The sequence below is a fragment of the Hemibagrus wyckioides genome, linkage group LG03 (genome assembly GCF_019097595.1).
Source record: "Hemibagrus wyckioides isolate EC202008001 linkage group LG03, SWU_Hwy_1.0, whole genome shotgun sequence".
Classification (NCBI taxonomy): domain Eukaryota; kingdom Metazoa; phylum Chordata; class Actinopteri; order Siluriformes; family Bagridae; genus Hemibagrus; species Hemibagrus wyckioides.
Window position 1 is genome coordinate 23,484,921 of NC_080712.1, and position 72,089 is coordinate 23,557,009.

Here is a 72,089-nt window from a genome sequence, read left to right on the forward strand (position 1 = left end):
ACTGATGGCTTTGCACACACAGCAGAGATTTATGAAAAGTGGAGCACTATTGAAAGCCACCTGTTTTCCTCATCTTGCTCCATTCCCTCCTTTACACCCCCCCAATCTCTCTCTCTCTCTCTGTCTGTCTCTCTTGCTCTCTCTTTCTCTTCCTTTAACACTTTCCCGCTCTTTCTTTTTGTCCACAGAAACTGACTGCTCGGAAAGCACAGACCTTGGTTGCACAATGTTTTTCAAGGGTACATTGGGCCCCTGCCACACACACACACACGCACACATTTACACGTACACTTACACACACCCACACTCTGCTCCCCCCTCCTCCTCCAGACCCAAGGGATCGCTCATGCAAGGCCAGGGAGCTCTGCTGTGCACATCTGCTCTGCTGGGCAACAGTGAGAGGCCGAACAGAGAGAACGAGGGCCAAGTGGGGGCATTTACAGGGGGCGCTTGGCTTTGGGAGGTCGGGCAGATGCCTGGTAATACTGCACCGGCTGCCATGGTGATAGCCTTACAGTGTTTACAGCCCCCGTACCGTACTGGGACACCTCACATCCCTCACGTCTGCCTCTTTCAGTCTGTCCCTCTCCTTCTAATGGAAATCACTGGTCCTGCTGAGAGAGGAGGCAAGCATTATTGTTTTTCCCTTTTTCACCCCTGTCAGTATGTGAGTGACAGAGAGCTGCAGGGAGTCAAGTTTATGGTGATGGTCTCATGGAGAGGTTTCAGTTTAAAAGGCTAGGGCTGTGACATTGAGAAGATAAAAAGGAGTGGATGATAAGTTGATAAAAAGGGGTGAACTGTGAAGATGTATATATGTATGTTATGAATATTAGAGATATGAACATCAGGCATGATGGTGACAGGCTTTACTAGGGTTTTGATAGCTTGGTGGAGACCAAATATGTCCCCACAAGGATAGGAATGACTGATAGTTGGAGCCTAAAGGTTTCTTTTGGGTACACTTATTAAAGTATAGATTTATGAATATTAATTAACTGCATTGATTACTGTGTCACTGGAAGGATACTGTGTGTGTTTGTGTGTGTGTTTGTGTGTGTGTTTTCTCTGTCCTGTACCTACACTAACAATCCATAGCTAACTTCTCAACCAAGACTAACCCAAACCTCAGCCATCCCATTCCACCCAAACATAAACACCAGCAAAATTAACCATACTCTTCTTCTAGCAGATGAATCAATTTCTGCTAAGTTCTTGCTAAGTAAGGTGGGTTGTGAGACCTCAAAGGAGGTGAATATTATTTGATTAAAACAATGGGCTTTCCACTGCAATTTGCACAAAATGAATCAGACTTTATCAGTGCTAAATCTGCTATAACACCTAATTTACATACTAGTTCTATGAAAGGAAACAGATGCATGCTACATGTCCAGGAACTGCAAGATAAGTTGTTCATCAGTTCAAATAAAAGTACAGATCAGTTATTTCCAAGGGCACTTTTTATGTCTGTCTGCACTCCTACACTGAAACCACTTTATAGCATTGAGTAGGAGATGCTGAACTTGAACATCAGCAAATGGATGTTTGTGTGATGAAGACTTTTCTCATAGTGTGTGTAGTATATCATTTGAATCTGTGTGTGTCACCTATGTAAAAGGGGAAGATACATTTGCCTGGATGTGATTTCCTTTCTCTCCACTTCCGGAGCCCTTTAGGTCACTTATCCATGGCCTTCACACTTCGTCCATCCACCCTTCCACCCTCCCCTGGCTACTACTACATCAAAGCTTGCTTCAGCCCAGCTACCACAGATACAAGAGGAAGCTTACTGCACAGCCCTTTTGTCATGTCACTTTCCCCTTCTCTTTTCCTTAGGGCCCTGTTTTCAAGCGCACCTACCTATCCCATTCATTTAGCACTTGTAAAGCGAGTTTATAATGGACTTGAGTGGCTTGGGTGCATTGTTATGCCTGGGCTGTAAAAAATCGATATTCTTGTGGTTGGAACAATAGGGGCCTCTCTGGGTATGAAATGGCAGGGAAGGTGTGTGTGGGTATGTGTGTGTGTGTGTGTGTTGGTGTACATGAACATGTGGCAGTACTGGATTCGATGTAACTGAAACTTAAAAATTAAATTTGGGGGAAATTTAGGGGGAAGACACATTTTTTATGTCTGTCATAACACATTGTCTTCCTTTCGGTGGAGTACACAACTGACAAAAATACACCAAGCACAATTGGCAGCAATGAAATACCAATATATAACACTTTGCTTATTGTCAGTGTTAATAAGACTACATGACACCAACATAAGATCTTTATGACAACTGACTTTAACCTACATAAACATTTATTAAGGGACTTTTAATGACAAGTTGACATAACACCCAAGTTTTTGTTGGACATAAGCCAATTTTCTGGGCTGACTAACAGGCTTAACAGGCTCTGGCTTTGTAGATATGCACTTCTGGCTATATTATTAAAATTCGAGATGCCTTAAATTGTCTTAGCTTAGGGATGCATGATTTAAAGTCAGAGAATATAAACTGGAACATTTTTCATGCATGACCTATTGTGCATTTGTATTTAAATGGACAAATCCCCAGAGTGGCAATCCAAATTCTAGTGAAAATCCTTTTTAGATGTGTGGAGGTTGTAGCATATGTCTAAGCAGGTACACAGTATTTTAGTCCCCACTTTGCTGTTATAATAGCTTCCAATCTTCTCAAAAGGCTTTCCACTTGTGTTTAGAAGATTTTTGTGTGCTCATTCAGCCACAAGAGTCAGGCACTGATGTCAGGTGAGAAGGCCTGGGGTGAGGTTCCAGTTCATCCCAAAAACGTTAAATGGGTTTGAGGTCAGAGCTCTTTTGAGTTCTTCCACATCAACCGGGGCATGTTCATGACCATGTTCATGACCTCACTTTGTGCACTATTTAATATTGGAAATATGAATATGTCATAATAATAATGATGAAGGACAAGTTGCTGTCTAATATTACGCCCAGGTCTTTCACTGTTGAGCTAGTAGTAATAGTACATCCTTCTAAATGCAAGCTGAAATTTGAGAGCTTTTGTGTACTGGTTTTTGGACCAATAAGTAATATCTCTTTTTTTTTGTAATATCTCTGAATTTAGTAATAGAAAATTAAAGGTCATCCAATCTTTTATATCTTTGACACACTCAGTTAATCTAGACAATTTAGATATTTCATCTGGTTCTGATGAGATATATAGCTGGGTATTGGCACACTGGCATAACAATGGAAACTAATCCCATGTCTTCTAATGATGTTACCTAAGGGAAGCATGTATATTGAGAACAGCAGAGGTCCTAAAACAGACCCTTGTGGGACCCCGAATTTCACTGGCATTACACTGGACAGTTCTCCATTTAAATCTACAAAATGGTATCAATCAGACAGGTAGGATCTAAACCATATTAATGCCTGTCCCTGTATACCTGTGTGATTTTGTAAGCGATCTCCAAGCATATTATGATCTATAGTGTGGAATGCAGCACTAAGATCAAGTAAGACTAAAATTGAGATGCATCCTTGGTCCGAAGCTAAAAATAGGTCATTTGTGATTGTGATATGATGGGGCCTGAAACCTGACTGAAGATATTGTTTTCCTTTAAGAAGAAGCATACTTGTGCTGACACCACCTTTTCTAATATTTTAGATATAAAGATAGGTTTGAAATTGGTCTGTAATTTGTTATTTCATTAGGGTCTAAGTTAGGTTTGGGCCTTTTAGTTTCAGTAAAGGGAGATTTTATTGATGCAGTATACAATTCCGGATACAATGTAAAGAAACACATATAGGTGTGAAGGTCAGGTGTTCACCTTCTCACATTCTTTAGTCCATATCGCTTCTAAGGTGTTTCATATATGAACTCAGTCAAATGGAAAGTGTCATAACACAGACTCATGTGCTCATGTTATGCCATGTCTGATGTTATGCAACCTTGATACATAGTCTGACATTTCTAGTCTTGAAGCCTGTTAGACTTGTAAGGAAATGATTATGTCATGATATACACTATATTGCCAAAAGTATTCGCTCACCCATCCACATAATCAGAATCAGGTGTTCCAATCACTTCCATGGCCACAGGTGTATAAAATCAAGCACCTAGGCATGCAGACTGTTTTTACAAACATTTGTGAAAGAATGGGTCGCTCTCAGGAGCTCAGTGAATTCCAGCGTGGAACTGTGATAGGATGCCACCTGTGCAACAAATCCAGTCGTGAAATTTCCTCGCTCCTAAATATTCCACAGTCAACTGTCAGTTGTATTATAAGAACGTGGAAGTGTTTGGGAACGACAGCAACTCAGCCACGAAGTGGTAGGCCACGTAAACTGACGGAGCAGGGTCAGCGGATGCTGAGGCGCATAGTGCGAAGAGGTCGCCAACTTTCTGCAGAGTCAATCGCTACAGACCTCCAAACTTCATGTGGCCTTCAGATTAGCTCAAGAACAGTGCGCAGAGAGCTTCATGGAATGGGTTTCCATGGCCGAGCAGCTGCATCCAAGCCATACATCACCAAGTGCAATGCAAAGCATCGGATGCAGTGGTGTAAAGCACGCCGCCACTGGACTCTAGAGCAGTGGAGACACGTTCTCTGGAGTGACCAATCGCGCTTCTCCATCTGGCAATCTGATGGACGAGTCTGGGTTTGGCGGTTGCCAGGAGAACGGTACTTATCTGACTGCATTGTGCCAAATGTAAAGTTTGGTGGAGGGGGGATTATGGTGTGGGTTTGTTTTTCAGGAGCTGGGCTTGGCCCCTTAGTTCCAGTGAAAGGAACTCTGAATGCTTCAGCATACCAAGACATTTTGGACAATTCCATGCTCCCAACTTTGTGGGAACAGTTTGGAGCTGGCCCCTTCCTCTTCCAACATGACTGTGCACCAGTGCACAAAGCAAGGTCCATAAAGACATGGATGACAGAGTCTGGTGTGGATGAACTTGACTGGCCTGCACAGAGTCCTGACCTCAACCCGATAGAACACCTTTGGGATGAATTAGAGCGGAGACTGAGAGCCAGGCCTTCTCGTCCAACATCAGTGTGTGACCTCACAAATGCGCTTCTGGAAGAATGGTCAAAAATTCCCATAAACACACTCCTAAACCTTGTGGACAGCCTTCCCAGAAGAGTTGAAGCTGTTATAGCTGCAAAGGGTGGACCAACGTCATATTGAACCCTATGGATTAGGAATGGGATGTCACTTAAGTTCATATGCGAGTCAAGGCAGGTGAGCGAATACTTTTGGCAATATAGTGTATGTACATCATTTGTTATGAAGGATGTATTTAGGTAACATGTAGACATATGAACTCTTATGCAAAATGTTAATATATAAGTATATATAAGGTTATAGGTATATAAGGGACATAAGATTATTCACAGAAAAACAACTGACCACATTTACAGGACCAAACACAGGAACAAATGATCTAATAGAATGTAGAACCATGTAGAAGCCTCCTCTATCAAACAGCTGGTGGCTCTACTTTCAGAAGTACACACTGTATGTGCTTTATGCTGTTGAAGCACTAAGAACACAATGTTCTCAATGAAATGTAAACCCAAACATCCGTCTGAACCGGTTGAACATTATCAGCTAGTCTGAGCTATATAGGAGCATAGCTCCTCAGGGTGTGGTGACAGGAAAATATGAAGACCCCAAGATGGTACTGGTGTCTGATGTGAAACATACCTTTTCTGACTTAACATTTCTGACATGGTGATGACAAATTCTGATGATTAAAAAAAGGCTAGATTAGGGAAAGAACCTGAAGAATATGAAACATCAGGGTGGAACAGTCTGCTGTTTTAATTTCAGTTTTCGTGCTGGAAGTCGACACGGACGTGTTACGAGAAAATGTGTTTTGGAGCAATCCTGAAAGGGCCAAAACTGTAGGATGCTCTGTTTTGCAAGATGTTATGTGTGATCCATGTTTTAACAGTAAAACCATGAATTAGGAAACTGTCACAATCGCATATGGTGAAGCACCAAAACCTCTTCAAAGCATGATTCTGAGTAGTATGTGTTGTCAACCACAAGTTGCAGATAACCACAGAGCCGATCTGAGAAACAGCAAAGGGTGATACTGTGATAACATCAGTGAGTACACCTTGCTCCGAAGTTTCCTTTTTGTAAAGGCGGCTCACTGGTTACGGGAAACATTCTGGCATAGCTTACTGAATCTTTATTTTCAGCTTCTTTCCATGTTTGTGCATGTTGTGTTTGTGGATGTGAAAGTTTCAGAGCAGTTTGCGAGTGCTGCATGGAAATCTGCATTGTGTCAGACATATGGTACTTTTTTTTTTTTTGGAGATTTTCCAAACTGAAACTAGAAAATAGCAAATTGCAGAGTGCAAAATTAATGCAAGTCGTGTGCAGAGAAATAACAAGTTGGAGATTAACCACTAACTCTGAAGGGTTGAGAGCAGGAAAGCGAATAGCGTACTTATCTATAAATCTGCATACAAACAGACAGCTAGACAGAGATAAACAAGATACACAAGATGAAAAACATAAAGTTTGTGTATGTAATGTAATGTAACCCATATACAAGTATACAGAAAGATGAAGAAAGACATCATAACATCCAAGACCATGGAGTGAAATACAAGCCAGTACATAGATGAATGTATTTAACGTCACAGAAAGCAAAGAAGAAAAACTACACTTTCACATTGACACATAAACAATAAGATAAACACAACCTGAAAGGGCTGATGTTGCAAACTGTATACGCTTGTGAACCATCACACTGTACATCCTGGATAATGTATTTTTTTGAGCGTAGGATATGGATGTATTGTGTGTACTGTGTGTGTATGTGTAACGGGAGGAAGTCGGTGGGGTGAGATAAAACCTTGTGCTGTCACGCCACTGTGTGTATTGTTGAGCTGAGAAACCTCAAAGTGCGTAAATCAGATGCAGAGCACACATAGTCGGCTGACGTGAAAGATGCAAAAGCAGATTCCTCTGCCAGCTGCATACACACACACACACATACAGAACTGATCAGATCAAACCTGTATATGTATGTGTGGTGTGTGTTTGTGTGTGTCAACGTAGGTGTTTATGTTGATACCGCCCGCTCAGGTTGCCACAGATTTCCGGTAGAATAACAGCTCCTAGTAATCACCTGTGTGTGTGTGTGTGTGTAGTACGTGCATCTTGCTATGCAACTTTGTGCAGATGAGCCTGTGTGCACTTACATAACACACTTACTACGGCTTGGTCTAGGTCGCACTTATCTATTTATGTTATCATGTACTTTTATACATATACTGTTATGCATGTTTTTAAAGCATATTGTGAATTATATACACAGTATATATATACATAGTATACGTATTGCATATCTTGCCATTACAAACAGACTCAATTTCATTGTAACTTTCATGCTGCTCTTTGTACAATTACCTAGGTATTTGAACAATTAATACTATCTGCACTGTCACTTTGTTACATATAAAATTGCACATCAAGGGCTGCACTGCAATTAACCTCATTTCTCCTATTACTCTTATTTTATTTATATGCTTCTTATATATCTTGTAGGTTTTTTCAGTTTTCACATTACCCTGTGTATACTGACTATATGTAACATACAGTGTGCAATCTACAACCTGTTTTTGTGTTACTCTCTCTGTTGCTGCTGGATATCTGGAATTTCCTTCAGGATCAATAAAGTATCTATCTATCTATCTATCTATCTATCTATCTATCTATCTATCTATCTATCTATCTATCTATCTATCTATCTATCTATCTATCTATCTATCTATCTATCTAAACTAAACTAAACTAAAGTGAGACAAAAGATATACATTTAATTTAGCTTTACATTTGACCTATTTTGAGTTTGCTATGAAGATTATATTGAAATTACTTTAAGGACAAGCCATGCATACTTTATAGTCAAACGTATGATGGATACCTCACTATCACACCAATAATAAATGTAGTTCTTCCTTAAAACATTACCACAAAGCTGAAAGGAATTAATTACATAGGATGCCACAGTCCCAACCTGTTCCAGCATGACAATGCCCCTGTGCACAAAGTTCCATAAAGCCCTTGTTTGTCAAGATTGGAGTGGAAGAACTCGAATGGCCTGCACATGTAACACCCTCCCAGGTCCGACATGCACCCACTCCAAGCAGGTCTCCAACCCTGGTCTCCGGCATGGAAGCGGGCACAGTAACAAGGAGGCTAAAGACTGCAGCCACTAGCATCAGTTGCTAGTGCGCCTCTTGAGATCAGGGGAGTAAGGTTTACCTGCACAGCACCTACCACTGGCCTCCGTTACACACAGTTCCCTGCCATGATTATTTGGAATACTGGCAGTGCACCAGGCACCATACACTAGTGCCCAACTTCATTACTGTACTTTTGGCTAAATGAACAAACCCCCACTTGAAAATCTAGTGGAAAACCTTCCCAGAAGAGTGGAAGTTATTATAATAACAAAGAGAGAACTTAAAGTGATATGGGATTTTTAAAAGCACATTTGAGTGTCATGATCTGATGTCCACAAACATATACTGTAGTATGCATATAATTACTGGCCATTAATTGTTAGGGATCAGTGTAATTACTGAATTTCTATACTGTTTCTATAGTGTTTAGCTTCATGACACCAAGTAGGTGACTTCAGTGACTTTTATATAAGAAATGTTTTGGAACAGAACGGTGTGGTTCTTCTCACCTCAGAGGTGAAACTCTAGTGCTTAGGCACTGTTACAAAGAGAACAGAACAGAATAATGTGGTATACCACTCTCCAAACAATCAGAGCAGAAAGGTTTCTCTTTCAAACATGTTGTCTGTTAATTCAGAAAGCTTCCATTTTACACCAGTAGCTTAATCAAAATTAAGGCATGTATTATAAAATGGCCTTATAAATCTTTTGGCTGGAGTCTCATCACTTAGAGGTTGTGTGCTGTTGCTGAAGATGGCTCCACATGGACAGTCTGGAAATACATATGATTGCTGTGGATTGTACCATTTAGAAATCATGAATATGGCTTTGGACCTCAACTGATACACACAGATTTACACTTAAATCTCCATCATTGAACAGCTGATTGAGCTATAGAAGGGAAAAACATGTATAATAGCACTGGTTGCCCTGGGGTTCCCTTTCGAGTCTGGTTCCTTTCGAGGTTTCTTCCTAGTATCTTGCTTGCTCATTAAGTATACATTTAAAATGTACAATTTATCATTATCCATCATGAGCCAGGACAGATGATGTCAGCAGAACCAACTCCAGCTCCAGCTTTTTGGAAGGGGCGTCTTATATTGTCTTAGGCTTATCATTAATTATTGCTATTGTTGTGTAAATGTACATTGAATTTGGTAAATTTTAATACTCATATTGTCCGTATGCACTTATATTGTGATTTTCCAGAGATGCGTTCTGCCTAAATGAATGAACAGGGAAAAAAAAAGAAGGGGGTGAGGAGGTTCATGGAGCGACAATGCACCTGTCCCATGGATGTTGTTGCATTTAACCAAAGTTGGCAGCACTTCTGCTCGACTTCGTCTGCATTAGTGATGGTGGCCCTCTGATCCCATTACCAACTGCACCATGCTGGACAAAGAGGAGGAAGGGGACCAGAAAAAATAACTCTTCATGCATGCATGGTCAAACCTCACAGAAGTCTGAGACAACTGGTTTGACGTGTGGCCTGAAACACACACACACGCACGCACACACACACACACACACATTGTGCAAGCCTGCCTATTAAAGCCTGAAACCTGACTTCCTCGTTCCAGTCTGTGCAAAACTCTTGACACAAAGGCCTTGTCGAGGCAAAAACATATTCTAGGGTCTTTTCTGATACCCATGAAACTCCCGCCCTCCCTTGCACACCCATCCACATGCACACACACACACACACACACACACACACATACACACGGATTAAATGCTCAATGAGTCTGTTATTCACAGAGACCTGAAGCATACAAAAGACAGGACAGTAATGTCTAGTGACAGGATGATAGCACACACACACACACACACACAAATGACCAACGTTTCAAGACACACTGGCAAAGTTACCTGCTCCTAATGACATATGCGGTTTCCCACAAGAACGCCATAATATTGTCGGAGAAACAACTCTGGAAGATGATAATATGCAATTTCATTCAAGTTATATGATTATATTCAAATTTACATCCCCATATATGATACCATACCTTCTCTTCCTTAAATACATCTCATCACTGTTTCGCTTGCCTCCAGGACCCAATAGTGGACGACGTGGTTGTGTACATGGGCAGGCGTACACTGGACAAAGCTAATCTTAGCATGTGTGTGTGACTGTTTGGCAAGATGTGCTTCCTGAAATCGTATACTAGGGGAAAGGGCAATACTTGAAGATTTAAATAGGGATGTGAGGATTTTATGCTCACACTCGAATGCGTGGTTCCTTATAAACACATACATGCTATTAAAATATGAGGGGCACAAGCAGGCAAGTAAAAAAATGTAAACATACTAACATTAGAACAATTACAGATGACATAAATACACACATACACACACTACAGGAGTCAGATGAGATGTAATGTCAGTCCCTTGGAAGTGAGTGTGTGTATGAGTGAGAAACATTTTGGTCAGCTTCGAGGTTAAGATTCACAGGTGCAGACACAGTAACTCAAACCCAGTGCCAAAACTTCAGTCATATAATCTCTCTGTATCTCTTACATTTTCTCTGACCTGCTACTATCCTCGTCTAAGCCCAGGTCACCATGCTTTCTGCTTCACCGTACAGGCCACTTGTTTATTTTAACCTTATGTCAACTAAACATGCTAGTAACCTGTGATTACTCTGCCATTCTGACATCAACCAGGTGCGAACTATTCAGGAAGATACAGAGCGCTGTATGCGCTGATGTTATCGATGAAATTCTGCTTCTCTCTCTCGCCCTCTCCTGTACAATGGAATCTGATGACATAACTGTAAATTTCAGTCAGGTTTGTTTATACACTACTCATATGACATTGGCACAGACAGCAAGTGACAAGCAGCGGTATTAAATTTTAGATAACATAAAAAATAAAAATAAAAAATACAATAAATAACCCCAAATGCCCCAACCTCAATCCACAAGGCCCCAAAGACCAAGGTGAAGACTATGAGAGTAGAACAATTCCACTTAATGCCGATTTCCAGAAGCCCTAAATATGTGGACTTTCTAGCACACCCTGAAAATCCAAGTTCTATAAGTACATGCTCTATGTTTCAGTTTATAGGTTTACACATTATCACTATACGGGCATAGTTTTATCACCACCACTCGTAAAATGTTGTCTGAGCCCTGAATCATTTCCTGAAAGCCATCTGTTCGGTCCTGCCCTCCAAAACACTACAATAGTAAGATTTGAAAACATGGAGTAATAAAAGTGTGCTTTGGAAGTCTAACAAAGTTATTTGCTCTAAGTAGGTAAAGCACAACATGAACGCTGTAAAGATGTAATCTAGGATTTGTAATATGAGATATGAGATACTCACACAACTTAGGTTACAGTCAAAGTGGTTCATTACAAGAATATTTCATCATGGCAAGTACTGTATGTGTTATTGCTTCAGACAGGACACCTTCTTACTCAAGCAATAGAAAAGAGAGCTTAATGAACATATGTGTAAGAAAATTTCATGGGGAAAAGACATGGAACAGGCATGAAAATAATGCAAAGGAGAACATGCAAAAGCAATGCAAACCCGGACAGGTATGTATGTATGTACTGTTTCTGTTAGTGGAGGAAGTGGTTACAGGTTATCAGAATTCAATGAAGGCACAATACTGTTCTTCTGCATGTGTGTGTGTGTGCACGTGTGTATATGTATATGAGACACTTCTGGGCTGTCTGTCAGACTGACTGGCAGTGTATCTGTGCTATCTGCTATTTCAGCACCTGTCCATCTGCCTTCATGGCTAAAAATAGGTTGTGGAAGGTGTGTGTGTGTTGGGCACGTATTTGTGTGTGCCTCAATCTAATGCCCACATGTAATGCCAGGGACCAAGGTCAAGGACACACACACACACACACACCTAACAGTACTTTTTCTACAGGCTCACTGTAATCTGTGACTGTGCGATGTCTCAAGCATTAAGTGGCAGACTATATGGAAAGCAGATGTATCAGACACACAGACAAACTGGCTGAATTTAAAAAATACAAATGCCTCAAACAATATGTCAGTGTGAGTCTGAAAGTGAGCTTAGGCCACATTCACATTCACACAGACTACCACAGTGTCACCTAGTGGACAAGAGAGAATTAGCAAAAAATAAATAAAAATAAATAAAGTAAGCCGGTTGGGGAAAATCTGCCTAATTTTTGTTCTTCTTTCTTTTTCTAGTCATTTTTTCTCTCATATGAGTGGATTTATATTTAGTCATTTTCATTATACATAGTATATCTCACAATCTTTAGGTTTGTTAGCACTACAGTAGTGCCACACATTAAAGTGACACAGAAAAGAAACATTTTCAATCATCCACAGTTTACTGAGAATAAGCTGGAGTTGTGTTCAGCTGTTTTATCATACCAAAACTAGAGGAGAAAAAATATTACATTATTGCATTATTAATCTGCAAAAATTCTTTTAAAATTTATCTTTACGGATCCTTTTGGAAAACCAGATTGTACCGATCTCCCCTCTATAACTGACCTCAGGCATAAGATAAGACAAATAAAAGACATTTAATATAAGAATTGCAGCTTTCTGTCATTATAAGTGCATATTTCAGCAGAGCTCTCTACCATCATCTCTGCTCCTTACCTATAGGAAAGGTTAAAGACACTGTCAGGTCTGTGTTCAAAATAACAATCCTGATGAATTTTGTTCTGCCATGCTCTCTTCTCCTTCTCTCGACTCCATCCTATTCTTTCCTTTTCCCTGCCGTTCATTTTTATATCCTCTAATCCAGTTTACAGACAGTCAGCCATGGCTTGATTCCTCCCCGTTGTTTTTTGGGCCATAGTGTCTCTTGCCTCGGCAGGGCCCGGGTTTCCCCCTCTGTCCCAAATGGCAGAAGTTACGACGGGGGCTCATTGTTGCACCCGTAGGAGCTGGGCCCCACTCCACTAAAAAGGCCTTATTGTCCAGAGCCTCCATCAGAGTCCATTAATTATGGGCTACAGAGCACAACTCAGAACTTTCCCCCATTCTCTCCTATACATATAACCAGAGAACAGCATTTTCTCACCTTGCTGGTGCTCCATAACATAAACAAGTTGGAATAGAAATGAGTGACCCATAATTAAAGAATTTTCCACTTCTGTAGACGTGGCCTATTCTCACTCTTCAGATTAGAAATGAGAGAATATAATAGGGGAATTTAAGGAGGGAGTTCCCAGATGCTGTGATAAGTTAAGAACAGAAAAGCAGAGATGTGGAAGTAATGTAATAGAAGAATGTGACCTCCCAAGGCCTGCTAGGCTCCAGACATGCACTGCTGATTTCAAAGGAGGCAAGTAAATACCTGGTTTATTGAGCTTATTAAACACTGCAGGAATGTAGAGACGTGCTCTCTACTAATACAAACTACAAATCCAATGCTCTGGTGAGATCCAGCCTGTTAACATTTTATAACTATAGCACTTAGGTTTCATTTTGACTTTAGGGGACATACACTGCTAACGAAACCCAACCAATTTGATGCTTCAAGTTCTCAATGGTCATGCAATATGCAAAATATGCTGCTTTTCTCCAAACACATTCATTTACTGCAAATATATTAGAAAGAACATGGTGTCTGTTTTGCATGCTCTTCCATATGACATAAACATTTCAATTCCATTTGCTTTAGGAAACTGCTCATATCTGAAAGTTGCTGTTCAGAAAATAACGGCACTACTGCCAATTCCACTCCTTTCTGTTAGCTTTAATATAGTCATTGAGCAAAACATGTGCTTCTGTTTTGTCAGTCCCAAACACATAGTTTGTGTTTGTGTCGAAAAAACTTACTAAGCAAATATCTATATAAATAAATAGCTAGTTGTTACTAGCAAACTACCATAAGCTACTTCAGCATTTTTAATTCAGGCTGCGACTTGCAGTACTTACCTGACTGACAGTATTGTACATCTTCACAGACTTTCCATTTACAGCCTTCTGCTGTATGTGGCTACTGCAGGAAGAGGTCACTGACCGTAGTCTAGTTCCCATTTTTCTTCCATGTACAAGGTTGCAATAACACAAAGGGCACTAAACTTACATGTGAATTTAAACTGTAGTGGTTATGAAAATTATGATTCTTTAACTTGCATATTTTCGGTTAAATGAGTTGAGCAGACGTATCTTTATCTCTGAATGAGGTTCCAGTGACTATAATACAGGAAAAGTTTGGAATCAAATACCTTTTCAAAATGGTTTTATTAAATAAGAATAGAAATATTAATCTACTGCATATATTTTGAAAAACAAAACAAAACATACATTTAAATATGTTACTCGTGAGTTTAAGTAAAACTGATTCAGTTTCTCTTAAGAAAAAAAGAAAAATATATGGGTTACACACACTTTGTTCATAAGAACAGTCAGTTTTTCCAGATGTTCCTCAGAGATGCTCTGCCATGCTTCGTCCAGGACTTGCCAGAGGTTTGTGGAATCACTAGATTCCTCTTTCACTCCTTGTGATCCAAGACATCCGAGGTCAGGTAACTGGACAGGCCATTATACAGTACTAATGACAGAACTATCTTCTTTATGTCCAACTACTTTGTCTTTATCCAGCCTGGAGTTGCTTTTAAAGTTGTTGAAAGGTTAAAAAAGGTTAGGGTGATTAGAAATCAATGATATCATTCATATATACAGTAATGCAGCATACCGTAATAATGAAAACAGAGAACTTATTGATTTTTAAGTTAGATTATGTGTATCCTCAAACAGTGCTTGATGTAAGGTCATACAGTAGTGTAAAAAGTGTAACAGAGTGTAGTGTTGATAGAAATTTAGATTAGAAATATCATATTGCTGTCTGTTTATCTTTGATCACTGAGGCACAAATGATCTTGTACTGAATGCGTTGCTGTGAGATGTATAGATTATAAATGTGTGGGTTTACTGTGGTCTGAGTCTGGCCGACAGATGGTTAGAGAAAGACAGGCGGGAGCAGGACAGATGAGGAAGAATCTGTTATACTTTACAGGAAACTTTCTTTCCCTCTTTTTTTCTTCTGGTGCTGGCCTTTCTTTCCCCTGAGTGTTCATTACATAACATATTTCCAGCTCCATTCCCCTCCCTCTTCTCTCTCTGGCAGGCTCGTCTACCCCTCACCCCAACACACTCACACACACACACACACACATACACACTTCAGCACACACCCTTGAAGCCTCTCTACAGTGCATAAGCTGTGAAATATTTTCAGGCCCTCGATCTGAGCTGCAGATAGACTGACTCAAAACTTTTCCTGGCCAGGTTTCTTTCTGTCAGTCTCTCAATCTTTCTCTCTTTTTTGCACCCTTTGTCTCTGCTTTCATCTCTCCACACCCAGGCTGATGCATTAATCAGGTCACTTTGTCACCCTGTCAGTGCTCTGGTTTATATCACTGATGGTGATATGCTCACGCCTCCATTCCCATAATGCACTGCAGAAATGGTGTTGATTATGGATGGGGCCTCATTCTCTCTCTCTCTCTCTCTCTCTCTCTCTCTCTCTCTGTGTTTCTGTCTCTCTATCACGGAACTGTCCAGGGCAGCATTTGGGGCAGTTATGTCAGCCTGTTTCACTTTAGAACACAGAAAAAAAGCAGTAACCAATTTGTAATGAATGCATTATTCATGTTATGTAACCTGGTTGCCATGATTTACACACACACACACATTACCGTTTTAACAGTAAATACAAACTAAAAAAATAAATACAACTAACTAAATTCCCTATGTATGTTATATAAATTAAAGATCCATTATTAAAACATACTCAAATGAGTGTGCTTATGGTTAAATTATGTGCATGCTGATTATGTGGAGTACGTACCGGCGCTTATATGGTGTGTGTGTTACAGACTGAGTCAATATGGAAAGTGTGAAATATTCAACATTGGCTCTGAATTCACACACAGTTCATTTATTAATAGGGAAGGGATTTATGATCTTTTGGCAGGTTATGAATTTTAATTACAGAAATCATGTTTATTACTGTAGTGTGGACTTCTGGCATTCAAGGACTGGGGCGGACATTAGCTGTCCTCACACATTGGCTGCTTAGGATTGGATGTGCCATGCAAATTGTACATTTTAACAGCCAGAAAGACAGAGAGACTGTAGGATATAAAGAATATTACAAATGATAGTTATAATAATAATAATAATAATAATAATGATAATAATAATAATAATAATAATAATAATAATAATAATAATAATAATAATAATAGGCAAGAAATAACAAGGTACCTGAATAAAATTTGACACATTACAAATGAAGAAAATGTACATTTATGGCATGCACAGTTTGGCTCTTCAGGAAATAATACCATGAGGTAGTTATTAGTAACTGTAATTAGTAATAGCATAAGGCAGGGATTAGTAACTGTAATTAGTAAAAGCATGATGTATGTATTAATAAGTGTCACCATCTTGAAACAGCAGTGAGGTGTTTCTGTTGTACAATCATAGCAGCATGAAAAACACATCATGAAGCCGTTGATGTGTCATGACAGTTAAGTAGCATCTTGAATCAGTCTGATCTTAAATGAGAGGAGGATGAAAACTGTATCATTCATATCATAATGAACTTCAGTTTCGAATTTAACTTTAAAGTTAAGTTTAGAGAGATCAAAAACGAAACACACAACATGGAGCAGATAGAGATTTGTATTAGCCTCGTGACTTGGTCCATATTTGAGTGATAAGCCATGTGACTTGAGCTATCTCAAAGAGAGGTCAGACTGACAGTGTCGGGGGGGTGGGGGGGTGGGGGGGATAAGTTTTCCTGCACTGTCCACTCGGCAGATCTGGGGTGGAATGCTAGGTCTGTGGGGGACCTTGTCATCACACTTTGCATTTCTAAGAAAGCTGCACAAAGCGAGGCGTCCTCTCCCCTGCCTGACCCAATAATGCTCAGCAAGACCCGGCTCAGGGCCCCGATGCAAATGAGAGCATTTAGGTTGTGTGAGCTCGAGCAAACAGAGGCAGACACTAGGAAGACTGATAATGAGGGGGCTGATGGGAGCCGTTCCCACTGCTGGCAGGCCGCAGGAGCTCTGTTTGGGCAAAGCTGCAGAATTAATGACCACCGCATTCCAGCAGGCACACAGGGTGCAGCTAAGGAAAAGACAAAAGTGAGCCCTGCAAAAATGCTAATTTGCCCCTGGGTGGAGGGTTACAAGTCTTTCAATAGCATGTGAGAAATATTTCAGTAGATGTGAGAAATGGGTGTAGGGGAATATATACTGTATGTGGCTTGATCTTATCAGCATTTTATGGTTATGTTCAACCAAAACTGAATGATGAAGTAGAGAAAGTGTCAAGTTCAACGTTGATGTGAGAAACAAATCTTCCCCTGAAGGCCTGGGATTGCTTCCAGACCAACATGTTCAGGTGTTTCCATGTGGTTTACAGTCACCCATTTTCCACTGCCTTCATGTTGAGTAATGCTGTGGTTTGTGGGAGTGAGAATTCACACCCTGTTCCTTGCATGGAAGAGCAAGAGAGTGTTTATTGGGTATGTGTGTATATATATGTATGTATATATATATGTGTATATATATATATATATATATATATATATATATATATATATATGTGTGTGTGTGTGTTATCGCTGTGCTGAAAAAAACAGGCCTTGATCCACTGCATGTCGGGTGAAGGACTAGTCTCTTAAAAGAGATGTGGTAGTAAACCAGAAGTGTGTACAGAATGAGAAGATTCACAGAAGGTGACACTTCAGTAAATAAACGACATTATCTGCCATTATTTCCATTGACATAATGATGTTGCTACAGACCTGTGGTAAATTTGATTACTTTTCCCGGCAGGAGACTACCAAAACATAGATGTATAAATTAAATTGGAAACAGCAAATCACAATAGAATCGCTCTTCTCTTTTATGGCAGCAGTGTAGTGATTGTTCAGTTTCTTTCTCTTTTCAAATGTCCTTTAGAGGAACAGTAATGCTTAATGGTAACATTTACCCTAATAATGTTTTCATGTTCAATGTTTATAAAATATTTAGCTCCATTTTATGTTTCTTATGCTACTCATGATCCTGTGTGAGGCTACTTGTCATCTTCAGTGGTCTACTTAACATAACAAGCTCAACAGCAGTGAGTGGTGGTATATGGTATGTTGGGAGACTGCTCATCCCGACTCCAGCTCCTGTCTGTCTGTGTTTGTGTGTGTGTGTGTGTATGTGTGTGTGTGTGTTAGTAGAGTCCAGTTAACTAGACTACTCTAGCGAAGGAGAAGCACTCAGCCGTGATACCTGCAATAGTCAATTACAGTATAATATAATATAAAATGCATTTAACAAATGAAAAAGATTGATAAAATAAAATATGAATAGGAAAAGGTTCCAAATAAACATCTAATATGAGTCTAGTATATTGTCATTATAATGCTGCATGAAACCTGTAATGTAGTTACTAGGAAAAACACTGCAAACTTGTCTTAATGTTACAATATGGCTTCCATTCTTATGATTCAACAGTTTAATAAACAGCACTTGATGTGAGGGATATAAAATACTACAAGGCTATAGCATTAGAAAAAATACAATATTATCAGTAAATACTTTAGAGATACCCTATCTAGATGATTGCAAGACATTCACATAACACCACCTAGAGTCCGTAGTTCGGACTATGGCTGTGCCATTAAAAGTTAATCAAAGTTCAAATCTTTGTTGTGAAGAGAGAATTTGTGAACCGAGTGTACAGTATGACCAATACTGCCAGCATGGTGGCCTAGTGGTTAGCACATTAGCCACACACCTCTGGGGTTGGGGGTTTGATTTCTGCCTTCTGCTCTTCTCCCTATGCTTTGGGGGTTTCCTCCAAATATTATGGTTTTCTCCCCCAGTTCAAAGATAAACTGAGGTAAACTGATAAAAGATAAACTGATTGCCATATCTAAATTCTCAGTTGTGTGTGAATGGGTGTGTGATGGCAGCCTACAATGGATTGGTACTCTATCCATGGTGCCCCCTGCCTTGTACTCTGAGTCTCCTGGGAAAGGATCCAGGCTCCCTGTGACCTTGTGTAAGATATGTGAGTCAGAAAATGGATGGATGGGATACTGGTTTAATTTTAGCTCTTACACACCCTGCTGTATTGATTTCTCAAGATTCAGGGATGAAAGGAGAAGGTATAGGTAAAAGATGGTTGGATGTTAAAGCTTAAGATGAGATGGAACGGTAGGTATAAACCCAAGTAAATTTGGGGGATAGGTCGTATTTATTCAGAGAAAAGTTGAGCTGTAAAGTCTTTAATAATACTTTTAATCAGTTTAATGCTGTTAAATTTAGGATGTATTTAATAATGGCCTCAAATGGCATGCCATAGGTTTTGGAGCTTATGTACAGCCGAAAACATGCATTTTACCATGGCTGGTTGTGTTACATCAGTGGTGCTTGCCTTAATATTGATCGTTGTTTAAGAGAATATCAATACCAAAGAAATGTCAGATTAAGTCTATTGTCAAACTCACATGTAATTGAGACACGCCTCTTTTTTAGTGTGTGTACATCCCTCTCAACTGTTTGTCATCAGTCTGTAGATATATCTAAGGTCTGTTTAATTTTGGTATTAATTCCTCATCAAGCACTCAAATCTGAATATGGCCCCTAATGCATAAATGTGGATTCTCCTAATTTGGTCCTGGTTTGTCAACATTCAGCTTCACCTACTGTCATATCCCATGTTTGTAGATCTAGCAGGTCCTGCTGAGTTGACTCATTGTTGCTGCAGACAGCAGAAAGTAATGTTACCCAGATGGCCTGGCAGGCTATGAAAGGGTGGCTGAGTCCGGTGTTCTGGGGTCTGCTGCCAGTCTTCTCCACAGGTCTCTGTATCTTTGTGAGCCTTAATGAGGCCCAACCTGCTTAAAATCATCTGCTCTGATGTGGCTAACCAAAAACCAGTGGATTCCCAAGCCTAAGCCTCCTGACTGTGGCTGGGCCTGTGTGTTAGTGAAAGCTGGCAGCCTCACCTCCCATAGGCATGGAATGCATAAGGACAAGCAATTATCCTGTTTCCTCAGGAGAGTAATGGCTTACACCTCACACATACTGTATCCACTGCACTGTAACAGCTCTGTACAAAATGTCTGTGTGAAACATATGGTTGCTGTTGGAAAATAAAGGATAACATGCTATTACATGATTACATGTTATGTGATATTAGATTTTACTGTGGATTGTGTAAATATGCAATAGTTCATCACAGAACACAACTTTCCTGAATAATGAATGCACAGTAAGTCTTACATTATGTGAAAAGTAGCTCAGTGTGAGCATATAGAACTAAACAATAAACATTTAACAGTATTCAATAGCTAAAGGCACCCTTTAGCTTCACTTTTGGTGCTGTACCTCTTTCCTATAAGAAAGCCATAATCTTATGTGAAGGCACAAGTACCTCAGGGAAAAAAAAAAACATTTCTGCTGTTTCTTAAACATTTCTTAAACTCACAGCCCTGTCTCCTTTTTTCCGTGGTCACAACTCTCATGCAATGTAATCATCAAAACATGGGTGAAATATGACTTTGGACTGGGGTTATTAAAACTGTTATTATCATGGGTGATTGGGGTTTAACAGGACCTGACTGTCACTGTAATAACAGGGTGGTTCAGTTATAGGGTCATTGGCCTGTTAGACTGACCATAAAATGTCATGAAACTTCTCTGGGTCATATTTATGCCACTATTTATGCCCCTACCCTTCTACACTCATATAAACACTCACCAGGGCCAACAGGCATAGACACTAAGTATGGACTCTCGATCAAAACTCCGTGACTTTCCATTGACAAAACATTTTGTTCATGCTTACCGGATGTGTGGCTTGGTCTGCATCTTTCTCCAAAACACTGCTCCGCTACCCTGTCAAATAGGATTTAAAAAAAGAGATTTTCCACAGAAAACCCCTGCTGCAGATCAACACCATCACAGCAGTCTGAACCAACAAACAAGCAGTCTGACCCATGAAATACGAGTGCAGAAACAAAGATCTCCCTTCACCAGTAGAACCTTACCCCTGATCCCTTCCACTGGTCCCTGCCCCCCGGCCCTGTCACCCAGTCCAACATTAATTACCCCCGTTCACTAGGTAAAGTGAATTGTGGCTCCAAAGGGGTTGTGTATGTCTCCTGAGCTACCCACAAACCTTCGCTGTTGGCCTGTTTATTTGGCTGTAGTAATGGTCTCTGTCACGGACGATTGGCAAAAGGAGACCCTGATTTAAACCAGGTGGCTTCTGGCTCATTGTCCAGTCTTTGGTGCTGCCCTGAACTCTAACCCCTGACCCTCATGCTGACCTGTGGCTTAATGAGTGAGAGGGTCAGTATTTGTGCTACAAGAGTGGGGTGACATGGAAAATTAGTGGGGACTCTATGTGAGAGTGTGTGTGTTTGTGAGTGTGTGTGTACACAGATCTCTTCCTCTTCCAAGTCCTCTGAAACCTACATGCCTCAAAATTTGGTCAGTTCTTTGATATTAACAATACATTGTTCATTATAAGTGCTTACGAAAACGATAGCAGCCAGAATTGCCTCAGTTTAAGTTTGCCATGGACTATTTTTGATGGCTAGCATGCCTGCTATGTCTAAAGTGATTTATTTATAAACTGCTATCACACTTACAGTATACAGTCCATGACTGTAAGGCTATAACAAGGTTACAGGTAGCTTTAAAGTAATATAGCATCAATAATCAATATTCTTTAAGTCTATTTTAGCATTAAATTATCTTATCGTTACTTACTCAAGACAGTATAGGACTTTCTGAGAACGATCAAAAAACAAAACTTTAAATAAATTGTTACTTTTCAAAGATTTTCCGTAAACTGTACAACATGCTAGGCTTTGGTAAATCATTGGTATAGCCAGTTCTGTTGGCAGCAGTTGCTGCTGTCTAGACATGCACAACATGATACTCCTTCTCAAATCCTGTCCTCCCCATGACTCTGGAAATACACATACAGGGGTGTAGGGGTAAATAATAGCTTGTGATTCGCTTCCCAAAATACTCAAGTATGTCTAAATATAGTGGAATTTGCTGCTCATTGGTGAAGTGATTAGACTTATATTAATACCCTGCTTATGCTAGCTGTGCCCCGTCCCCATTCCTTAGTGTGCCCTCCCATGCCTTAACATGCACTCTGAAATGCAATGATCCACTGAAAGAATGCAGAAAGCAGCTGCTTGCTAGGCCTTCGGTCAGCTTAATGGTACTGCTTTAGGCCTTACTAACCCTTATATCATTACCAAACTAAAAACATATAAGCTAACCGTTAAATGAAACCTATGTATGTGTAATCCAAATCTCAGTCCTGGTCAGAGATTAAGTTATTATTGTTATTGTTATAGTTTGTATATGGTACAGTCTGCACTGTGGTACAGATGCGTAATAAATCCTAAAAAGCCATGTTTCAGTCTGTTGATAGTCTGGGAAGGCACCAGTGCTGGTCATCAAACAGATATTCATGCAATCCTCAATACACAAAAGACTAGCGGATAATAGCAGCATTTGACCACCAAAGAGTACATAGAATATAAAGAGTCTTTAATTTGTCAAGTTTAAATTGGGTTTAACATGAACATGATGTAAGAGTATATTCGTTTTTGGAATCTTAAGTATTCACTGCAAACAATATGCCTTTCTTTGCATGTGGATGCAGATCCCAGCCCTGATGTTAGTGTGGACTGCTGCTTGCCATTTAGACTGAACAGAGCAGCCAGTTTATCTTCTAGCAATGAATGAGCGTGGAGAAAGCGAGTGAGAGAACAATGTGACCGCACTGGTTGACATGTCAGGGTCAAAAGGAAAGATAGGCTCAAGGTTAGAGGTTAGAGGTCAGAAGCAACAAGAGTGAGAGAAGATTTCTGGTCAGTGGAAAAAGAGCCAATTCCTAAAGGGTGTAGCTGATCCCTCTGCTCTGTAGCCCATAGATTTCTCAGAGCTCTTTCATTGCCTGCCTATGGCCATTGTGAAGAATGAAGAACTGTGGAACTGGACCAAACTTTTATGTGGTCAGCTCTCACACAACAATGCCAAGATTTGTTTAGTTAAAAATCTAACCTAAAATGGGCATTAGAATAAGATGGAAAGGTTACTTCAAATACAACCTTGGAAAAAGACAAATGAGACCCTTGTCTTCAACTCTCTGTGAGAGTGCTCGAGTAAGTTGCAAATCATTTCATCATCTGAAATGTTGCAAAGTCTGAGCAATGGTGAAACAATGTTGAAGTCATAGTGTAGTTTAGCTTTGGGCAATGACCTAAAACTTTTTCTCTTGTCCACAGCACAGAAGGATATCTTCATGTAAGGGAATAGGGTGAGGTTGTACTGATGTTACCCTCTGGAAATGTGCACTGCAGTACAGACAGAACAATTCAGTCAGAGTCTAGAGGGGCTACAAAATATGGACACTCTTGATCTCATGAGGCTCCTTGTAGACTCTAACTAGAATAATAAATAAGGTTAAAAGAAGGCCACTAGTGAGCAAAAGGGTGAACATGAAAAGATCAGTAAACTGTCTACAAACAGGAAGACAGTGAGGAAGGCAAAGCCCTGAATGGTGGAAAATTTGTACTGAACTGGATTATGCAAATGCTGAGCAAACAAGTGAAAGCTTGGGAGAAGTTGGGTTTCATACAGTACATGATAAACAGTTTTCCTGAGCCTGGTGTCAAATGATGTCAAAACAAATGGGTAAGGCAAAGCTGAATCTGTCAAAGAGTAAAGATTTTTATATTTGACAGCTGTTTCTCATGACATCTTCTGCTTGTTTATTAATCATCTACACACAGAACCTTGAAGCAGTGCCATGTCTGTTTTCTCTGAATGGTTTCAACTAATTGCCTGTGGTGTATATATGTGAGCTACAAAGGTTGCTAATCTAGTTTATTTGCTACTTTATGACACATGTGATGTGATCCTTAGCCCTGGTTAGATAGCTATAGATAGATAGATATTATCTGCAGGCTGAAGCTAGTTTTTATTATTTTTTTCTTTATAATTGGCAGTGGTTTTGAATGAAATTATTAGTAATCAACATAAAAGGTATTTAGACTGTAAATAAGTTCTATGCAGAATTTTGAAGATCAAACTATAATTTTGCTTTCCACTTTACTAGAACAGTCTTGCTGGGTCATTGTTTTAATACACAGTGTTTTGTTTGTTCATGTGCTGAGATACATGCACCTGACAAACTCTGTATGTCCACACGTCTCATATGCTACTGGGGCACAGGGTCAGAGGCTAGTGTGGATAGCAGAGGTCTTGCTCTTAGAGGTTAATGCTTATCCTAATCCACAGCAGTCTCTGGAGAGCAAAAGTTCATGTGAGGATATAAGTCTATTTAACAAAGATTCTATACTTCTGTTCTCCATAATTCATAGAGTAAAGGAATCATTTTACCCCAAACTCCTCATTTGCTCTGACATTGTGTAATGCTTCAACATCTTGGCTAAATGGCTTGTTTGACTTTTAGAGTAACATGCTTACTGTCGGTTAGTGTGTATATAGGCATGTATAGTTAACTTTAGATTACGGATCATGACAGCCTCTCATACAGACTGCTTAGTGTTAAAAAACAATTCTATTTGCATCTGGTGTATGAGTGAAAATAGATTCAGCCATGCAAAAGAACACAGTGAAACACAAATCAACTGCTGTTTTAAAGTTCAAAAAGTTCTCTGATGTCTTTCATTCTTTCCTTTTCTTCTCTCTCTCTCATTCTCTTTCACTCCCACTAGCTTATTTTTGCTTCTCAGCTAATCTGGCTAATTAAAATGTGTTGGCCTTGAGGCTGATGCTAAAGCCGAACCCCTCCACCCAGTTCTGATCGCCCACTGCTTTCTCACACTCGACAGAAGAGAGGATAAGAGAGAGAAAGAGAGAGACGGCTCTCTCTTTCTGCTTTCTCCATCTCCTTTGGTCTGAACAGAGGCCGAATTCATGAGATGGACTCTTATCAGCTTCAGTCTCTGTGAATAGAGCTCTTCACTCCATGACACCTGATATATTCAAGATATCTTTGCTTCTGCTGCCACACAAACCCGCCACCCCCTCACCCCACACCCACACACAGCCCCTCACTCACATATAAATTCACTTACACAATGCATTCAGGAGGAAACCAATAACTGATATAATCATGGACCCATACATACATTCATGCATGGGAACACACATGCCTAAAATATAGAGCTGAGATATAATGACTCAAAGGGGGGCTATGAATCTTAGGCCTTATTCATGGAATGATAATAGTTCAGGCCTGACATGCTCACATCCGTTCACCATGTCCAGAGAGCCATAAAGGCAATCCAGGCCTGCCACCTGTTCAACTTTAGTTAAATGTTCATTGACTCTTTGAGATACAGATGTTCTCTACTGCATTTTGCACACTGTTATTTTGTAACAAATGTATCTTAGCAGCAACAGAGCAGACCTCTACATTAACAAAGCCTTATATGTATGACATAACACCCATCCTATTCTGCAAAGTGCCCAGGAACAGTTTTATAGGCCCACGGAGAGAGCCGTAAACCGAAACTGTAATCATTTCGCCCTTGTTACTGTGAAATCCAGCATGGCTAACCCAAACTGCTTGTTGATGACATTTCTCGCTAGCCCATATTTAGCGGGCTGGGCTGGAATGGATGTGAGCAGTTAGGCAGCTATGCGTTGGTCTGGGCGCACATTTAGCGAGGGGAATATTAGGTGTCCTCTGTTATTTGTGGCAAGGACAGAATCCCCCTGCCTCAGCCCCTTTGAGGGGGTAAAGAGGGGCTATATTATAGGATATTAAAGCATAATGACGGGGCTGTGTTTGCTGGGCCATGGGAACGTGGTTAGCGAGTCTCGTTGTGGCCCACCAGTGCCGAGCCAGAACCAGGTCAGCCTGCCACAGTCAGTCATTAGGGTGTAGGGGTAAGGGGGAGCTGCTTTGGGGCGGAAAGGGGTTCTGGGTCTTGATTAAACCATACCACTTTATTCAGTGCCCACTACATGACCCCATGTTTCCAGAGCTGCCCACCAGACCAACCAACAAATGGACAAGAGGGTTGTGGTGTTCAGTTTGGGTGCTGGGCTGCTGCCATACTGCCGGAGCATCCTGGGTCAGAGCCTCCAAGCAAAGAGGGATACAAAACTGCAATGGCATGGCAACCAGGAATAGAGGGATAAATACAAAAAGGAAAAGTAGTTTCCTCTGTAGTATTGCTGTGCTGCGTCAGGATTCATAGCTTAACTCTGTTGGACACAGTAACAAGGAAACATCATCAGAATCCCCTCTTTTACTTTTAGGTGAGTCCAAGAGCAGAAAGATAAGCTTCTATTTCACAGTATTCCTGTGAACAAACCATGCACTTAACACAAGACTGACATCCTGCTCTGATTTGACACCCCCACTGTGCCTGTGCCCATATGGAAGGGGAAAACTTTTCACTTCTGTAAAAGCAGTTCTGACACTGCTGGTCAGACGTAATGCTGGTAAGATAAAAATATTTCTCGCAATGTGCTACACTTATCAGCCAATTTATGAAGGAATGTGTGTGGGAGGATGAATATACAAGTGTAAAATAATGAATGTCTGGGAGTGTGTGTGTGTGTGGGCGTATGTCTAACACTCACTGCTGCAGAAAGATGGGCTCTGAAAAGCACATGAGTCAGGGGAAGTATGACTAAGTCTGAATAAAACTCTATGGAAAAAATAATTGGCTCTGAGGACTAAATGAGTAACTTCTGAGTGTAGGCTCAATCAGAGTCAGGCCCACACCCTTTCTAATCTTTATACTGTAAATCACCAAACATACAGCTGAAATGATCCCCCTTTCCTCCTCTCTTTCATTCCTGGTCTCTCTCTGTCCACCACAAAACATAAATCAGGCCAGAGTCAATGATGGTTCATTTCAACCTTATTTAAACCTGTCTCTAGCATGCATGGCCTGGTATAATTAAGCAGGCTTAACACTGTGATCCTTTAAAGGTCCTGTTTTTGCTGCATTCCTTCAATGCAGATTATACTTTGTGTGTTGAAGTAAAAGCTCCCTGTCAGCCACTTATCAAAATTGCTTTCCCATGCTCCATGCTCTCATTAGCACACATGCTCAGAAAGCTATTATGATTCTATTTGAAACAGACTGACCAATATAAACAAAAACGTTTTCAGTAAAACTATGTCTGTTTCAAAGTATTGAACTGTAAGTACAATTTGTATTTAGTAGGAAATGAAAAGTATTTTTTCAATGACTGGTGCATATTGTATGAATAATTATGTAAGCATATGATAAACTACTCAGTAGCATGACCCATACCAGATGTATGGGCATGTACATTGACTCTTAAATGCTGCCAAGACAATGTCCTGAGCAGGCCTAATCCCTAAATCTTGTCAGCTTGCAGTGTGGGTGAGCCTTTTCTTGAACAGGCCTCTACTGAAAAGATCTCCATTTCCACATGAAGCCATTCAATCTCACCCATTCTCTCCAGTTTACTTTCCCTGACTGTGAGAAAGCAGCCCTGAGTGGAGCTCATCCATATTCATGGATGGAAAGGCCTGCCCGCGGTTGTTGGGGCTCAGGCCAGCCGGGTCCCATGCGCTGACGAGCACTGCTGAGCAGCTCAGTGGCACCCTTAGAAGCGGTGACAAAACAGATTCAAATGCAAATAGGTCTCTGAATAAAAGACAATCTTAATTTAGCCAATTCAGAGAGTGAGTCAGTGTGTGTGACGGTTGGCAAAGATGGCTAATGCTTTCAGTTTATGTGTGTGTGTGTATGTGTGTGTGTGTTTCAGATTGAGATTATGAAAGTGAAACAAGAGGAGCTTTTCAGTTAGAAATGAGCTGAAAAGGCATAGTTTGTGTAGTGTAGTTTGGCTGTAAACTGTGTGTAAACTCTTCTTTGTACCAGTTTTTTTTATATATTATGAGTTTGGGTTGTTTGGGTTGTGTACAAAAAAAGTTCATTTGTGTTCACACTGTGTGAATCTGCACCGTGTCCACGTTTGCACCTCATCTGACTGGAAGTCAAAAGCACTCCCTAGGGCAGCTTCAGCAGGGTAGAAACGGTTACTAGGGTAGCAGCGGTTGCTGGGAGGGTTACTAAATGAGGGCAGTTGAGAGGAGGAGGTTGGTAAAGTCATTAGCAGCCTTTACCATATGAAAGCCAGCAAGACTGCAGAATAGTGGGGAAGGCCTTAGCGGGATGGCCCCTCTCTCTGCCAAACAGTGGCTGATGGGGGTGAGCTGTAGAGGCAGGAAGGCAACAAAGGTCCTATTGAGTGTAGATGAGCCCCCTGCTCAGTCATAGACAAGGGGAATTCCTCCAGTTCTCCACTGTGCTGGAATGACTTGAAAAAAAAAAGAAAAAAGATGGTCATCATAATAGTGGTGCCCTGGTTTTCTCCCTGTCTGATTACCGTACTTGAGTAAGTTAAACCATATGAAGCTGATCATGTAGGAAATTTAATTTGAAGGCAAGTGAAAGTGACTACATCAGTGTTCCAGTTCACAACAACCAAGTCCAAAATGGACAACATGTTTTCATTAACATTCCCAGCCTGCTGGTCCATTCGATAATCCAACTTATACTAAAAGCAAATAAATAATTGATGAAAAGACTCACTAGAAAGTTTTTCTGAACCACTTCATCAATAAGATGACAACTTTAATTGTATTTGATACATAAATAAATTTAACAGATCCAAAATAGAGCATCCTTTTTAGAGAGGCTGAGAAAAAAAAATGTTGCATTTGACATCTCTGCATATGGTTTTGCACATTGTTTGATGTAGTATGCATAATCATCAGCTTCAGGCTTTTAGCCCAAACAACAAGACCATTAGTTTTATTAATGCTGTGCAGGTACCAATAATTAAAATTATAATAAGAGCTTTTTTGTACTGGAATTGTGGCCAATGGAAAAAAAAACAGTTTCAATTTTGTTGACATAGGTTCCGGCAGTTTGTTCAATAGGAAAGTGTCTTATATTTACATCAGTGTTGCCATAAAGAGTGGATGAATGGAACAGAACATTGATGAAAAGAAAGAAACCGTGCTAATGTAGCATGTGTGTGATTTCATTCCAGTATCATTTCCACTTTAGATGTGGGATCACTTATTGTGCTGGATTTAATGCTCAATACACCAATTACCAGGTAATCCCTGTGGTCCTCTCTTGTACCTTCCCCACAGCTGGCTGTGTGTAGAGAGCTCTATTAGCCCTGACTGGACTGGACTGGTTTGAATAAACCGAAACTGGAATGGTCTGGATGTATAAAAGAGTATCTTTGTATTTATTTTGCTCTAGGAGAGTTGAAATTAAGATTACTTCGACTTGAATCATTGGGAGAAAAAAAGCTGAACTGGCATATTACACGCTGGATAAAAGTCTGGGGTCATGGTACAAAAAGAGAGCAATGTTCCTGCGTGTGTAATGCAGACTTAAGAAAATCTGTTACCTTTCAGGATGCACAATCACCCTGGCGAGCCTTGGCTGATTAGTCACAAGGTTTGATCCCCCCCAAATTTTATCAGTTAACACTCGGGACGTGGGAAAGAAAGAAGGAAAAAATGCAGGGATTAAAAATTGGATGGACAGCAGCATATGTTCCCTCTCTGCTTCAGTGCTCTCCCTGAGTACTGCCTAAAGGCCAGACTTGTATAACTTGTGCAAATGATGAGTCAAGAACAAAGCTCTTACTCAGGTCTCGCTCACAAATAACTTTCACTTCTGCCTTTCATACTTTTGTTTACTATTCCTGCTACTGTCTATTTTTTTTTCCCCCAACTTCCTGTCAGATGAAAGCCTTCAGTACCGTACATATGTTCTGAAAGTTTGAGAAGGCTTTTTGTGTGTGCCACACCATGCTCATTGTAGAATGTATAATGTGGGACAAAATAAATCAGGAAAAAGTCATCTTGTTTTATTTCTGCCTATGAAACGCAAGCTCACACATACTAATGTTACTTGAACTTGTGTGATCAGAGAGATAATTAGCAATGATCTCAGCATAGCAAGTCCTATCAGGCTCAATCTAATAACGTCCATACGCAAGCACATCCTGGATAGTTAAATGACGTGTGGTTTGAAATCATGGGTGTAACTTTGTTTTGAAAAGTGCTAGGAACACATGTTGACTGGTCAAAACAAAGCGCATGAACTTTTCTTCCTTTTCAGCCATCTGTGTCAAACTCCAAAGCCCATAGAAATGTTAACACTTCCGTTTTTGAACATGTGCTTTGAAACCTTTTACAATATAATGAGCTAAACAGAAGTACTTTAAACCGCAATGTTGGTTTAGAACAAGTACATTGTGTTGCACTAAGATTGTTAAAAATAAAGGATGCTTCAGCAGACTGATTAAATTGACCATTTAAATTACTGCTACAACTGGTTTAATGCCCAGATAGATAGATAGATAGATAGATAGATAGATAGATAGATAGATAGATAGATAGATAGATAGATAGATAGATAGATAGATAGATATGTAATCTAAGACATCTGGATTGCTTAGCAATCTGTAATTTAAGTAAACAGACTCTCCGATAGACTGCCTATTGGTTATTGGTCAGGGAAAATTACAAAAGAGAACTTCCTTTTTTGACCAATTCAACTACTCATTTGACCATAGACATTTTGCATTTTTATTAGAAAGTTGAAGTTAGCCTGCTTGAGTCTGGCTCGGGCAGCTTGGTCTTTTGCCAACAAATTTCCAGTGTGTAGAGAAGTCTGAAGAAAACCTTCTCCTTTTTTTTTTTTATAACACTCTGGGACAGCTAAACTATATGTAATGTAAATACAGTATCTTAGGCTCACACAAGTGGAGAAGAACAAATCCTGTTGTTTTTTGTCACTCTCAGCAGGAAGCAAAGGGAAATTACAAGCACTTCCTTCTACTTTGAAATAGGAGAAAAGAGACAGATAAACTGAAGAAAAAAAAGACAAGTGCCTCAGAGTTCCAAGGTAGAGGTTTCACACACTAGTGTGGAAAAAACAGATAAGACAGGAAGTTTCTTCCTGAGTTCTGAAGAAAAGAGAGGAATGAGGTAGAGACTGGTACAAAAGATTCCATGACTGTATGTGTGAGAAAATTCCTGATGCCTATACATCAGACATATCATCAAGCTTATTTGCAATAAATAGAGGTACGTCCTTTTATCTTCTCACTGGTATTGTGTGTGTGTGTGTATATGTTTATACAGAAAGTGATGGGTTACACTCATTCTCCCAACTCAGATGGAAACGCTTAATAATAACAGTACATAAATCATGCACTCATAGCTGAATTAATACTTACTTAAATATGAACTAGTGATGAGTAAGGCATGTACTAATTCCAAACTAATGAAGACACTGGTGTTAAATGTTAATAGATAATAGCATCTTCTAAGTGAATGAACTGCTGTATTAACTACACGCCTGTGGGTAAAGGAGCAGAGTCCCGGGCCTGGGCCACACAGAGCATGTACTAGATAGATAGATAGATAGATAGATAGATAGATAGATAGATAGATAGATAGATAGATAGATAGATAGATAGATAGATAGATAGATAGATAGATAGATAGATAGATAGATAGATAGATAGATAGATAGATAGATAGATGGATGCGTTATTCATCCCAATGGGAAATTGACTAGTACTACAGAGAAATGCAAAATAGGTTGAAATGAAATGATTGTTGTTATATTTAGTGCATTTTTCTACTTAACATAAAGATTATCAGTGTAAACTATGAAAGTAATCCAGAGCCATCCAATGATGTTTGTGTACGCAGCTGCATTGGGCAAATTATAGAAATAATAACACAATTTTTTAATTCACATTCTTTCTCATAGAGCATTTCGTTTTAATTAACACATTAAACTAACAAACGTACTAGCGTGTACTTATGGCGTTATTCACACATAAATTCATAAGACTCACCTCATAGTTAAGGTTAACCCTTCATGAGTTTGTGAATAACTCATCATTAGTTCATATTTAAATATTTATTTGTGTATTAGTGCACGACTATCGGTATACTGTTATAGTAAAGTGTTATCTCTTGAATTAATAACCTGTACTGGACAGCGTTCCCAGTGAAGGAGCTGGAACATATTTGCTGATTCCAGTGAAGGTTTCTCAGCAGGAAGAAGAAACAGATGATTCACCACCCTTTGTTTATGTGTGAGTTACACTGATGGAATTCACAGATTTTATTTTTTGGTTGAACGGGTTTTAAATTAGATGAGATAAAGATGGTTTAAATCTGTATAATGAGTCACAGAACATAACACTGTGACAAATAACCTGTTTACTTAGACGAGCATAACAGAAGCATATGGGTTTGATGCAAAAATTGATGAAAGTCTAGAAAAAGAATTTAGATTTCACTGGCTACACACATACACACATACACACACACACACACACACACACACACACACACAAATACATACACAAATACACACAACTATACACAGACACACAAAACAGCAAATCTGTGCTCGCTCAGGGAATGACTTTTGGTGTTTCCGGTTCAGGGTTGTCTTCTTGTGAGCTTATAAATTACCGCACCTACTAAATTACTGCACCCTCACTCACGCTTTACAGAAACCAGACCCTCTTTATCCTCTCCATGTGTTCTCTGTGAGATCATACCCCCTCAACTCTGACCCCTGTGAGCCTGACCCTGTTATCTTAGTATCTCGTGCTGTTCTAGAGGGATGTGTGTGTATGTGTGTGTGTGTGTGTGTTTGTGCGTGTGAGTGAGTGTGTGTGTGTACGTGTGAGTGAGTGTGTGTGTGTACGTGTGTGCAAAACGCTTTTTCCGTGTGTCCAGAGAGGGCCGTTCTCAACATATGAGGATTTCACAGGCCATAAAATAGATAGTGGCCATTCTGCTCAGAGCCAGGTGGAACTGTTTTTCACCCAGCCACACTTTTTACTCCCAGTGCTGAAGAGAACTTGCAAATTTCACACATATCTGATCCACAATTTTTTTTTCTGTTCTCATCTTTTTTATCTTTTCCTGTTCACTAACTGTAAACAGTCGGTTCACATTTCCCCCCACTTTCTCACTCTCTCTCACCATCCCCCCCACCTCTCTCTCTCATACACACACACACACACACACACACACACATGGCTGCTGTTGAGTTGTTGATGTAAGCATTATTTTCAGTCTATGAGCAACACTGTATATGTCACTAACTTAACAGTGCATGGCAGAGTTTTGTGCTGGGTGGCCAAAGCATAAGAATAACAGATTGAGTGATTGTGGTTTTAGAGGTGAATGTGGTACCTACTGAGTCATTAAAAGAAATGAAAGGGGTGTGAGTGAGTGACTGACTGTTAGTTTCAATCTTACTGTTTACCGTCAACGGCCTTTGGAAGCAAGTCACTGCCGTAGGACTTTATTTGCCTAAAGAAACATAATAACATTTACTTAAATGCTCTTCAACTGACATGAAACGTGACGTGATGAGAAAGAGAGAGAGAGAGAGAGAGAGAGAGAGAGAGGTAGTTAAATAGAGCTTTATTGTAGGCTGGTGAATAATAAACACATAAACACAGACCTGATTGTGTAACAGCTGAACAATGTCAAAGGACATTTATGGGCGCTGATATCTCCTTCCACTGATTCCTTTCATCTTCATGCTGCAGCCTCCTTCCCTCCATCCTAAGGTCTGAGTGAAGCGTCTCAATCCAGGCCAGACAGGGCCTCTTTAATAGGGGATTCCACAGGTTTCATGCCCTGTCAAGGTCCAAGGGTCAGAGTTCAAAAGTAACGGGTCAGCTTTAAGGGACCAGTCTTTCCCCTTTGCCTGTGCACCTAATTAGACTTGAATCAAATTTATTAAGTTAATTAAGTGCTCACAAGGACCCTGGACAACTAATCACTTACACTATTAGGCTTTTAAAGCAGCAGAGGTCTGAAATCAAGGTCCTCACAAAGAAGCAGGAGAAAACACCTCGCCAAATGAACACCAGATGCGTCTATTTTAATAGTAGAAGAACTGCTCACAATAACAAAGTAGACAAAGTTGATAACAGACATGGGGGAAGGTTTGAGAGCTTCACATAACCAGTGTTCAGGGATAACAGGCTGAGCTGCACAGCATCAAAGACCTGAGAGCATCATGGGTATTTTGCACCTGGGCTATACAGGATTAACTGTGTGAAAGATTTATGAAGGGTCTGATTATTTTGGACAGGGATTCAATACAAGTGCAGTCTGTCGCCGAGCACACAGGCAAACTGAAGTTCCATTACAACTGCAGGAGATTTTAGTTAGAAGAACATTTCTTGTACCACAATTTAGCTGCAATAAATACGATAGGTGGTAAAGGTGTCATTGAAAATAAAACTGTCCCAATGTGCATTTTTATTCCCAGTATTGTTTTTCTCACACATATACACACAAAAAAAAAGACTACAGGGCATTCTTCCTTTCGGAAAATTGGGTCATTTAATGACAGGCCCCTTAAGTCAAATGTAATTTAGTCAAACGTGTGATTTCCTATTCAATTGTGTAATTTGCCTTCAGTTTGGGGAGAGAACGCACACATTGCAATAACAGGCCAGATGAAGTTTGTTCTATTTTTGGCTCTCAAGGCACAGAGTTTTATTTCAAACACGCATTATAAAGAAAACCACACAGCATATGCACTGAATCTGTTAATTGTATAAGGGCCATGTTTACACAACAGAAACCCAATCCAGATGGAGGAATTACAGTACTGAGAATTTGAGTTTCAAAAACATCCACAAGATCTACCACAGTCTCTCGAGACCCAGAGTCAAATAGCAAAGGTCCTTTTTACTTGCATAAAAAATTTTCTGTGCTGTGTGTGTTCCTCAAATGAGTATGAAAAGGGCCTGGGTAAGATCACACTTAAACACTGATGCCTTGCATAATGCTTATTTACTTTATTTTGCAAGCAGCTACCTGTATATGATCAAAATAATCATTTGCTCAAGCTGTTGGGGCAGAGCTGCTGTCTGTGCAAGTCATTATAAACAGCCAGACAGAAGCAAAGCAGAACAATGACTAAAGTCATGTCTCTCATCTGACTAAGTGCTCCCTTTATAGCAACAGGTCCACTGGTATTAATGTGCTGAATTAACAGAAGTGCAAATATTGTTATTACCCCAACCATGTAAGTTAAATGTCAGTCAAACTCTATTAACTGAAGAGGAAGAATAAAATAAAAAAAACAAAAAAACAAAAAAACTGACATTGCGATCAAGCCATCAGTTATGCAAATTAGCTGTCATTCGTAAAATGAATTATTGTGAACGTGACATTGCCTCCCAGTACAGGATTTGTGTTCATATAATTTGGACTCTAATATACATGTATTAAGGCATATTACAGTATCTAACCTTCACTCTGCAAAACTGTATAATCTTGGCTGGTGAAAGATTTATTTTAATTTAATTCTTGCGTTTAGATATTCTTTTCATCAGCACTGTTTAAGGAGGTGTTTACAAGAAGTGCACAGTTATTGTGTAAATGACAAATGTAGAAGTGTAAAGTTCTTGAGTGTGTGAGAAGCAAACTAAATCATGTATGGCAAGCGTGTTCAGTACAGCTGAGAGGACATGCTTCTTAAATCTGAGCCTCTAAATAGAAAAGAATGCGTAGAGACAGCAGTGTGAGACTCTCCCACAACAACTATAGATGCCAACATACAGTACGCTCCATCACTGAGGCCTCTATGCACAAAGTCTGCCATTGTTCACTAACACGCACACACATTTGACATTTGTACCCATCTCATGTATGTTGCATGGGAGATATTGTGCTGAAGAAGAACTTTTAACTAAAGCACCGTTAGTAAGAAACAGGACTGCAATGACAACTCTGTTGTGAATAGACTTTCATTTGCAATCAGAACAATTTCTAAATACAGATTTTCAGCTTCCATAGCAACAACGTCATGTGTTGTTTAATTTTAGTTTCTGCTTTGGTTCTATCTATGCTATTGTCTTGTAACTGGCTCCTACTCTAATTGTATTCACCTGTGCCTCATTTTCTCTCTTTTAGTTTGTGTATTTAAACCTTCTGTGTTTATCAGTCTCTTGGCAAAGTCTTGTCGTGCATTTTGTTCCTTCTAGTCCAAGTCTTTGTCCTTTGTATATCCGTTTTGGCAGGTTTTTCGACTCTTTGCCTGTTTTCCCCATTTCCTGATCATGGATTATCCTGCTGTGTATTTGCCTGGTAGTGTTTTGACTTGCACTATGGATGACGACACTCACTGGATTGCTTTCAGTAAAGATGCCAAAACTCACATGTGTCATGCCTCTAGCTCCCCCACATTACAGCTGCACCGATTCCTCGTCCAAGAGACTCGCTACACATTCAATCCTTCCTGTAATTCATAAACCAGAAACAGTTAACCATTTTGTATTTTTCTGTACTCACTTTGGCTGCCCCTCATTGTAGGCCTTTTTAAACTAATGTTAAAAAATATTCAGCATGCAGTAAACCATGTAAACCATTTTATTTGTACATTTAAATAGAGTAATGGTCTAGTTTAATCTCACAGGTTAATTGTATTTATGTGTCACTGATCTTGGGTGCCACGATGGTGCACAGGTTTATGTGGGTTTCCTCTTGGTTCTGTGGTTTGATTAAACTGTAAAAAAAACATGCAGGTAGGCATATTGGTTAGACTTAAATGGCTTACCTTTGTGAATGAGTGTGTGATGTGCATGGTCAAGAATCTTGGCAAACTATACATACAGATTATTTACATAATTTTAATGAGGATCTCAATCTGTTATTGATCTTGCCGATTTCCTCCCACTGGTTAACTCTTGCCTGACAAGATAGGTATGAATCAGGCAGAGTGGAGCTTGGATGCATGTGACTGTTTGGAATTGCTGCTCATGCTGCATCACAGGGCAGTGTAACACACTCAGCTCTATCAACCCTCATCTGCATACACAAGCTCACAGATGTTCTGCAACTGGCTTGTGTTGCTATGATTGACATGGTAGAGAGAGAGAGAGAGAGAGAGAGAGAGAGAGAGAATGCCATCCTTCCCAAACAAAGAACAGCCAATTTTGACTTCTTTTTTCGTGGTGTTGGTGGTGGCGATGTTAGAAAGTGTTAGACAGGTTTCTGGTTAAAACAAAGCCAGTAATTAAAAGAACCTCACCCCAGTATAATTTGGGCATGTTCATGGTGTCGTGGCCAGAAATTGCACTATATTGCCAAAGTATGTGGACACCTGACCATCATAGCCATTTGTGACCTTTTCAAAAGAGCTAGCATTAATATGGAGTTGCCCTCCAACAGCCTGTGCTCTGCTAGGAAGAGATCTAGAAGGCCTGGTGCACAATTTGCATTCCAGTTCATCACAAAGGTGTTCAATGTAATTGAAGTCAGGGCTTGTTACATGTTAATCTTGGAAAAACATATCATTACGGACCCCACTTTGTGCACATGGGCACAGGATTGAGCCCTTTAGTTCCAGTAAAATGGAAACCTAATTCTACTGTAGAGCATAAAGAAATTTCAGACCTTTGTTTGCTCACATTTTTTTGGCAACAGTTTGAAAAAGGCCCATATATTGCTATGATGGTCAGATATACACTACACAACTCTTTGGCCAAAGATTGGAATGTGCATGCATGCTCCACACCTCTACCTTCTGAGAAACGACTTCCTGATTTCTCTTGTCAGTGTATAGGGGTAGGCTCAGTTTTTGGGAGGGAATGCGGGCATGTTGTACCAGAGATGGACATTTGTAGGGATCATTTCATAACCTCTAGGCCTTAATTCTAAAGCAATTTTCTCAACCATCACATTCCCCTCCTCAACCATCACGACTGCCTTTCCATAATCTAAACACCAGCCTTTCATGTTGGAGTAATTGAGAATGGGGTTAGAGAAACATGGAAGACTGTTTGAATTTCCCCACGCAGTTCCGGCCCCAACCCACACAAACAAAGCCGAGAAAGACACACAGAAAAAGAGTGAAAGAAAACCAGTGATGGCTAAATATAGATACACCAGTCAGCTGTAATTTGCTCATATTATAAAACACACATTTATGGACGTACATGTGTGGGGATGTGTCTGTTCATGACTTTCTCATGCACACACACTCAGTCAGTTGGTTTCACTTATTAAACCAAATGAAGTATGATTGTATTTCCAAAGCTGGTCAGAACAGATGGTTTTTATTATTTGCTGGGAGAGATTGGACAATATGGAGGAGCAGAGAAGGAGAAATATAATGCTTTCTCTTATATTGTATGTGTGATGCAAGTCAGTGAAATACATAGAAACACTGCATTGTCCATATGGAAGTGGTGTGAGCTATAAGTAACACACTATGTCTAAATGTATTAGTTTAAAGTTTAGGAACATTTTACACATGTAACAACAGATTATATCTTAAAATGTGGATGGAAATAGACAAGTTTTATCTGCAGTGTTTGTCAGTCTCTATTCATCATATAGTGCACTATTTATTCAGGTATTTTGCTATGTAGTGCTCTATATTATTAATTATAATCATTAAATCCAGAGTTCACCCAATGTACACTACATCCTCACTAACTACTATAATGAGCTCAAAATGTGCTTTTCAGGAGAAACACCACAGAGGCCAACTTCATATATAAATGTATTTGTACTTATATATACTAGTGGAACTCTTTGACTTGTAGAAACAGCAGCACAGGTTCCTATGGGATCCCATTACTGCCATACTGGTCCTTTCTGTATTTTGTTCCAGCGGAATGCATTTGATTTTCAGTTGGATTAATTTTTTTTATCAGTGAACAAGTCCTAACAGATGACGGTTAGGAGTCTAGTAACCGTTTGGGGAAATGATTGTGAGGTATTTATGACGCTATATCCAGTACATGCAAAAACAGGAGTGAAAGTGATTGGTCTGGTGTTCGGTATATGAGGTAAATGTATCCCATGGTTATTTTATGATTGTGTGTTCCAGGAGCATGGATTGCTTGCACATGCCTCACATTTTAAATGTATAACTTAGTATGAAGTGTATGGCCAGTCACTGGTGGTGTTTGAATGTGTGTATGTATGTGGACTATGTTCACCTATCGAAACCTGCATAAAATGCATATGGAATGCTGCTATACATATTTCAGACATAATGCAGTATGGGTGCAGCATACCTGAATGGGCTGTGGTCAGATGGGTGAGGTGTAGAACTTCATTATGGGTCAGCTACTTCACAGCATGCCCCTCTTAACCATGCCCATTAGTGAGGAAATGGGGCCGCCTGTACACTCTCCTGACCCACACCCTCACCCACCCACCCACACACACACACCACTACCTCGCCCACTCGAACGAGCTCCCCCAACTCTCTCCCCTTTCCACCATCATCACCCCTCTATCTTGCTCTTTCTCTACCAAGCTAACAATCAGCACATGGCCCCAAGTCTTCCGCCTGTAATTGGGCAGGGCTTGCTGTTGATTGTGATTGATGGAAAAGCCCCAGCAGGGCCCAGGTGGCTGCTTTCATCTCCTTTTCTCCTATTGCTTGTTCTTTCGTTCCTTTAGTGAGGCCTGATATATGTGTGAAGTTGTGCGTCAAGGAGGTGTACTTGTGTTGGCATGCATGCGAATGGAAGTGTGCGCACGCTCGAGTTAGGAACTGTCGTCGCACGGCACTTTGCGCGGCAGCAGTGGGTTAACTGACACTATGTTAACTTTGCACCATTTGTTTACTCAAGAGGTCTGCTCACTTTAACAATGCTTTGCATTCTTTAAAAACCCGGCCCTTATATTTCCACGTATGGAAACACACACACACACACATTCTTTGTTTTTTGCAAAATCTATTATATGACCCATTTAAAGGGTTTGTTGATATTGGCATGTGCCTACTATTAACGTTAATAAAATCTACACACTTCACACTCCATTCCAGCCTGCAGCTCAGTGTCACCCTCCTGCCTGCATCCACCATGCCACTATGACTCAACAAACCCGACCAGCAAGATTAATCACCGCCATCACAGGCCCTGACCACAGTGCACACACACATACACACACACACACACAACACATCTACTTACTGAGATAAGCACATGTTCCATGGACCACAAACGATTTAACTGACAAACTCAGGTGACCCTACCTCGCACCGCTCTGTGCCAAATGTTGTGTTAAGTCAACATAGTGTTATTTGACTTAAGATGTGAGGCAGTGCCACACCTATGTGCATATTAAACGGGTCAGCTTCTCCCTCGCAGCTGCAGACTGTATGGAAACTATTTGTAGCATGTTTAACTGTCTACTGTCTCATTATCATTTGTTACCTAACACCACTGACTACCACATTATTTGAAAGTCAAGCAAAGGCAGGAGTGCATTCAAACGACCAGAGCTTTTAAATACAAATGCATCATCTAAATATGAATGCTGTCTGCATAGCAATGCTTGGGGTGCGTATTTAGCAGCAACGTGACAAGGTTGCTATATCCCCGAGAACCTATATTTAGAGCTGCCTTTTGTCACTGGCAAGTGTTGTGTTCATACTGTCAATCCCACATTATGAACCATGTTATTATTATTATTATTATTATTATTATTATTATTATTATTATTATTATACTGTCTTACACTGTAGATTATGTTTATTGAATAGCTAATACATGGATTTGTACATGGATGTCTCAATTGGAATTGACAAATTAATGTCCTACTTTATTAAGTACAATTTTAAAATCCAAACAAACTCCAAATTTTCTCCTCATTTGTATCTGTGCTGTATTAGTGATTTTGACAACAGACTTGTGGAACCTCTGGTGACCCTTTTGCAACGACATTATCTGGGTATTAACAGTACATTTCCACAGCTCTTTGACTTTGGCCCATGATATGATTACTACATCAAAAACCAATATGATTCGGTTAAACTTGTACCTTGGTTAAATATAAACGTATTTTCAGAGACGTGTGTTATCAGAAAAGGAAGTATTGCTAACTAGTGAACCATTTGTGTTTTATTCCTATACGCGAGTGTCATGTTAAAGGATGGTACTTTATTTTGACATAACATGAAAATAAATTTGCATTGGAAAATACATTTCCATAAAAAATTCCATACATTGTGTACCGATCGTCTTCAGTAATTTTTTTTTAAGTTTTTTTTTTTAAATAAAGAGCAACAAACTAACAACAAAATAAAATAGGACACTGTGTGACTCGTGTGACAGTGACAGGATTTCCTTTTTTCAGAATCATCTGTAAGAATCAAAGAAACACTCGTCCTACCCTTAAACTGAACCTATAATTAATTATTTATTAATTATTTAATTAATTAATATTTATCGATTAATTATTGTATGATTATGAAATAAATTATGTATTGAAATCAATTGCTTATTATTATTATTATTATTATTATTATTATTATTATTATTATTATTAATTCACAAATTGAATAGCCCTTTGAATAATTATGAATTTGTGAAAACCTCTTAGATTTTCTGTTTAAAAAACTTGTTATTTTCATAAGCTACTCTTATCTAATTTTAACTAAGATTTTATCTATAAGATGACACATATACTTTCACATATGTAATACTATCCTGTACTTTTTCTACCTCTGTGTCATAGACTTCTGATTTCAATTAATACATCCACTGTGATAGTGTAGGCTTTATACTATTTATTCAAAACCCATTTCAAGATTTTCATTATAACGTCCTTACAGATTTGATATTTCATTGGTTTGGGGGAAACTCCCATGAGCTGCTTACGTAAAGGCTACGTGCTGAATGTGCTGACTCTTATCTAGACTACATGATTTCTGCATGCTGTGTTTGCTTATGGGGTCCAGCATAAACCAGCAGAAGAGTTCAGAGACAGAGATATGATTTGGCCATAAAACAACAACCAAATCAGTGGGTCGAAGACATCAGAGAGCCACCAGCTGTTCTATAAGCAGTAAGACAAGAGCTTAATGGTTCCCGACTACCTAGATACGTACACTATATAAGGTGTGATGCAATGGTTTTAATGCATCTACATGTGATTTGGGATTAAGCCAAGCACTGTCCCGTAGAGACGGCTTCATTTGACTGAATGTACAGATGTAGGCTGATGCATGAATGGTTTATGAATTGTGTGTGTGTGTGTGTGTGTGTGTGTGCGTGTGTGCGTGTGAGTTTACGTAATTGAGCGAAAATGGGTCATCGACTATTTCTGACTGTGTCTGTGCAGGTCTGATGGTGTTCTGGCAAGATGTGGGTGATTGTGCACATGTGGGAGCACAGATATAATGAGGAGAGTGATTTTTAGGCAGATAAATCAAGTGCTGTCTCAAATCACCACGCTTTTCCTTTTCAAACTATTGAGTGAATTCTTTGAAACCAAACCTCAGTGACATTAACAGATGCTCTTTAGCATTTCTGGGCCTGAGATATTCAGAAATGTTTAGCCTCATGAAAAGTTAAGTATACTTGTTCCACATTAAAATTAAATAAATAAAAAAATTTAATATTAGATATTGGAGCAGAAGAAAAGGTAAAAGGAAGTGTAGTGACATCATGCAATATTTATAATAATAATATAGCCTTATTTTTAGAGGAGTGGTGGAAATTAATTCTGTAGTTTTGTTTTGTTACCATAGTTAAGTGTAAGTTTATTTTAAAGTACTTGTACTTTATCTAAAGATAAATAAAACCTCAGATAAAGAAGTAGTTGGATTTCATATAGTAAATATAGGTTTATATAAAAAGACACAAACACTCATCCCACCTCTTAACTTAACCCTTAGGAACTTATATATCTTTTTCTGTTTTGCACTAAGGGTTCATTTTACGTTTAAATATTTAAGGGTCATTTCGAGAAGCTGCTTCTACTTTTAACTGAGTACAATTTTGAGACGATGCACATACTTCAACATCAGTACCATTGTCCTGTACATTTTCTACCCCTTTGTGTTATAGACTTCTGGTTTTTTCCTCAAGGATTCTACAAGCTCATCATTTTGAAGAGTTTTGCCTTCATGTACACACAGGATTTTGGATTGATTTCATATTAAAATTTTACACGTACATCTTGCATAATACACCTGGGGCCATTTTTAAAGTGTTTCTATTTCCATACTCTATTCACAAGAAACTACCAGCAACACCATTCACTGCTTCTGGGAATATATCCCACACAGAAAGAGCACGGGAAATTCCCTTGAACACACACACACACACACACACACACACATTTTTAAAGCAAGAGTACCCGCTTCTAAGAAATCCATGTTTGCACTTTGTGAACACATTGGCTTTGGCTGAGCGAGGAAATAGAGATACGGGGAGAGAAATGTCATGTAATTATCATAATTAAATGGGCCAGATTACAAGTAAAGACAACTGTCTTCATGTGTGACTCACTCTGTTGGTGTTCTTTTCCTTGGCATTCTGCTCCTCAGTCAGTGGGGAAATGCGTATGTTTGTTACGAGTAGGAGATTTGTTTGTATCCAAATTGAAGGATTTTAGGTTAGGGTAAAGCATACAGCTGTTTTCTGACTCAGTGGAGTATTGCCGGCTGACACTCTACACTACTACTTACTACAGTTGCGGCAAAGGCCTGTGATCAACCGGTCTTAAACACTGTGATTAACTATAAACACAGTCTCACACATGTACAGGTACAAGGACTCTCAGAGCGAACCACTTGAGCCATGGTGGAGGGTTCCAGAAAGAAGTCTTTTAGAGAAGAAGTCACTAAATAAAGAGAGGGCTTCTGTGTACCGCTTATGAAGAGCTGGAGACACTGTCATTGTTGGAAACCGCACTCAAGAGTGATTACACCTGGGGCTGGAACATGGTTAAAGCACTTTAAAATAGACTTGTTTATTGGATATACTGGTGCTTGATGAGCAGGGTAAACAAAACCTAATTAAATGTAAACATGGCTATAGAATTTTCTAAATGAAATAAAGAAATCTAGATATCTTCTTGTCAAAACACATTAGGTTTATGTTTAAAGTTCGAATGTGAATGTAAACAGTTGTGAATCTGACAGCTGAACTATGAAGGAAAAGATTTGCATGAATAAAACAGAAATGTCATACCCTGGCAGTCCTGATGCCTTACTTCTGGTCGGAGTCTCTTCACTTGGAGGTTGCTCACTGCTGCTGAGGATGTCTCCACACGGACAGCCTGAAGATAAGACAGACGGGATCGCTGTCTTATACCACTTGCAGATGATGGAGGTGGTTCTGAACTGCTGTTGCTGTGATCGGTTTTTCGCTCAGTGAACATTTGATGGCTTCGGCTGGAATGAATTAGTATTAAAACTATCACGAATTCAGAACTTACGCTGATACTCATACTCAATAACTACTGGTTACCCAATTGCATTTGACTATATACTGTACAATTATTTATAATCGCATTATCTGGTGTCAACTAGATGAGGATGGATCATTTTGGGGGCCTAGTAATTTTTGATGTTTCTTCTTCATATAGTCTCAGGAAGGAAGAAAAGAAAACTGTGGCTCTGGGACATTTTACTGGCATGGCTTAGGTTGAATTGTTCCAATAGGAAGAAGGTATTAAGAAGCCACTTGTCCTATTGCCCCGAGGAAGGATTACTAAAAATAAGTATAATACTTTATTCTATTATGTAACATTTCTACCATGATGAGAGTCATCTCTTCGAGGATGACAATGGCACCATCCATCCATCCACAGTACATGAGGGGTCACTAACTGTTTTCACGAGTAAGGAAATTATATAAATAATGTGATATGGATTACACAGTCAACAGATCTCAACCTGATTAAACGACCTTTGAAAGACAAACATTTGTTAGACAACGCTCTCCACCAACACCATCACCACCACAAGCACTACCATCATCATCAAAACACCAGCTGAGGGAATATCTTTTGCAAGAATGTGTTCATCGCTCAAGTAGAGTTGAAGTTGAAAAGACCTAGAATCTATATAAATGTGTTTTGAGGCTGTTTTGGAATCTTGTAGTAAACCTACACCTTACTAGGACAATTTATGATGAACACTATGTTCACACACACAGTATTAAATAGGTACATTGTTATATACCCACTTTTTGAAGACAACTGGGTTCCACTTTCTAGACAAGACATTCTTTTTTCAATGACATGTCAACACACAACTTATTTCCAAAGTCATTTGGATTACTTTTGTCCCTTGTTTTAGGCCTTTCTTCTAGTAACAAAAATGGGAGAATTGTTTTTCGATAACAAATACCTGAATTTTGACCTTTGCAAGGTGAACAAGGCGCCAAGCTGACTAACATTCCCATTCCCACTGACACTAAGTATAGCATGTGAGGGAAATTAAGAACCTTTTCTGTGAACCGAAACATGAGCTGTGATTGGTGGGTGTTGCAACAACATAATTGGTGATTGGCAGGACTGGCAGGTTGTAATTTCATGGTGGGAATGAATAGAAGGATGAAAAACGACAAATCATCACAACATCCATGGTTAGTTAGATGCTGATTTGGATCTTGTTTCTCTGAACCAAATCTAATCCTGACCATTCTGCACAGTCAGAGATCCTAGATCACTTTACAGCTCACAGAATAACACACACACACACACAATTAAGGCTATCTCTCCTAAATTGTGCATTATCTAAAGCATTTTCTTTCACTTAAGCCCAGAAATACATCCAGATGTGTGCTGGGGTTGAAGTGTGTGTAAGAGTGTGTGAGTGTGACTTATGGACAACAGAGGCCGAGGGAGAGAATCACGAGAGTCATGACTCACGCTAAATTGAGGCACACCAGGGTAATTAAAGTCTGAGAACAACTTTGGAGACCTGGCTCAATGCTCACAAAAAATCTCAGAGGCTTTATTCTCATAAAAGAGATTTGATGTTCGTGATGCTTTATAAATACCAGATCTGAACAATCAACCTTGTGCACGGTACTCTCTGGGAATGGAATGGAAGGATGCGTGTGTGTGGGTGTATGTATGTGTGTGTGTTGATGGAAGGAACGGAAGCCCTTATTACTTTTGCTTGTGAGATAGCTGTCCAGCTGCAGTTCTCTCTCTTCTTCTCTCAAGTGTCACACTCCACCTGTTTTCCTCCCAGATGGATGTAAGCTTAGATAACTGGATGGAGGTGACACTGAGGAGAAGGCAAGGGGCTTTGATTTCTGCATGAGTGTGAGAGTCTAAACACTTCACACACAGCTGAGTCTGATCTCCAGCAACAGGTGAAGTATGTGAGAAGCATATGTATGTGAGAAAGTGGGAAAGTGAAATCGAGAGTAGAACTAGGTTAAAACACACATGGCCCAACACACACACACACACACACATTTTTTTTTACAACCCTTGATGTAATAATTACATTTTTATTATTAACACACTGTTATAACAATTAGTCGTTGATCATTTGTAACACCAACATCAAAAATCCCTAAACCTAAGGAAACCTTAGGCTTTTTTATTTTTATTTTTATTAAGTATTAAAAATAAGAAATACATGCGATACAGTTTGGAATTGTACTTCTGGGTATTAGCCACACACACATACACACACACTGCTTTGTTAAGTGTGTCAAGGTTAGTGTGTCAGACGGAAATCAGATCAGTTACACTTTATGTCATGTGAAGCTACAGTGCTGCTCTAAGGTTCTGTAATGCAATGACCATGCATGAGCATCGATAATAAAATGACCAAAGGGGCAGAGAGAGAGAGAGAGAGAGAGAGACTGTAAAAATTTTAGAACACTGTCTACTTTGTTTGTCTGTCCTGGTTAAAATTTGAAATAAAAAGAAAGTCTACAATGCTGGCAGCTTTACCACAGGCTCTGGCTCTCATACAAAGCTCTTAAAGTGTAACAGACACCTTGACACAAACACAAAATTCCTAATGTAACTGCTGCTGCTGCAGTGATTTTCCTTATTGTACTTATTTATTCCAGTGAGCATCTGTTAGATGAAAGAGTAGTGCGGGGGTTGTGGAGCACTTTAGGTGTTTTCTGGGACAAAAGAAACTGCAGCATGAAATATAAGTCAATACTGGTGTTACGGTCAGAGCTCTATGGCTAATTTATCCTGTTCATAAACTTGTTGCTACTCCTCTGTCTTTAATCACATTTGATATACTCTGAAGTTACAGCCATTTACTAAAATTACATTCACGGAATAATGATTCTTTCTTCCTTGTTTGCGGTGACAATCAAATTCCCTCTCGGCATTAATAAAAATATTAATCATCCATGTCAATCAGTGCTTAACCTGACTCATAGTTCTCACAGTTTCTCTGACACATTGTTATTTAAGCTGTTCTTGATGAATAAACGCTAAATTAGCATTATGCCTTTGCTGAGTCCTAACATGCCAGTCCTGTTTGCTAAAAGATGGGAGTTGGTTGTGTTGTGTTATGTTGTGTTAGGGGCTGAAACATGCTCTTCTATAGATCTATCGAGACTCTGCGAACAGCCTCGGGTATATTCTACCTGTGAACTTTTAAAACTAAAAGCAATCCCGCCCCGGATTAGTGATACACAGGTGTGACGCGTGGGATGATTGGAGCATAGCCTGGGAGCTGAACTTCTGTAAAGCAGCGATTGGCATGTACAGTCATGGAGCATGACAGGCCTGTACAGTTTACAATTTTCCTGCTTAACACATCTGATAGTAAGCATTAATAAATCGTCTTAGTTGAATAACTAAGAATGTATTACCGTAGACCTATAAATGTATTTTGTTCATTTAACTGCTTTTTACTCCGAAAAGATGCTGTCCAACAAGCACAATTTGCTTATTTGTCCACTCGAGCCTGTAACACGCTTGACTCAGGAGAATGTTGAGGATCCATGCATGAGGTTTATTCACAGTTCCAAAACACAATCAAAGAGACAAAGGTAAAAATGTAAAATTATAGAACACATTATAGCACCAATTGGATTATGCTTGCTATTAATGTTCTGGAGTTGTTGTGTTGTCGTGTATCTTGTGTTGGTAAAGGCTGATAGCATGGTAAAGCAGTCAGAAATAACAAGGCCCAGAATGTACACGAACTAGGTAGTTGACAAGTCTGTGTAAAACATGTTAATGAAGCATGTGCTTATACTGTACATAATAAATTAGGAACTTAACAACAGACTGTAAGTATGAGAGAAAGAGGCCTAAGTGTTCTGAAAGGGGGAACCTCTGGTGGCATTTTCTAGATTTAGGTTTTTTAGTATGAAAGTGTGGTATCTTATAGCGCTGTTCTCATGGCAGAAGTAGCTCTGTGGTTTAGATGTTGGACTACTGATTGCAATGTCATAAGTTCAAATCCCAGTACTCCTTTTGTTGGTCCCTTAAGCAAGAACTATTTGGGTGTCTGCCAAATGCTGTAAATGTATATTATATACCTCAACAAGCAGCATGAAGGAAAGCTTTATTACATGTCCTGTTACATTGTGTCTAACTTATTACTTTTGCTTTGTATTACAATATACCTGAGTATGATGTGTAGCACAACAGGCTCTTCCCTGTTTGAGCATAAGTAGGATAAAGAGAGGAGATAAGGCGGCTGATATAGTGTGGATATTGTCTTGCTGGTTTATAAGGTTTGTTTATTGCAGGGCAGGTTATCTGTAGTCAACGAGGAGGCCTGGCAGTTTCAAGACATGTTTGAAGTGGATCTGTGACCTCGCTCAGGGTCAGAACCAGGCAGCACATTGTTTACTGAGGCAGTGTCTCTAGGTCGCCTCTTAGTATTAACTCCAAAATACTCCAAAAGTTTTTAATGGACTTCAGTCACTTTCTTTGGTTTTATTATGATGAACATTGTTTTTACAGTGGTTCCCATGTTGTCTTAAAGCAATCTGCTTTACGCTAACTATATGCTCAGTATGCAGTCACCAATGCAGTTTCACTGCGAAGCTTCACAGTATGTTTAAACATTTAACCACAACACTGCCATAGTTTCACAATGGCTCTAAAACAGTCATTTTTAATTCATGTAACTACATGAATTAAAAATGGCCAATTATGTAATAAGGAGCAATAAGTAGTTTTATAAGGAGCAAAATATCTTTAAATTCTAAACACCCCAAAACAAGCTAGCTAGTTAACTAATGTTATGCTAGTTAGCTTTTCTTGAAGCTAGAAATAACTGTTATGTTCTTTCTAGTTAACTGTTAGTAACAAGTGAACTATGACAAACACCTTAGTAACTACAACATAGCCATTTTAGCCCCCTTAGTGCCTTTTTGTAAGATTTAGAGCAGTGTTATTCAACCTCCCTCACTACAGCTCCCCTGAAGTGCATGTTTTTGTGTGTTTCTCTCCTTTTACAATCTTAACACCTGATTCGATTTTCAGGGGATTGGCAATTAGATGCTGAGTTGAAACACTTGTGTGTGTAATGCAGAGGCCCAGGCCTGGGAATAAAAAGCCACTTTATGAGAAGCCTGGAAACACTGTACATCTGTGGTTCACGCTTAATGGTCATCTGGTAATTGTGCACAGAAGAAGACAACACTTAGTAGGTAATTAGGAGAGTAAAGACTACAAAACACTGAGATGTTAAAGTAGGTCTTACACACATGCAAAATACAGAGTTACAGACTTTGTTACCTTTGGGGTGAGAGTAAAGAGGATGCACAGCACATACTTATGCAGATCACAAACACACAGAGAGGCAATTCAAGCAAAACAGCGTTTGTGTGGCTTGCAGTGTTTCTGTCTTTCTTCTTTATCCTCAGTCGTCCATACAACAGGACTTTACAGAAACTATTTCAGCTCTGTTGACCATGGTGGCATGTTCTGTTACTCAGATATTAATCAGAGAGGGCAGAGAAGACATTCAAACATACTTAGACAAAGAGAGGCTCCTGAAACTGGTTAAAGATCAGTGGTCTGTGTGCGTATACACGTTGCAACAGTCGGATGCACTATGTGATGTCTTCTCCAGCTGTCTGAGCTGGCCAGGGGGGAAGTAGGATGCACCGCTTTTACTGCATTCCTTCACTCTCACTGCGTACTTCAGAGTGTAGCATAAAAATTTCAACAAGCATAAAATGAGCATTCATGCTTAAATGCACACATGTGCATTCTAGATCTAGATGGTGCTTGTTTACATGAAACAAGAAAGAGAGCAAGAAAGAACTGTATGTCCCGTTTCTTTAATCTTCTACTTTACATGCTCTGTTACACAAAAACAAAGTGAATGTTACATCCTACATGCATCTTGCTCTTTTGTGCATTCGTCAGTACTGCAAATGTGCAACAAAGATTTATGTAGAGCACTCAAACTATTGATAAAGTCTTGACCTCAGTGACCACCTCCCCCCAACTCTCTCTTTCTTTCCCTCCAACATTCCTCCCCCAACCACCTTCCTATCATCCCCCAAAGTCCAATTAAGGTTTCTGTAGTCCTCACGAAAGCTCAGATTACAGCCAATCAGTGGTCGCCCCCTGCTTTGGGGTGACCAAAGGGCCTGGATGCCACCATGGGCAACAAGGCTGATAGAGGTGGAACATTTCTTCCTAGTCAGGAGTCACTTTGTGAGTGAAGACGAAGAAGGTGAGGATGAGGAATGCATAGAGGTAGTGCAGAAATGCTATTCTGTAAAAAAGTTGTTATTGTGCCCATTTAACGTTAAAGGGAAAAACAAAGCAAAAAAAAAATAAAAAATCACCTGGCTTTGTGTGCAGACACAAGTACCAGTTGAAGTGTTCAGTGTGTTCCAAGGCACGTGTGATTCTGAATCCCATTAGGGGATTCAAAGCATATCCTGGCAATCTTGCGGTCAGGGACACCATTCCTCTCTCGCCACTTCAAGCAGACAAAATTCCCAGCCTGCAGGACTCACGCTGTGGAAAACAGTGGCTCGTTTACTGGTAGGGGAATAAATACCCCCCCCACACACACATACATACAGAATTCCCAATACAAGTACAAAATCCATATTCCAGCACAGAGAATTCCCACTAAAAGTAAAGCAGAAGGTATTTTTGTCAGTGTTATGTTGAAAAAATAAGCTCTTGCCTGTTTTGCATGTAACAGTAAAAATCCCAGATGGATACAATTTTCCTAGTTAACTTGGGGGCTCATTTAAATTCAGGCATGGACTTTTTAGAAAACAATGTATTACAACCATTATGCTACTTACAGTGTGAGCCCAAGTTGTTTACCTCTAGTAGGAGTCTGAAAACCCCAAACCCTGTAGTAGTTTCATCTTGTGTCCTAACTTGGCCTTTCCAACCCTGTCAACCCTGCATTCAGAGGCCTTTCCGCTCCCTTCACTCCTCTAATTACTTAACAGCAAGCAATCAGCCAAAATTGGCCCAAATGACCATGTATTTGGAGCTGGCTTGAAATAGGCAATTTAAAAAAATGTAACAGACAGTCCCGGTTCACAGTGGGGTTCTGGTGTCAACCTTGTACTGATGGTCTCATCATTTGATTTTGTGTGTGTGTATCAGGGCATGTTGGGCAAAGGTTTTGTTTGTTATTACGGGAGATTTGCTGGGGGAAGACAGAAGACAAAAATAGGAATATATAGCAGTTTTGCCCTTGTGGGGACAACATATATACATTTAAAAAGCTACAAACTTACAAAAGTGTTGTAATAGCATTAATTAGATGAATTAATGATTGTCAGCTTAAGTTCCTCAAAAGTGTGTGTAAGAGTGTGTGTGTGTGTGCGCGCTCCACTCAGTGCCATTGAGTCTGGATTACAAATACCAGCATGTTCAACAGAGCGGCTTTTTATCTCCTTCACACAGCATCAGAGCTCCCCCTAGTGGTGATGTCTACCACTGTGCGCCATATCAACAGGTCTATGCCAGGCTGGATCAACAGGTTAGTGACCTGTAGTAGATTAAAAAATGATTTAAAACATAATATTATCAAATAATTTTATAATTATTTTTCATAATTAGTATTTATATAATTATTCAGGATGTGAGAATATAGTGAACACTTTAAAAGGTGAATGAACACAGCTGGATAAACAAATGATTTGGAATCTATTTGAGATTTGTTTCATAGGGAGAGGGTTGTAATCCAGTGTGTACATATTACACTATTAGGCAATACTAGGTCCATACACAGGACCCAGTAAGCCATCGTGGTGGGTTTTTGTACAGTAAATTAAACTCTTAGCAATTTACATTGGAACTTCTCAGGAACTATATACTGTTAATTTCTCTGAGGTTGCCAATAACTTAAAAAGCCATCTGTTTGAGGTTATACTATCTATCTGATTATTTGATTTGCTTTACAGTGATGAATGACAGACAGATTAAGCCTTTGGGTCAAAGCTTTTTGTTTATATACAAATATTGTTGTTAAATTGTATGTTCACTTGAAGCACACCCAATTCTTTGCACTGAGCCTAGGCTCTGAAATATCATTTGCATTAACCTGAGGTACTGAACATTAAAAGGGCTCAAAGAAAAGTGCAAAGTGGAAAAAAAGACTAGAACCTTAATTGACTGAATATGAAACAACTAGTTGTTTATTAATACATGCAGCAGACATGTGAGTAAACTCATACACTAAATATGCATTCACACTCACACCCATGCACACACACACAAACTGGTTAGACGTGTCCGTTAATGTTGTGCAAGATGCACTGACCGAGTGTGATAAACTTTGCATGTGTGTTCACAATACAGGGAGAAGAATACAGGCTATGAGCACACATGACGCACCCATCCCCCAACATGCACACACACAAACACAAACCTACACTGGAAACTCTACGCTGACCCCTTATTAACACAGCAATCATCAGACACACATATGTGCAGACTGCTGGGAGCACACAAGCGCTGCACAAATAAACCAGACCTACGGACAGACCGTGGAGCAATGAGGAGACAAGGCAGCTGAGCGGGGGTGGAAGGGGGTAGAGGGGAGGGGGGGTTGACCATAAAGCAGTCCCATCTGATTTTTCTTAACTCATTCAATATGCTTCTGATTTTTATCTGGAATCCTGAGCACCAATCACATCTAACCTGATTCTGAGTTGGACGACAACTTAGTAAATTTGTTCATTTGCATGATGTCAGTCTTATAGGTTGTGCCCATTCATTTTCTATACTGCTGACATCATAATATTTCTTCTGTTCTGTTTTGATGATATGATGTTCACCCAAACCTGTAGTATGTGTATTCATTCCAGCTGATTTTCACGCATCTCTCCCTCTCATTGTTCGTTCCATTATACTGTTCATCTCGAGGGGCTTTACATAAGTTTAGGGCCCTCTGCACGGGCACTCATTCCAACAGTCAGTCTGGCAAGGGCTGTCTCTCAACTGCAGGCAAAAACAAACCACAGAGGAGCATGGGCGCAAGGCGCCCGGGTCAGCAGCAGGGCCTGGCCATTAATGCAGCGTGCTTTCCCAGCACTGGATGTTGTAGTTTTAGTGAATGGGGAACAGTATCCTCACCCTGGGCTGTGGTTGGCAAAAACACACAAATAGCCACAGTCATGAGCTTGCATACTCTTTCTGACTGACTGTGTCTCACGCATGCACACATTTTCTTGCTCAATCATGTTATGAAAGGTTGTTAAAGTTAAAGAGGTTAAGGAGAAAGGAAGGTCAGAATAGATAGAATTTATTATGAGGTCTGGTGCTCAGCTCTCATAAAACTCCAGTTACCTAATCCAAGTCCTAAAGTTTCCCTTATTCTACTGCCAAAACGTGCAGATTCATCTCTCCCCCCACAGAGATGGGGAGCGAGGGAGGTTCAAGGAGGAGGAGAGGCAGAGATAGTAACTAAGAAAGTGAGAGCAGAGTACTGTCCAATCTATGCGTCTTGGCTACTGGCCAGGAACATTCTGTATTATTCATGTGGCTGGTGAGGAAATGGGGTATACATTTCTGCACACACACACACACACACTGTACATGACTCACCCTGTTTTAACATAACCAGCTGCTCTCTGTGGCAAGAAGGCCTGCTTTCCATCCACCGAGAAAGAAAAGAAATGGGTACAAAAGTTTGCACAAAACTATGAAAAGAGAGTAAAAAGTCCTACAATCTCTTGCCTTTTATCCAGGCAAGGAGTAGTCTGAGTTGATATAGTTTTAATTGTCACACTGCAGCAACATATGATTCGAATTTCAATGACAAGGATTCTGTGTAGCTTCACACTTCAGAGCAATACATTTCAATTTGGACCAAGCGTAAATTGTACTGGCATGAAACCTGAATTCTGAAAGCTGAGTTGAATTAAAGCTGATGTGGAAACTTTATGGAAACCAGTTTTCTTTTTCTTCATCCTTTCCTTTTCTAACATCTCTCGAGCTCATGTGTCGAGAGGCAGCCCTGTCATCGCCATTGAAACTAACACACGGAAAGCATCTGACAGCTTGAACTGGTTGACCATGTTCCCTTCGGTAATGAAACAGCTAGCGTTATTAGAACTGAAATACACTCCATTAAAATCTGCATCGGGGTTCACTCCAGCCTTGCTCCACAAAGTTGGCCTGATTACCCAAAACCTACACAAATAGCATTCAGTATAGTTCCCTCTTTCCTCATGATTTCATTCCAAAACTCTCCCCCTTTCTCTGTCTATTTTATTTTTTTTTACAAGCCAGCAGTTATTGCGATCATTTCTTCATAAAGGCACATTGATTTGCAGACCTGGAGTTCCTCCTGCCATCACTTTTGTCCAGCTCGTAAATGTGTGACTTTTTACAGTAAAGTAGAATAATGCGGCCTGTTGTGGGTGAGCAGGCTTGCCTAGAGCTCGGCGGCTGGACTGAAAATGACTCAGCACAGGCAATTTGGGACGAATGCAGAAAGTTCTAGAAACCAGTTATGGCTGTATATATTACCTATGAATTATGAAGTATCATGATTCCAAAACCAATATCAGGATTATATTTTTTAAGCTTCAGGGTGTCATGTGAGGTGTGTAGTGAGAAGGTGTGTAGTGGAAAATACCCATAATTCCTACTACGAAGTGCATAACAGCCAGGAAAGTCATTGGGAAATGAAAAAAAGAAGAAAGAAAAGCACAAAATTGGACAGTGGGGTAGCACTTACTTAAGAATATGTGCTAGCAGAGTCTAGGGATGTAATGAAAATGATTTGTCTGCTTAGAGCATAGAGAACATTACGCAGATGTGTTCAGGCTTAATCAAGCTAGTGCGGAGATATACCTTTCAGCACAAGCAATGCGGCTAGTTTGTTTTTTTCCTGAGTGATATATACCCTTAATATTTCCAGCTGTTGACTTAATAACTATTTCATCATAATGTCATGTTTGGGAAAGTACTGGTAATGTAAGAGTTGTTTGAGTTGGACAGAAAAGCATCATTTCATCTACATGGAAGTTGGATAATCAAGGGATTTTTCTTTTATCTTTGCACTTAACTATGCTATGTGTACATGTGCACACGCGCAAGTCACATTGCGTGTGTATGCATGCATTTGGGTGGAGTTTGGAGGATATGCGGGGTAAATTGAATCTTTCAGCCGTGTGTAAAGTAATTGAAAATCCCCCGAGTCACACTGGCAGAAAGTGAAAGAAAGTCTACGTGTGTGTGTGAGCATATGTGGTTGATCAGAGCAAGTCTGTGCAGGCATTTTGGCCTGGATTTGGAAGTATAGGTGTGGTGTTAAATTGTGATGAATTGCTTTTTAGTCAGATAGAACAATAAACATAGTAGAGGTTGGACAGTTCGGATTGCTCCTGTGATGCCGTGCTTAAATCCCTGATTTGACGTGAACTCTCTTGACTTTTCTGAGTGAGGGAGATTGTTTTTTTTCTGCTCCTCAGAGTGTGTGTTATTTTACCCTGAAGGCTGTTTAGGTTGATTAGTGTTGTCATTTTGTGTTGCAACAGATCCGTTTTGGTTAAGTGTGTTATGCTAAGGGGTACTAAGACATACACGTATTTATGCTCATATACACACATACCAATTGGTAAATCCTGTGAAGATGAACTGTTCCAAAGATATTTAAAGCTCTTCCAGATGGGACAATGGAACAAAAGAAACTCATTGTTTTATCAGGGCGAAATGAAGTCAATGCTAATTAAAGCTTGCTCAGTTGATGAAGCATCAAGAGACAGTCCAGTCCAGAGAGATAGGGTGGGAACGTAGCTCTCCACCTTTGTAACCATGTAACTTCTTTATTGGTATCATATGTTGGCAACAAAGAGCACAAGAGGACATTGTGTCCTTTGCCCTCAAGGACCCAAGCTCACATCACATCCATCAACTTGAGGACTGTCAGGACCATTGGGCCACCGCACCCCCTGCCTCTGTTTGCTGTGGGCAAAGTGTTGAGTCAATCTGAGTGTCAGTTTGAAAAGCCATAGGTAATAACTTGTGTGTTTGCTTGCACAATCAGTGTACTGGCAAATGGCCAAACAATCACCTTGTGGGTGAGTGATTTACCCATGAAAACTCGTCATTCAGCTCTGATTTAAACAACTCACCTCTGGGCCTGATAAAGTCCAACCAGCTGGTCTACTCTGCTGCTGGGAATGATTATAGGACACAATAGAAATGTAATTAATTGTGCTTTCTAGTGCTAATCAGCAAACGCATTACCTACAAGTCTTCTACATTTACAATTACTTACACATGTCATCATTTGGCCGGCCAATAGCCATCCAAATCAATTTAGAACTATGGTAGAGTAGAAGCCTCCACACATAATCATCTGAAAGTAATTGACCAATACACCCTTCTATTTGAAGAAAAGAGACAGATTGTGTGTGTGTGTGTGTTCAAAGTTTCTTACAGCATTGGGTTAGAACGTGATATTGGATTCTCCCATTGGTGTCATTACCACCACAATGACCTCATTGCACTCCTCCTTTGTCCTTTACTCTCAACTGAAGGTTGACATAAACTCAAGACCCCAAGGAAGGACTTATGGGTAATCAGAAACATATAAAAAGCCCAGGGCTCTGTAGGGTGAATAGTGTGAGAGGCCTGTAGCATGTCACGGTCACATCCAGCCTAATATACACACATTCAAACAGAGACAAACACACAGCTGGGCTGTATCATCTCTAGCACTCTCAGAAGTGTCATATTCCCCACACAGAAAAGCAATTCTTTATCTGGTTTCATCTTTAAAATCTTGTGGGTTTTTTTCTATTCTTCTTATCAGGCAGTGTCAGTGTTAAATGAAAGAGACGTTTATATGTTCAGTGATCCTAATACCAGTAAATTCAGACTGACTCTAAATAAGAATCATATAAAGATTTAAAGAGTCATGTGAAAACTCATTTAGACCAAACATTATGCCATTAACCTATCTTGGCTATCACACACACACACACACACACACACACATGTACACAAAGTCAATATGACATTTTGGTTCTGCTGTAAACAGGAAAGTTATCCCGGAGATTTATTCAGCAGTTAAAAACAATGAGATATGAATGGCTAAGCCTTAAAATAGGCACTGTGTGTGTGTGTGTGTGTGTGTGAGACTTTCTTAACTCATCTCTGGTCTCTTAGGGTGGCCTGCGGTGAGTGTGTGTATTTTGGTCTTTCCAGCGTTTGCTAGTAAGGACCCTACAAACAGTTTTGCGGTCTTGACAGAGAATAGAACAATTTCCTGCAAGGCAGTAGTAGAAGCCCAGGAACAACACACTTGTCTTGTTGTTCTCTGGCTGCAGGAAAAAGACATGGGACCTGTAACCAGCATCCCAAAACAAGAACATGTCTTGACTTCTTTAGACTGATCCTGTAGTCTTTCCTTTACTGTTTAGGTCTGAAAGAATAAACCATACAGGCCCCAGATAAAAAGGCAGATTGCAGTTACAGCCTTTCCCCTGCATTTCAGACACAGTGGTTTTGAGACCTTCAGCACTATGAGTCAGACACATTGTTCTTGTTTTATTCCTAATAATGTTATTTTGTTTGTCATGAGTCAGCTACATTGTACATGTGCACTTTTTTAAAAAATGTTGTGACGGTGATATTATCCTCTTTCAATTGTTTACTGAATTATATTGTACTTATTTGTATTAAAATACTAAATATGTCTTTATTGAAGCTGGAAAATAATAAAAATAATAATCCATTATGTCAGACTCAGCTGATATAATTATGAACGAATCCTAACATCAGATGTACCTTACATATACACCCAATTATTATTTATGCATTTATTTCTGCATGACATGCAGATTTTTGTGACCCATGCAGTCTGTTGCTTTAAGAATAACAATGCTACACCTAGGATACCAGGTAAACCAATTTTAACAAAATCCCATAGTTTAAAGTTATTTACACGGCATTACTCTGTTATCCATTTAGACAAAATCTGACAGATGTTTAAAGTTCACTTAGCGTAACATTATGTAATATCTAAAACACAAATACATGTGTAAACAGACGTGTTCGACAGTAGGTTTGAGACTGGAATCCTGTGGAAAAAAAATAAAATAGCTGTTAAGAAGGAAGTGATTCATATAGGTTGCGCAACATCTTTTGTTCTGCTGCTACTCAGCCCTTACTTGCTCCAGGTAGAACTGTAAATCACTGAACCGTTCACACATACACCTGAGGCACAATCATGTGTTATTAGCTGATGCCCCACCTCCTGTTTAAAACTGGAGGCAAAAACTGACAAACCAACCTGTTGAACAACAAGCCCTTTAGTGTACTGAGTTTTCACACAGACATAACCAGTGTGCTCAGCGACTTTAGACAGTGATTAACAGCACTGGATTTGCTTCAAAGCTCTTTCAAATGCACCAGAAATGTTGCTAACATGTTTAAGGACTCCTTTTCAGCATGATAAATGATGTAATATTAAATGACCTGAGAGTTAGTATATGGCAATATTTGTATGGTGAATTACAGCCAATGATTAATACAGTTTCACTAATATTGTCTTTAATCATGGGAACTTGTGCGGGTTAACAGCTATTTGTTGTTCAATGATGGATGTTGAATTTAACCACTACATAAGCATGAGCTAAATATTTAGATTTCATAATGGAAAATAGTGTTCCTGTGCACAGCTCTGTTCCTTTTTTTAGTCCTGCCTTCTGGAGCTGTGCATACAAAAACCTCCTTTACTCACACAAACACTGCGGCTAAATTGCACACATATGACAGAGTTCCTACTTTAGTCGAAAAGACTTGCCGTGAAATGCAGTCATTTTAGACGCATGGCTACTCTATGTATGCTGCATTGCGTGACTGCAATCGCTGTGCGTGCGTGCGTCTAACCATTACCCTTCTTTGCCTTAAGTTAGCCAACAAGAGGTTTTCTGATGTAGATCAGTTCTGCTGCATGTTCTCTCTCTCTCTCTCTCTCTCTCTTTCTCTCTCTCACACACACACACCACTCATTAATGTACAGCCCTGTCATAAATACATAATCCTCCACAGATTATCTCTGAGAAAGTGCTCCAAGCCTTTCATTTGAAACAAGGAGAGCAGTTTTCAGTGGTGCACATTTCAAATATATTTAAAGCTTATTTGAACATAGGCTTGATTTCGTTCTTTCATCTTGTATCATTAAAAAACACTACATTTTCCTGTCCACAAATAAAGACACAATAGGCATGGAGATCACATTTAAATGGGTTGTTTCCAAAAGCAGCTATTGGAGAAGGAAAAAAGATTCAAATAAATCAAAAAGGATGGATGTGAATTAAAAGAAAGAAAGCTTTTTTTTGTCTGTAAATTAAACTAGCTAGTGGAATTCTAGAGCTAAAACAAACTGGTAGTACTTTTCTAAATCGATTCAAGCTTTGCCCCATAATGAGACACCAGTCTTGCATTTGGTAGAGTACAGTTTATGCTTGAAAAGCTATATTTGTGAGGAATTATTTTAATCTAATTCTTGGCAAGTGAATACAAACCTAAAATAAACTCTTCTAGGAAAATGCTTTTTTGCTGTATAAATAGTTAGAAGTCACTTAATAAACCTAGAATAACTATTAATACATAAAAAAACAAACACAAAAACTAAACAACATCTAACTTGCAAGTCAGGATAATTTTGGGATCATTTTGGGATATAATGTAAAATTTTAAAATTGGTCAATTATATCCTGCATTTATTTGTACATATTAATATTATTATATTATTTTCAAATATTATTGAATTGAATTGAACTGAATATTCTACAGCTTTATCTGCTCAGATCTGCAGATTTTGCCTGCTGGACAAGTGGGTTCAGCGACTCGAGAACTTTCATCAGTGCTCAAAGTATAGCATAAGCTTCGGAATCCAGCCACCTGCTGCACTACACACAACACTATGTGGCTCAATGTGGAGCAATGTTTGCTCGGTGCGAGCCGAATTAATTGCCAGGTATAAATCTTTTCTGAATAAAGATCGTACAAGTCTGAAATATTGATGAAACCGAGCAAAATCAAATGCAACAAAAGTTGTGATTCATCTCTCCTTTTAAACAATACATCACCTCACAGTTATATAACATAGAGAAAAGAAAACACATAAAGAAAATAAAAATGCTAGCCAGACAAGGCGAGAAATTTTTACTCCAAGTCGGAACATCTGCAAACAACTTTGATGACATTTTGTTGGTGATGTAACACGATTTGTACTGCAAAAACTGGAGAGGATAAATACTATGACTACACACATGTCCACTTCCCAAGAATTCATGTATTCATTCATTTCCGTTAGTCTGTGCCGATGAAAATTGGATGAATGGCCAAAGTCTATTATGTTACAATAACCACTTCCAGATATCCAACATGGGGCTGAGCAGCACACTCGAATTTCCACTTCCACTATGATTTGTCTACTCCTGTCAATAACTTATGTAAACAAATTCTTAGCAAAAGAATCAATCTTACAGTCTTGGTAAAACTGTAGAATAGAGTAGAACACTGGGAAAAAATCTTGTTAAATGTACTTAATTCAAATGCATACATCATTTCTACATAATGCATATGATTAGCATTAACACAGTTAGTTTTCTTGCATGCAACAAGTGTGTATTCTCAAAGCAATAAGTAAAAACATTGACCTCTCACCTGAGCTAGGAATTGGACCAATGATACTGGTGTTTTACAACAGACACACATTACCATTGACCTATTCTACCAAGTACCTACATTTAATACTACAAATAATCGATTCCAACATCCTCGTGGGTTTTCACTGTGTAATTGTTTTACGTTAATACTACGTGAATTGATCACGTTCACTCTATATAATCAAATCTACTAATTAAGAAACTTGTTTACATTTAGTAAATGTTTTGCTGAGAAACATCAAAACATATTTTTATGTAAAGTATACATAATATTGTTTCATAATTCTTTTTTAATATTCAGTATTTATTAGTTAATCTTGTAATGAGTGGTAACTAAAGTGGTAACTAAAAACAGGTTTACGGCACTGACTGACTCTAATATCCATAATTGGACATATCATTATAAAAAACGTGTACTTTAGATTATGATAGATTATAATCATTATGCAATGTTATAGGCATTATTGCACATTTGTTACATATACTGTTACTGTTATGCTGCATCTTAGTTTTAAGTACTTATATCAGGCATTTTTTGACATTTTTACTATACATTCATATATTCAAATAGCAAAGAATGTACCAAATATCACTTGTTAAATAATGCTAAATAATGTATGCTGAAAATGTAAACATTGATTACTAAATCTGCCCATGTTTTTTATAAAAAAAAACTTTATTATCTATTACATTTTAAGTAATTATCTCATTGTAGAAACTAAATGTAAGCAAATTAAACTATGTGGCAGAAATTACTTACTAAACAGTAGGTTTAAGAGGTTAAAGAGCTGAAATATTCTAAATAACTCAAGTCACTATTACTAACTAGTCTCTAAATATTCACTAGAATAAGGAAACATTTTGTGAGAGCTTGTGCTTTATATATGTTTTATGTTAATGAATCCTTGAGTAGGAAGAGTAAGCATACACAAAGTCTGTGTTGATAATTCATCATGCTTTTTCTGTGGAAAAAATACAAGTAACTCTTAGTGTTGAGTTACAACCAGAGTTACAACCAGTTGAGTTACTGATCCAACCTCCCTACATTTTACGATACATCAACATGTTAAGAAATATTATGTATTATATAATAACTATTTAAACCACTAAACCTACCTGCTTTGAGAAATAGTTATATATATAAATTGCCAATAAATGGCCTTTATTTGTCACATATAGATTACTGTGCAGTTAAATTCTTTTCTTCACATATCCCAGCCATGGAGGTTGAGGTCAGCCATGATAGAGCATCCCTGAAGCAGAGAGGGTTAAGAGCCTTGCTCAAGGGCCCAACAGTGGCAACTTGGCAGTGCTGGGGCTTGAACCCCCAATCTTCTGGTCAACGACCCAGAGCCTTAACCACTACTGCCATATAATTGTTTAACATTTGACTTGAATTACAGAGTGTTTTTGACGTAAATGTTCTGTACAAGAACGACATATTATCCAAACCTGAGCTATGAATTTGGATGCATGCTTAAAGTATGGGTATATAAGCTAATCATTGTGTTCCATTAAAACAGCAAATATGAATGATAGATGAGTGTGTTGTCATTGGATTAATAACGTCAGGTGACAGAGACAACATTATTAGTTTGGTAAGTAGAAATCAATCAGTCTTCCATTAACATCCTCTATTCGTAAAGTGATTTATGAGCTAATATCATGATAGTTCTTCTGAGGAATAAGTGAATACTGGAATCAGTGCAGTGTGTCCACTGATATGATTTTTACTCTGCTGTTCTTTCATCTGGCTATGACTTCTAAAGTTCAAATTTCCAGTGCAATTTCCTGTCTCTTTGATTCTCAGGCACTCTCAGCATTTGGACAAAGAAAGGCTTTGTGATTGACTGATGCTATCAGAAGGGAATGAACACATATTGTATTTTTCACAAACAAAGCACACGCTCACACACATACCTGTATAAAAACTTTCTTACTGCAAAAATAAACTTGCATTCCATTACTCAAGTGAATACCATGAAATTGTATTGTTTGTGTTGTTGATCCTTGCTATCATATTTTATACTCCAGCGCTGCTGAATTCTCAAATCAGAAGTTAGGATTAGTTTTATATACGACAGTGTGGCTCTGACAGTAAATCACATGTTTATGTTAAATGTGCTCATACAAACACATTATTATTTATCTAGTAACAAGCTCATACTAATTTATCAGGTAACAAGCTCCTACAAATTTATCTAGTATAATCTAGAAATGTTTGATCGTTGATATGGTGAAGTTTTCTGTTAGGAGATGTTATTTTATGTTTTAAGTCTCAAGAGTCAGGGCTTTGAAATGGTTAGTTTTTCATCACGGGAAAGTGTTCAGAACAGAGGAATTTTTTGTTTTTGTATTGTTTTGTTTTTTCCTGGTAGCATGACATGCCACTTTTTTCATATTAACTTCGAAACATAGGGTAAAAGTGAGGACTGTTTGCTGTTTAACTGTATAACAGGAACTAACTTGTTTCAAGAACTAAATTAGCATAAATAAATATAACTTTAAACTGTGAAAACTAAAATGAAGACTCATTCATTAATAAATAAATAAAAAATAATCATATTTTTTTATGATATTTTTTTATTTTATAAATTATCTGGATGAATAAAATATTATAGGACATGCTGTCCTATGTGCTAGGAAAATAATCCAGTATAATCCATTTCCTGTAACAGCATGTCAAGATGCGTGTGTTTTTACTTACTTTAACTGAACACACATGTTTATTAAGGCATACACAGGGATCAAACATTAAATGCAGCATCTGCCTCCCGAGAGCTACAAGATTCATTATCATCATCGTCCTCATTATCAACATCACATCATCTCCAGCATAAGTCAACAGGTGATCTGACGCAGCTGGAGTCTGGAACATTCCACTCGGCTGAATGGAGTGATGAGATCAGCACTATCGGCGAGTATCATCGACTTCTGCCACAGAAGTCACAGAAATGTGTGGACAAGACTAGAGCTACATTTAGCATTATTAGTTTCATGGAATATCATGAGAAGGCCCATCATTGTGGCTGACCATCCAAGGTTACAGCAGTGTTGTGGCCAACATAAGCACTGGGACATGAATTCTGCCTAATACAATAATAATAATACTATAATATTAGGCTGTCTCTGTTGTCTCTGGGGTTCAGTGAGAATGCAGTTGACTCCATTCTGACTGGCCTGGGAAGGTCAGCTCAGCTTATTTTTCAGCTTAAAAATAACTAACAATTTTACAAACCTGATTTAGACTATTTTTAGTGGTCACTTAATAACACTAGCATAATTCATTTCAAAATGACTGTTATTAGTTACTGACAGGAGCCAAAACCATTAGACTCCATGCAGTCAGAGTATGCATGATCAAACCTTGCTTTTCTTCTCTAGTTTTCTCTTTTTTGTTTCTCACCATCTCCTTTTCTGAACAGTTTTGAACTGTTAGTTTTCTCTTTTTTTTTATTTCTCAACATCTTCCATTCGAATTGTTTTGATACTGGTTGTAAGTGTGCTTGTGTGTGTGTGTACATGTGTATGTGTGTTAAAGGAGAGCCTTGTGTCTTTCCTCTTGTTTACTTGGAGTGTTCTCTGCTGCTGATGTTAAATGTCACTAAGGATTTTCTACTCTAAGACTGACTTTACATAAGCTTTAATTCTGCATGTGTGTGTGTGTGTGTGTGTGGATATCAATCCTGGGCTCAAATATGAGGAAACCCAGGTGTTCCACCTACTCTTGCCATTAAAATGTTGGCCTGTGGAAAGTGCTCAGTGCTCATTGTGGATTTTGACCACAAACCATATAGAAAATATATTTTGAAGATTTATAGACTTCTATACAGCCTATGATTTTGATCCAAGTACACTCTAGAGGACTGCGTTCATTCTCTAATGCAAATAACTACATTTGATAAAGCATCTGTTAATTTAATTATGTGGCTTCGCAGATTTGATCTAAATCATCTTCTACAGAGGTTCACATGCTCTACAATAAAATTAAGAAAAGTGCTTTTTGCCGGGGGGGGTGGGGGGTGGGTCTGGTGGAAAAACAAACAGCAACATTTTTTTTATTAGTTTCAGTTATGGAGATGTGGTCATGCTACATGCAAGTTTAAGGGCCTTGACAGATGGCTGCTTTATTTCCTGTTCTTTTCCAGGGAGGCCTTAAGTGCTTAAGAAGTTGGTGTATAGTATATTCCAATACACAAGAGAAGAGTATAAGGAGACAGAGAAAGAGAAAACAGACAATTTACAAGAAGAAAGCAAGGTAAAAGATATATTTAGGGTAACGGGAGTGCATGAGAAAGGAAGCTGCTTTGTAAATATGAACCCCAGTAGGAAAATATATTGTAGTCATAGACCTCTACTTCAGATGTAGCATCTTTGAAAAAAATAAATAAAGAAAACCTAACAAAGCGGACATGCTATTGAAAAAATAAAACAGCCTCTATGGTCAGGTCTTTGACCCCTCAGCGCTTTCTGATTTTACAAAGAATTTATTAGCTGATCAACATCTGCAAACCATTTGAGCTGTTGTTTTGAGGCAGGCCTGAGCCAAGCAGCACACATCCCTCTGTCCGGGTCACATGGTGAGGTCAGAACATTGTTAGGAGGCGCAGAGAGAATTGTGCCTCTGGCAGCAAAGCCGTCCTCCCATTTCATGCTTTAAAGCGTTTTATGGTCTTCTCCATAGCCGTCTATCACCCTAGTTCATTAACAGTGGAAGCTGCATTTGAGGCACATGCTAAGATTCCTGTGACAGACATGCATTCTTGGGCGCTAAAAGAAGCAGCCCATGCTTGTCTTGTGTTCAGATGCTGTGGTTGGCTTCCAGTGACTGAGTGATACATTGTAAACACTGGGTTAGTAGAACAGAACATGCTGATGAGAATCATGTTGTTTTTTTAGTGTTATGATGATGATGATGATTGACTGTGCTTGTTTATACATTTGTTTGCATGTACTAAATTGTAAAAACCATTACATTTAGATTTACACAATGTTTACAGCATTTAGCAGACACCCTTCTCCAGAACAATCTACATTAAACTTACATTGATATTTTCTAACTAAGCAGTTGAGGGTCAAGGGCCTTGCTCAAGGGCCCAGGAGTGGCAGATTGGTGTTCCTGTGATTTGAACTCTTGACTTCTGGTCAATAGGCCAACCACTGAGCTACCACTTCCCAGAAAAGCCCTCATACATTTATCCCTAATAAACTGACATATTATACATTCATGCTCTTATCTATAGAAGTGTTCTGGAAAACAGATCAGATCACTCTAAAGATCCCACCAGTATAAATACATAGTTCATGTTTTGTTTTATGTATTTTATTTTCTAATAAATTGCATGATGAAATTTTAATTAATGAGGGATTTCTTCGCTCAGCATTAAGTGGTAGGTCAAGCCGAGCCATGCTTGTGGCTGACTTGCTTTGATTAAGGGGGTCAGTTCATTTTTTATTGTGGTAGGCAAATATTAGGGTTTATAACTTATTAATTTAGGTGTAGTGACCTGGCAAAACCGGTCAGATATCTTTGAGGCTAAAGTCTGAACAGTCTGAGCAACCAATCAATTACCAAATGACCAACATAACATTTTTCTGCAAATAGCAAATTGTAGATTCTTGAACTTCTCAAAATAGATTTTACCATAATCATAATGTGGAAACATTTTTATTTATGTTTAATCTTGCCTAGGCTTTCCGGAAGTTTAATTTAATAAACATGGTATTAAAAAATAGTCAGTCTGTTTAAAGATATATAAAACTTTGCAAAATAACTTAAATTCCCAAACATCATGCTTTGATGAAGTTGATGGATAGTCACCGGCCATTGTGAATCAAAATAATAAGAAATAGGAACTTTAGATAGCAAAACACGTATTCAGCATTTTTTTCAGCTTCAGCATCAGAGAGTGAAATAGTACACAGATTAAACGCTGCAAGTGACTTTTATTTCAGGTGAGGAGACAGAGGCCATGTGTATATGTATTAGTTAAACTTTAAACACAGACAATATTATAATCTGTAAACCTTATTTATTGTATGCTAAATAAAATGAATATAAAATCTATAAATAGAAGTGGGTGGATGGAAATGGAATATTTTGTGCTTTTTTCTTTTGGACCTTTGGAGTTCTTGAAAGTTCTTTACGAGAAACCAGATCCGTAAGTGAAGGTTTTTCTCAAGCTGCTACACATAGAACTAGAGAAAGAAACAATCAAGTAAGGAGCAGCAGTGAGGAACCATCTTGTATATTGAAACGAGAAACTAAAGACGAAGAGAAAGAGTGTTCATGAAAGTTAGCTCTACGAGCATCTATGTGTTCCAACCGAGTAGAGCGCTCCAGGTGTTGGAAATCTTACAGGTACTGAAGGGATAATTAAATGTGTTGTGTGTGGTGCATCGAGTTGTGTGCTGAGTTTCTATGATCCATGCATGGAAACTCTGAGTAACAAATTGACTGAAATGGAATTTTAATTGCATGCTCCATCCTCTGCTGATGTCTTGGAAAAGCACGCTAAAAGTGAATAGAGCAGCGTTTTGAGAGTGCACTGGTGGTCTGAAGAGGCTGGGTATTTTTAGGGGTTGTGGTGGTAAAAGATGCGTCAAATTATTTATGTGTTCAAACTGTTATGTAAATGATGTGTATGAATAACAGTGTGTGTGTTCCAGTGTATATGCATTATTAGAGTATATCCATATAATCATTAAAGAGGGGGAAACTTCACAAGCAAAAAGATTTGAGCTCTATGTCCAAGAGTAGGCATGACGACACGGCAGAGAGCCAAGTGTGGGAGTCTAAAAGTCCTGACAGCATGCTTTCAAAACACAAACAGCTCTTTAGGCTCCTGGATCCCTCAGGGCAAGCCCCAAGTCTGCGCCTGTCTGAAGATTAGAGTGACCTTTTAAACAATAAGAGCCTCTCCTGTCTACTGTGAAGGACACAGTTAATGTAAAGGATGGGAGCCAGCATTTATGTGTGTGTGTGTGTTTAAACACTCAGTTGTGTGCTTGCTTTCCTGTTTCTATTTAATGTGCATGCGTGTGTTCTTATGTGTGCTTTTATTTGAGTGAGGTATTTAGTGTAAGTGAGCAAGCATATGTCTGAGTGTGTGTGCGTGTGTGTGTGTGTTTATACTGCTGCCTGTGGTCTGGATTAGCCAGGATGAGAGTGGGAAGCACAGGTGAAGATCTTTTTCAATTGTGGGTCTTTTTCCATGACTTCTCCTGAGAATCCTAATAACACGTGCACACACACACACACACAGATGCATACTTAAACCTCACTCACATAAGAGCACACATTAGTACCTACACACATGCACACATGTTCATTAAATAGAAACAGAAAAGCACACACAAGTCAGTGAGTGAACACACACACACACACACAACGTGAGAGCGAGAGTGAGACAGAGAAAATGAGAGAGAAAGAGAGGGAGAGAGAGAGTTTCACACAAAGAGGAGCATTGATATAAATTTAGACACATTTCACAGAGCAGGTGTTATGCGACCTTTCGGTAGTGCCACAGCTCCGTTTTCCAAGTGGACCCTGGTGCTGAAGCCAACAAAACAGAAAAAAAGAGAAGATAAATAAAAAGGTAGTGGGAAAATACTGCTCATAAAAGTGAAAGAAACATGGCTCACATCCGTTGGCTTCCTCCGCTCAATCTGCTCACAGACCCAGATGATAGTGCAGCCTGTGCCAGTTTAATGTTAACCTAATGCTACTGCTGTGCCAAGGAAATCACTGTCAAAACAAGATCCACCATGAAGCAGACAAGCGCAAGTGTTCCCACACACACACATACACACACACACTGCACCACAGGTCTTTACTTCACACATTGCGGAGTACAGGCTGCAAGATTCCACCGTGTGCCAGAACTGACCCCATTATTCCACTATACACCATGCAGCCATGCGAGATGCTGATGTTCATCTTTCACATCTCAGAGGAAGGACCATGAATGAGCTCCAGCAAACCCGCCACATGTTCGAACATGAACTTCACCTAAACTATTTGCATAAGTCACATGCGCTTGCCCTATGTTTAGCTAGCTTTACAAATGCTGTGTTTAACAGACTTTAATCACAATTGGCCCCTGCGTCAAACATTTCCCTTTAGACTTCTGGGAAAAGACATGAAACGAGCTGACAGGATTATCAGCCTCAGCAGATAACTGCATAACATTTGAATAAAAAGCTTGCAAGCTTTGTCTTTCAGTCAGTAAGCAGTGGCTTATTCAGCTTTGTTGACTGAATGAAAGACTTTTTAAATGCTTCCTTGCTTTACTTTGACAGATTCATACAATGTAAAATCCAGGGTTTATCCCTTACCGTTTCCTTTCAAAACATCCCATAATTTAGGTAGATATAGACACAAGGGGTGTGAAGTATTTGTAAATGATCCTGTGCATATATACTTTAATGGATGAAATATTAACTAGAGGTCTTGGTGCTGTAAAGAACGAGAGAAAAAAGTCTTAAAGTTTAAAACTTTTTGTAGAGACATTAGATAAGCATACTATATGAATCATTAAGTCTTAAAGGACAGCAAAGCCTTTTGTGGTGAAACAGGATCCATCTAGATCAGGCAGAGTGAATTTATGCATCTGCTGAACGAAAGAAAGAAAGAAAGAAAGAAAGAAAGAAAGAAAGAAAGAAAGAAAGAAAGAAAGAAAGAAAGAAAGAAAGAAAGAAAGAAAGAAAGAAAAAGAAAGAAAGAAGTCAGATTTATCTGGATTCATCTAGATACTGGAAGTTATAGAATACAGATAAACTAATACAGGGTAATAATAAGGGGGGACATCAAAGCTATAACAGCCTTAAAAGACAAATATAGTTTGGACTGAAGTCTCTGTGGGTTTCTGCCTGGTTCTCCAGTTTCCTCCAACCAGAATGTCAATAGGTGGATAACTTACTCTAAATTGCCTCTAAGTGTAACTATGCTTATGGAAGTGTATGTCCCTGGTGCTGTGTGATGTGATAGTAGTAAGGTATAAACCTCAAGATTCCATGATTCGATATTCAGCAATACCATACCATTGAATCAGTCACGGTAAAATAAGATATAATAAGATATTATTTTATTTAGTGGTCTCTAATCATTATGTGGCCAACTTTGTTGAGAATCTGGGGTAAGCCTACCTTTAATTTATTTATACATACATTTTATACATACTCTGATCAGCCATGAGATTGAAACCACTTACAGGTGAAGTAAGTGAATAACATTGACTAACTCATCATAAGCTCATCATGGGTTCCTCTTACACTGAGCATGTGAGCATCGGAACTGGACCATGGAGCTGTGGATCATGGTGGCCTGGTTTCTGTGGACGAGATGGCCCCAGGATGCACTATGGGAAAAAGGCAAGCCGGTGATAGTAATATGATGCTCTGAGCAATGTTCTGCTGAGAAACCTTGCATTCATGTGAGTGTTATTTTGACACGTACCAGGTACCTAAACATTGTTGCAGACCAAGTACACCCCTTCATGGTAACGGTATTCTCTAATGGCAGTGGCCTCTTTCAGCAAGATAATGCACCCTGATGCACAGTGCAAAAACTGTTCAGGAATGGTTTAAGGAACATGACAAAGATCAAGGTGTTCACTCGGCCTCCAAATTCCTCAGATCTCAATCCAATCAAGCATCTGTGGGATTTGCTGGACAAAAAAAATCCAATCCATGGAGGCCCCACCTTAAAACTTAAAGGACTTAAAGGATCTACTCCTAAAGCATTGGTGCTAGATACCACAGCACACCTTCAGAGTTCTTGTCCATGTCCAATCATTACACACCTAGATCCACCGCAAACCTGACCAGGGTAAAGCGGTAACTGAATGAATGAGGGAAAGAAAAACAAGATTAGACCAACGTTTTATCTGTTCTATTTAGGGTATAACAATGTCCTTGTACACGTAGTGCACACCATTCGATATTCAGAACAAATGAGCTGGAGAAAAGAGCTGAATGTAACTTTGTAAAATCAGATCACATTTACTCTAAAGATTTAAAAAGTAACAACAAAGTACAGTTATTTTTAAAGAGCCACCACTTTTTAACATGTTTTACAGTAAACTTATATAAATAAGTCTTGCTTACAACTTAAATGACGAACTAGTGATATGCATACTTTATTCGGTGACCCCCCCCCCCAACACACACACACACACACACGCACACACACACAATTACACATTATCTCTGTGTGTTTATTCATTTCAGTAGGTCTTAGTGGTAGGACAGAAATCAGTAATTTACAGATTTTACGTCATTTTAATACACCTGGAATTATGAGTTCGGGGGAAGAGAAAGCTCCAGCCTTCAGGCCACCATGTGAAGATTCCGGTCTCACAATATACAGATATCCTTGGTAGAAGAGAACATTGTCCTGGTTTACAGACACATGTATAGAAGTTTTAGTAAGTCTCCAGAATGTTAGAAAAAAGGACGAAGATGTTTTTTCATTGCAAAGAGGTTTATTGTGTTTGAAGTGGGGTCACTCAAAGAGAGAGAGAGTGAAATAGCGAGATCTGTCTCAAATGAACCCGCTGAGTTTGTTTGTCCAGCCACCCAGTGTCATACCTAAGATTAAATCAAGAAGGATGTGGTTGGACATCTAATTTTACAAAAACAAATTCTCTGAAAGGCTGTGTTTACATTAGGCCAAAGTTGGGGAGCTGGCGGGGGGTAGCATGCAAAGTGGAGGCAAAAAGAGGCTTATTAGTTCACCACTATATTTACACCAGCATTACATATGGGAATTACACACTGTGAAATATGGAGTTGTTTATTGACATCTGTGCTTGTGAGTAATGTTTTTATCTTGAATGCTTGGAATAGGTGACAGTTTTGAACTTGTAGCGACATTTGCCTGGTCCCCTTGAGGATTTTTTTCTAAAGAAAATGACAAACAGACAAACAAAAAAGCCCAAAAAA

At 39.2% G+C, this 72,089-nt stretch overlaps 2 long non-coding RNA genes across 2 annotated transcripts in view; one reads left to right on the forward strand and one right to left on the reverse strand.

Moving 5' to 3' along the window:
* The window catches only part of LOC131347241 (uncharacterized), a 19,185-nt gene extending 8,711 nt beyond the window's left edge, over positions 1-10,474 (reverse strand). The window contains exons 1-2 of the long non-coding RNA XR_009203721.1: positions 10,196-10,474; positions 10,056-10,117 (exon numbers count right to left, since the gene is read on the reverse strand). This is a non-coding gene — a long non-coding RNA (uncharacterized LOC131347241). The remainder of the gene's footprint in view (positions 1-10,055; positions 10,118-10,195) is intronic.
* A 20,713-nt stretch (positions 10,475-31,187) lies between these two features.
* Positions 31,188-53,014, forward strand: LOC131351248 (uncharacterized). Its single transcript, XR_009204355.1, has 3 exons — positions 31,188-31,335; positions 51,913-51,988; positions 52,810-53,014. It is a non-coding gene; the product is annotated as an uncharacterized LOC131351248 (long non-coding RNA).
* The last annotated feature ends 19,075 nt before the right edge of the window (positions 53,015-72,089 follow it).